General features: G+C 35.3%; 2 protein-coding genes and 4 long non-coding RNA genes across 6 annotated transcripts; 1 reads left to right on the top strand and 5 right to left on the bottom strand.

The window, feature by feature from the left end:
* Positions 1-4,833: 4,833 nt before the first annotated feature.
* On the bottom strand, positions 4,834-6,076 carry LOC120184566. Its single transcript, XR_005522042.1, has 4 exons — positions 5,794-6,076; positions 5,425-5,563; positions 5,265-5,330; positions 4,834-4,887 (listed from the first exon to the last, which is right to left on the bottom strand). It is a non-coding gene; the product is annotated as an uncharacterized LOC120184566 (long non-coding RNA).
* A 998-nt stretch (positions 6,077-7,074) lies between these two features.
* Positions 7,075-7,498, bottom strand: LOC120184565. Its single transcript, XR_005522041.1, has 2 exons — positions 7,293-7,498; positions 7,075-7,211 (listed from the first exon to the last, which is right to left on the bottom strand). It is a non-coding gene; the product is annotated as an uncharacterized LOC120184565 (long non-coding RNA).
* A 466-nt stretch (positions 7,499-7,964) lies between these two features.
* Positions 7,965-8,511, bottom strand: LOC120184567. The gene is made up of 3 exons (XR_005522043.1): positions 8,325-8,511; positions 8,123-8,198; positions 7,965-8,022 (listed from the first exon to the last, which is right to left on the bottom strand). It is a non-coding gene; the product is annotated as an uncharacterized LOC120184567 (long non-coding RNA).
* Positions 8,512-9,258: 747 nt separating this feature from the next.
* On the bottom strand, positions 9,259-32,550 carry LOC120184564. The gene is made up of 3 exons (XR_005522040.1): positions 32,538-32,550; positions 21,184-21,189; positions 9,259-9,423 (listed from the first exon to the last, which is right to left on the bottom strand). It is a non-coding gene; the product is annotated as an uncharacterized LOC120184564 (long non-coding RNA).
* Positions 32,551-61,930: 29,380 nt separating this feature from the next.
* LOC120184600 lies at positions 61,931-63,016 on the bottom strand. Its single transcript, XM_039189020.1, has one exon. It carries the CDS (start codon positions 63,014-63,016, stop codon positions 61,931-61,933), a length of 1,086 nt encoding a protein of 361 aa, XP_039044951.1.
* A 1,699-nt stretch (positions 63,017-64,715) lies between these two features.
* LOC120184602 (protein NEN4-like) lies at positions 64,716-65,855 on the top strand. Its single transcript, XM_039189021.1, has 4 exons — positions 64,716-64,997; positions 65,129-65,239; positions 65,318-65,491; positions 65,586-65,855. Exons 1-4 carry the CDS (start codon positions 64,716-64,718, stop codon positions 65,676-65,678), a joined length of 660 nt encoding a protein of 219 aa, XP_039044952.1. The 3' UTR covers positions 65,679-65,855.
* The last annotated feature ends 6,234 nt before the right edge of the window (positions 65,856-72,089 follow it).

Consider the following 72,089-nt stretch of genomic DNA (forward strand, 5'->3'; position numbering starts at 1 on the left):
ATTTCAAATGTTTCCATTTTGTGTATATGAACCATACACAATACAAAGAGAGAAAAATGAGACAATGGAAAATCATAGCAAAAGAGACCATGGAAAATCATAGCAAATGAGATAATCTAAAGATTTCAAATCTTTCTATATCCAGGAAAATTTCCTGGGATATCGCAAACCATTTTATTTAGGTAGGTTTCATGCAAAGTTTTTAGGATTTCTTTTTCATCTTCGACTCTATTTCCATCTTTATTATTTTGTGCTCTCGTGTAAGCAAGCTGATTGAGTTTTCTGGGAGCCCAACAAAACTCACATGCATCCATGTTCGATTTTGTGGAAAAAGTCCCTGCATTTTTAATTAATTATTAATTGAAAAATATAAAATAATTTTTAATAAAAAATTGAATATTACTAATACTTACGAAATTTTGTAGCTAACTTAGTATTTATCTTATCTCCGCTTAATTCCTTGGTAGAAAGGATTTTGAAAATATCCTTTCGATCCATCTTAACCCGCAGTGCCTTTTTTTTAATATTTTTTCTTTGAAAATATTCGAGCACCCAATCGAAGGTGGCAAATGCAGTCTGAAGTTTGGCTAAGTATGTATCGTCGATATCCAATTCAAATTGCACGTGATCTAGAATTTCTTCTGCCCAATTTTGTAAGACAGCTCCACCGCCCGAGTAATTGTTTGTGCATGAAGCGTCAACGGAAACTAAATAACAGCTGAAAATACAATTATCTTAGTTCATACAAGATAAAATAAATAAAGAAATAGTATAAATAAATTTTTAATAAAATAAATTAATTCTTACCCTATTTCGAGATCATTCCAGTAATGGATCACATTAGGAGTAATAATTGCGGCACTGTAATCATTGTAATCAATTCTTATGTTGCGAGACTGCATGTTCTCTAGAATGTTTAAAACTGTTGGGAATCACAGTCTTTCCCGCTTCGTGAAGTTAAGATAGGCACTTAGAGATTAAGGATAGTAAAGAGAGAACAAGAGTATAATTCTTCAATTTGGAGATTTTTCCACTATACAAAGAATAGTAGGATTACAAGGATGTGTTCACAAAATGACTCACACTTGGTGGCCCACTCAAGCTTGAGGGTAAAGACTTCCCAAGCTATCTCTCTTCTCTCTCAAAGAGGCTCTCTAACTCTCTAGTTTCTCACTCTAAGAAGTGGACTCTCTTAATGTTTTTGGAACTCTTGTATGGTTAGGAATGAAGTCTCTCACCCCTATTTATACTACTCCACCTCCACAATGAATGGTGGAGATTACTTACATCCAAGGGTGGAGATTATTTATATAGAATGCTCCACACACTCTAAGGAATTCTACACTCTTCCATTCCCTTCCATATTCTTCCACACTCTTCCATAAGGATCCACACTACTCCACAAGGTTCCACACATCTCCAGAATATTCCAGAGGATTCCACACTCTTCCACAAGCTTCTAGAGAGTTCTACACTTCTCTAGAGTTCTCCGAATGTTCTATAAAATTCTACACTTCTCTAGAAAGCTATAGAATTTCTAGAACCTCTCCAATTAAGGAGAGATCCAACATGAACATATCACCTGCATTTTTTATCCAGTTGACTAAGCTTCCAATGTTTGATTTCTCTTCTAAAGTCACCTTTGTTTATTTTTAACACTCTTTTTTCGTATTCATGTATTTCATCTTTAAATTTGTGTAAGATTTCTTCTACTTGTTCCGAAGATAAAATGGTGAAGTCAGTATTTTTCTGCATAGGAAAAATTATTTCAAATAAATCTCAAAAATAATTTGATTATTCACTACTAACATCAGCTAATTTAATCATCAAATTTTCTAAGCGGCTCGCATGCAAGATTGATTCAGCCACCAAAGCTTACATTACAATAAAATTTCATCATTGTCGAGGGACTAAACTCGTGCCCTTTGACATTGGTTCAGCTACATCCACTTCGTCTAAGTCTTGGTTGAGTTATGAACTAATACAAAAAATTATGTAACTCTTTCAAATTGAACATGTCTTATTTAATTTTTTGTCTATTTGTTAGGTCAACATTTCTAGATATATAAGTGGACATAATGCTAATGGAGATTGTCTGTCCCTCGTTGGTGCCCCGCTCCGTCCTTTGCACCATAAAGCGTCACGTAATATATATTAGTTTTATATTTGAGTTTTGAACTTTTTTCTATACAATTTATTTATTTAATGACAAATATCAATTCAAATTAAATTATACTAAATAATATTTTAGTTTATATTATTTATATTTATATTATGTATTTTCAGAAAAATATTTATATTATATACATTATTATAATAATTTGACTTTAAAAAAATTAATCATTTTATAAATAATTAAATATATCAATTGTTTAAAATCATTTAATAGTTTAAAATTACCATTTTTTAAATAATTTAGGGTGATTATAATATAATATTTGTTCATAATATTTTTTTAACCTTTGACAACATAACACCCTGTAGACGTGGATGCTCGAATCCAGAATCTCAAAAGAAAACAAAATTTATTTTAAGCGTCGAGGAAATTCAATGAGTTTTTAGAATAATTGTTTATAATAATTAACATAATCTAATAAATTATTGTTTTAAAATTAGTTCTTTTTATATTAAATGTATCAATTGATATGTCGATAACAATAATTTTAATCTTAAATTATTAAAATAATCTAATAAAAATTTACAAAATATAATTTATCTCTAAATTGAATAATTTCAATACATATTAAAATATTTTTATATTTAATATTTACATAGATGATATTTTGTTAAAATATTATTATTATAATAATATATATTCTGAAGATATATAATATAAATATAATTAAAATATTATTTAGTATAATTTAGTTTGAATTGATACTTGTCATTAAATAAATAAATTGTATAGAAAAAAGTTCAAACTTAAATGTGAAACTAATAAATATTATTACGTGGCGCGTTATGGTGCAAAGGACACGGAGCAGGGCACCAATGAGGGGGCAGATGATCTCCATTTAGAAAGCTCGGAATAGAAAACTTTAGAGACAAATCTTCAAACAAAATGCATGCACCTTTCCATTCTCTTATAATAAGAACATAATATGTCTAATAAATGCATATTATTCCATTCAATCAACCCTGATTTATATCTAATTTCAATTATGAAATGCATATATTCAACAACTCAGTTATGAAATATTAAGACTTAAAATCTTCAAATAACCGCAATAACAAAAAGAAAAAGGAGAGTAGAGCAAGTAAAGAAAGGAAAGAAAGCTCAACAATTAAAAGAAAAAACAAGTGAATCGCATTTAAGTGGAGTGGAGAGAGCATGGTGGGGAAAGGAACTAACCGAGCAAAGAGTAATCGGAGTCAATGGAACCAACGGAGTTAGAGAGAAAGGAGTCAATGGAGTCCAAGAGCGAAGGTTTATGGACCCCTAAAAATAGCTTCAAATCACCATAGCTTCAAACCGGTCGAGAGAGGAAATGTCAGGGTCAAAGACGGTTTCTCTATCAAGATTTTCAATGCAAAGCTCCTACTTATAATCAAGAAAATTTTCGTATACAGGTGGTTTTAAACATGAGATCTTGCGTCACTAAAGACAAAAGATTTTATAAAGAAGTTGTTATTGGAAATGGTGTTTCTACAAACCTTGCAAAGCTTTTTTTTTATAATAAACCTTGCAAAGTTACATGAATGTAATCCGGATCCTACTTACAACACAGTAGTCTCGGATGTTTTCGAGATCACGAGCAAAATTCAAAAATAAATCCTTAACAAAAGTATATTTTATTACTTTAGATAAATAATTCAATATTATATTAATAAGTCGTAGAAAAATGAACAAATTTTTTCAAACTTATTTTATTATTTTGTTAAGAAAAAACTCCTTACATACAAAAAAAAAATAAATAAATTAAATTTGGGTATAATATGAGTCTTGATTTTGAACGATAAATGAAAAAAACATAAATAATAGTGTATTTTTGGACTAAATTGGATCATGGAAAAGGTATCGGCCTCATCAAAATTAAATTTTCAATATGTTTTGATCCATTAGAATTACTTAACGGTATTAGTTAAAGTGATTTTTGTTTGATGAATAATTAATCTATCAATTGACTTTAATTTGAGAGAATTATTAATGAGGTGTGCTAACATCGGTGCAAGTCGACATTGATAGTTTAGTAAATGAAATAACTCACATAGTGTAAGTCAGTGTTGTCAATTAAATCAGTTAAAACCGATTAATGCTCACTACTACTAACGTGATGTGATATGAATCAATGTAGTTGTGGTCTATATGTGTTAATTATTTTGAGTTATAATAGCAACATGTTAAATTAAGTTCCAGAGATAAATGAAACTTGATATAATCTAATTTTCAATTTTTAATTGTGAGAAGAGACTGTAAAAGATCTAATTGTTATGCTTATGTATACAGTAAGTGACAAAATATTAGTCATAATCACAATCTTCACCCAAATTTCATGTGCATGTGTATTTGGCTCGACAATGAATGAATATGCTTTCTTTATTCTATTGACTATTGCCTCTAAGAAAACAAAAAGTTGTTGAAGGTAGTTGTAGCAATGAATTATTTTACTATTAGATTAAGATTGAAGAAGCCTAAGAATTAAAGAATATTGGATAAATTGAAGAACACAATTTGAAAAAAAAAATATGACTAAATTTAATTCGAAATTAAATAAATTAATGAGAAGGATGGAAAAGGGGATAGGAAATTAAGAGCTATGAAATAATTAAGAGCTTTTACAGTAGCTCAGCCTCGTAATTATTTCACTTTATTTATTATGAGGTGGTGGTGGTGGTTGTTCTAATGGAGATTCATGCAACATATCCAGCTTTTACCTTCATTGCTTTCTGTTTGACCAAAAAAAAAACTAAACGATTAGTTGATATTGAACAATCATTATGCACAGAATCCATTTGAAAAACACAATAATTTCAAGGAAGACCCTAAATACTGTGATTGATGCTAAAAATACTGAAACAAAAGTACAGCAAATTGATTATACAATTGGAACATTGTAATTTAAGGCAGTAGAAAGCATGTTAAACTTGCCAAGTCATGATCAATATCCTCGTTGATAATTGAAGGTAAGACTACCTGAATTGAAGAGAATACTATGTGTAATTTTCAACATACAAAGTAATTATGTGCTATAAAAGAAGCGTTGGGAGCTATGCAACCAAACAAATGATAACATCAATCGACACTGAACAATTTAGAAGCTTACTTTATCCTTCTCTGATTTCAGTAACTCCAAGCTCCTCCTGAAGAGACTCATTCAGCTTGTGCTCCTCTGGAATTTTACAAATGAAGATGATGTTTCATTTCTTTGACAACTGATGATATTCCAAGTATCATAATTGGAACTTCAAGGTGTACAAATATACCTTGCAAGCTCATCTGCAGATTCCCAAGTTTATCACATTCCTTTTCAGGTTCCATATTCAATTGCTTTATCTGTAATTCATGATTAGCTTGAATTGCCCCCAGGGGCCTATTTTTCTCTTCCAGCATATCTGCAAGCTCCTAGAAGACATTCATATATATATATATATATATATATATATTATATGAACAAATACGTCAAGTTCATTCATCATCTAAAGAAACAAATAGAAAAACAGGTGAAATGAGATGGGAAAACCAATAGAAAGTGTTTAGTATCACTAAGGCCAAAAATCAAAACAGCAGAAGGGTGCATGAATCATGACCAAGTGAATACCAATTATATCCAATCATTGCAAGAGTGCCATTACCTTTTCTCTTCCATCATGTTTAGAGGATACGCCATAGGCATGTTGATTTTTTACTAGACTTGCTGACTGGTCACCATTTCCCTGGAGAAGAACACATTAAGAATGCAGGTTATTGACCTGGTGGCAGTGGAATATTAATTCAAGACAAACTTGCAACAGATCCACTGGAAATAAATACATGTTCCAGGACAGGAACAGCACAAAACCAATTAATATCATGTGAGCCATATTTGAACAACTAAACCATCCAAGCATCCCAACCAACTCATTCATGAAGGATAAGCATCAAGGCCACAAGACAAGAAGTAGGAGGCCAATTTTTCATTCTAAGACAACGATTCATTTCTGGATTCTCTATGGCATCTACCAACGGAGATTCAAGGTTGCCAAAGGTGTGAAACATGATATAATGAAAATCCATTTTACATTTGCTTCTTGCAAGATAATTCAGCATAAATAACAAGAGAAACAGCAAACGCAGTATGTTAGGTTTTTTACATGGAACTACATGGGCCTTCTGAATTGCAGAACCTATTCAATATTTCTCAATAAACAATTAACCTCAGACAACTCAAATTGAGTCTAAAAACTACATTGGATGCATTAATTCCATTACTTGATAATTTGGATCAACCAGAGTTGCATATGTCAAGCATGGATGATAACTTCTTAAAGTTTAAGACTACCTTTTAAAGTTTATGTATTTATTGAACTAGCTTCCCATAAAGTAGCTTCACTAACAAGTTATTTCACATCAAGAGAACCAACCGGACAAGCAGGCAAAATATACTATAATGGTACTTATCAAACAGAACCATAAAAGTTCACACAAAATTTTAATGATTTGAGATAAAATCAACAAATCCAGTTTTTTGGTTTCTTCGCCAATAGTATCAAGGTGTTGGTTGCACAACATCTTCCTCGTCATCACTACAAAATCCAGACATAGCCAACGTTTTGCGCTACGCTGTTAGCAGAATAGCAAAAAGAAGAAAACAACAGGAGTATATACCAACTAATTACCTCAAAACTCGGTATACAAATGTTTGAGGAACTGTTGCAATGGGATTCAGAAGCTAGAGTGATCAAATGATGGGGGTCACATAACATAGGCAAAAAAGAGATATAAATACATGTGAATTATTATTAATAAATATGGGCTGCATCGACAGAATGCCGAGTGACATTAAAAACATTCATGCTCAGAACCAAAATTTTAATTCACTTACCAATATAACACAATTTCAGGTTTTTGAAAGGGAGTACTGATTGCTTTCAAAGATAATGAACATATTAACAACAAACTGATCAGCACAGTGAGCTTTATTTTTCTTACCACGGCGTCCGCCACATCTTTGCTTTCCAACTGACTGCCTTCATTTTCTCCATGTAATTTACTTCCTACATTAAAACAAAATCTATGCTGTTAGAAAGATCTTGCATATTGTTTTCTTTACAATCTAATCAGTAACAGAACAAGCAACAAATAAAGCAATTACCTAATGATTTCAGAAAGTGCTGATGGGATGTCGGCAATGTCTCTTCTGAAACTGATATGAAACTAAAATGAAAATTGTATATTATTTAAGGCAGGAGGCCAAATTAAAGTTTTTCTTTTAATTTCTAAATATGTGACAAATGCAAGCAGAAGGTGGTAGGCAGCATAGACAAAGCAGAATTTCAAACCGTTTCAAGTGCTCATATTCAACAATCCTTTGCTGATAAGCAGGTATGCCACTTTTGTAGCCAATTCTTCCATGCTCAACTGTAAATGATTATCGGCAACAATTAAACCAAAAGACACTGTTTACCCAACAGAAGAAACTCAACGATAAGTAGAAAGTGATCAAGAACATCAAGGAAAACACACCTTAGTAGGTCTTGACGATATTGGTCAATTTCAGGACCAACACTTTGAAGAACTTAATCAAGTGTAACATAGAATTCATTGTTTCCAACTTATTCTTCAGCTCATGTATCTCCTTACTAGTAGAATCTAGTTTCATTTGTGATGCTTTTAGTGATTCTATCTCTAACAAAACCAATTGGAGAAGGGACGTGCTCCCACTCGAAGTAAAATCCTTGAAAAGAATGGTGATGTAATTTCTTCTCGAGCTATCATCAATAAGGCAGTTGTCTCAACAAATTTTCCGCCCTTCATGTAGTGTATACTTCTTTTTCAACCTCTTTTGTGTTCTCAAAAAGAAACCTAAGAGACTCCAACTTTTCCTGACATTGATACAACACAAACAACTAATACAATAATAGAAATCTAGGATATATATTCAAAGAAAATGCAATATATAAGAGTTCATAGATAATTACCGACCATATCTAAGCACAAAAAAACAACCAACATGCAGATAGATTGTCTTGAAGACCAATCAACATTTTCATATCCCCTTCTGCAATAGAAAACAACATGCAAACATAAATGAAAATAGATAATTAATACACTACTTCCCAACCCTGCTCTATATGTAATAGATCAATAGAGCAATTAACCAAGTAGAAAAATTCCAAACCAATACCTTATGTAGTCAAGAAATTTGTTTAAAGGTAACATGCCCTTATGTCTGATGTCAGTCCGAGCTCCATTGCGAATATATAAGTTGATCTACTCAGGAGGACCTGATGTAAAATGCAGTGGAGTTGAACCAAACACAGGATGAAGGGCATTAATGTCTACATCGAGACCTGTTTCTCCGGCTAATAGAGCAGTTGCACACTTACTGCATTTCTTGCAGAGATATAAAGAAAATTGAAGATAACATTTTTTGATTGATACCAAGCATCATGAATTTCTGATCGTTTCCTCTGCTTCTTAATACGTTGAACAAATGCATCCTTATTATCAACGACTACCAAATCAGAAGTTTGAGTCCGAGTCTTCCGAAGAAGGATATGCTCCAGATTAGGACATGATGATACGAGATAGCAGTAAACCAAAATACAAAAAAAATGCCCTTCGGAAATAAAGCAAATGCAGTTGATATTAGAAATTGGGAATCAAAAGTTAGATATAAGCAGAAGCATCGATTCTAATTGTTCCAAGGAATACACAATCCTTTGTTGTAAAAAAAATTTGAGAGTTCAGTAAGAAATTTAGATGAAACTAAAAAAAAGAGTTACCTTGAAACAAGACTCTTGATGACGGCAAGAGATAAACCATAAAAGCAATATATATATATATATATTAGATTGAGCTTACCTTAAACCTATCAAAACTACGTAGTTTGGTGTACATATACTTTTATATATTCAAAAAATAATCATACTTTTTAATAAAATAATGCAGTAGTTATACTTTTTTAATAAAATAGCATTATTTCAAGATTTAATGCTATTTTTTTCTTCTAATTTATTAAATAAATGTTTCTTAGTCTCAACCTTCACCTCGTCAACATATTTCTAGACAGCAGCTTTCGCCAATTTCTGTGCTTCCATCGCCACCACCACCTCTGTCTCCACCTCCCAAGAAAATAGATCCTCCTATTGTCACTCTAGATGATTTGTTTCGGAAAACCAAAGCAACTCCCCGGATCTACTATTTGCCTTTGTCATATGAACAAGTTGCAGCAAAGCCAGCAGCAGAGGGCAAAAACATCAAGCAGTAGAGATCAGGTTGTTCTATCGGTCGGTGGTCTGTATGTTAGATAATGGTAAAGAAGTGTCACATAATTGCATCTTTGCAGGTCTGCAGGTTTTGATTATTGGAAGGAATTGTTCCAGCCATGCGAAGGGAACTTATCCGGTGATTGATATCGGTTTTCTGACAGCTACTTTGGGCTTGAGTTTTTATTTCCGTGTAGCATTAATATCCTTAAAACTTAGAGCTCTCTTTTGTAATGGACTGGTTCTCCTGAATAATATCAGTTACTTTTATGAAACATGATTTTTTAGAATCTAACTCTGCATGTTTTGCATAGATTACTTAGCTCAAGTGGATGAGATTCGCCGGTAATTATCATCTTCTCCCACTCGTTTTATGCATGCATGTGTAGTTTTAGTCAGGGTTTTATTTGTGCAACGTGGAGCTGAGCTTGGTGGAGGGATGACTCGGGATTAATAAGAATCTCCTCTCTGCCACGTAAATTTCATGTTTACATTATATAAGCTGCCCTAAAGTGATCAACTTCGTTGGGGTCGATATGCATTTTTTGAACTGAACTGAGCTTATTCTTTTATTTTGGTTATTGGATTTTATTTTTCAGTTCAAATTGGATCATATTGGAAGATCAGTTTTTTTTGGGGATAAATTGGAGAGTTTCGCACAGATGAATTTTGATGAGTTTTAAGGGTGTGTCTGGAAAGTTATATAAATTATATTGGATTTTGGTTTACTTATAATTACCTAACTTATAAATATTTTTACTTCAAATATAATAATTAATGGAATAAATTATAATATTTGATTAAACATGTAATAATTGTATAATTATATGCAATTATGTTTAAATCTAATTAGGTAATATTTTAAACGTATTAATATTTTGTAATGAATTATAATTTAATAGTATTTTTTATATGTAAATATTTAAGGTTAAAGATTATATAAGATTTTTAAATAATTTAAAAATCCTGGAGGCTATTTTTAAATAGTAATTTAAATAAGAGAAAATCGCCTCAGTGACCAAAATTCCCATATAATATACGATTTTAACCAACTTTTTTTGGATTTGCCAAAATGACCAACAAAATCGTAATGCGATCGCTAATTCGCAACGCGATCTCCATTATCGCAAATTCGCGTTGCATTTCGCTTTGCGATAGTTGAAAATCGTGTTGCGATGGTCTACAGTGTCGTTGCGATGGTCCCAATTCGCAATGCGAATAAGTAAATCGCAACGCGAATTGGGAAAATCACAATGCGATACTGACTATCGCAATGCGATACTTACTATCGCAATGCGATAATACAAAATCGCAACGAGATACTGACTTTCGCAACGTGATTCTGACTTTCGCAACGTGATAATACATAATCGCAATGCGATTTTCAAAGCGCCATTAGTATCCTGGCCAAGTATTTTATTTTTAAATTCCAAACACGAATATTAATATATTGGAACACTGAACCGTCCACAGTATATCCCGTAATCGCAACTCATAACCTAAAACCTAAAATCACAACTCAGTCCCATCTCCATCTCTCACTCTCTCACCCAACGAGGGTTAGTTTTTTTAATTATTGGAACACTGAACCGTCCACAGTATATCCCGTAATCCGTCTATCTCCATCTCTCAGAGCCACCCTCACAATCAGAAATGGAAAATCAACCAAATCAACCAACGAGGGTTAGTTTTTTTAATTATTTTCTTTTTGAAATTTTTGCATTATTATTAGGTTTTTCATATTGAAATTGATGATAAGTTTACTGGTAATTTCAATAATAGATTAACCATTTCACTTAGATTTCTTATTAAATCAACCGAGAATCGCAACGTGAAATGCAAATCGCAACGCGATTTTAGTTTCGCGTTGCGATTCTCTCGTTGCGATAGTCAAATTCGCGTTGCGATAGTCATTTTCGTGTTGAGATTTTCATTTTCAGAAACTATTCTTCTTCTGCAAATTGAAACTTGAATGAATTGCATTACTTCAACCAAAAAACAAAGACAAATACGAAATTCACAGTGTTGCAAATTTAAGTTTGAAGAATAAACTACTACTCTTTATGTTTATTATTTTTTTGGTATCTTCACAGTGTAGTTTTTGGTATATCTAACTTAGTATGTTTATTGTTTTTAGAACTTTTATTCGGCTCAATTGACCTTAAGAAATAAGTCAGCCTGGCCAAAACAATTGCGTCGAAGCTTTCACCTGCACAAAGAAAATGTTTGAGGATACATGCTTCGGGCCATGGCTGAAAGTACAACATCCCGGTGGAGATGATGTTGACACACCTGTTTCTTCAAACCATGACTAGCGATCTACCAGAGACTATACAACGTCGTGATGAAGAGATATGGTTTGATTTTCCACCGGCGTATACGTGTTTTGGGCGGGAGGAGTTTGCTTAATCACCGGTCTACGCTTCGGACACGATGATGTAGGTCAGTACACTAGACACATTACCCGCCCATCATGGCTATCCCGGGTTTTTCTTGAGTTGGAGAGGCCGAATCTACACGTAGAAGACCTGACAAGATTGTTGAATAAGAAAGATGGTTTTACTCGGATGGATGATGTCGACGTTGTCCGAGTATGCCTTCTAATTCTTTTGCATGCCGGCTTTTTAGGCAGAGAGGCCAGACAACCTATTCCAAATGATCTAATCAAATTGGTAGAAGACCTAAATGCGTGGAACCTGTTTCCGTGGGGCTCGTATTTATGGAAAGCTACATGGAATAAGTTATCGTCTGCCTTGGATGATCGAAAAAGTTTGCATGGAGATGGTTCCAAATACACTTTGACAGGCTTTATTTGGGCCTTTAAGGTAAGAATTTTTATATAATGTTTCCAAAATTATAAGTAATTATTTAACAATTACTAATGTTTTTTATTATATTGTTTGTAGATTTGGATATTTGAGGCCTTTCCCGCCATGAAGACATATGCAATAAAAACTTCAAATGATATTCCCAGGGTTATTTCCTGGAGAGGAAACGAACCTTGCAATGGGAAGATTTACTACGGTATAAGACAATAAATAATGTAAGTTAACATAAATACTACCATATGTTTATAAACAAGTTATTACTAGTACACGTTTAACTTTGTTTGAGCTTTTATATTGTTAGGAGGCCAACACTCCTCTACAGAGGCTGACACCCACGGAAGCTGAGCTTGCCACTGATTGGTGGCAAGCTAGTAAGCGTTTTTTTGATGGAACAGTTAATGAGCAGCCTCCACTTTGGGAGCCATCACCTCGCCCAGAGCTATCACCTCACCCAGAGCCATCATCTGATCGACCCGACTATACACCTCCACAACGACAGCCATCACCTATTCTGTCACATCATCGAGCCTCTTCTCCACCATCACCGCAAGATAGGCGACCGGCAAAGATGCCACGACGTTTATCTCCCTGTTCTCCACCTCCACCTCAACGGGATGAGTTAGGGGAGTTACGTGATGAGGTCAATGCCTTGCGTGAGGAGGTCAGTACTTTACGCAAAGACGATGGTGCATGGCGTGTTGAGGTGTCTACATTACGCGGTGAGGTAGCCGCTCTACGTGAGATGGTAGCATCGTTGTAGAATGAGGTTTATACTCTACGCAACGAGGTAAGTTTAAGATTTTTCATACTCGTAATTCATTCGGTTGCTGCCAATACTGCTAAACTGTTTTTGTTAGTATTTGTTTTTGGTTTTGTTTTTGTCTTTTGGTTGAAGTAATGCAATCCATTCAAGTTTCAATTTGCAGAAGAAGAATAGTTTACTTGAGCAACACGAAAATGACTATCGCAACGCGGAAATGGCTATCGCAATGCGAAATGAAAATCACAACGACAAAATCGCAATGCGAAATGAAATCGCAACGACAAAATCGCAACGCGAAATGAAAATCGCAATGCGATTTGTGTTTCACATTGCGATTTTGTCGTTGCGATTTCATTTCGCATTGCGATTTTGTCGATGCGATTTTCATTTCGCATTGTGATTTTATCGTTGCGATTTTCATTTCGCATTGCGATAGCCATTTCCGCGTTGCGATAGTCATTTTCGCGTTGCGATTTTAAGTTTCGTGCTGCGAAAGTAAACTATTCTTCTTCTGAAATGTTTATATATGTTGTCTTTTTAAATGTTTATATAAGTGCTTACTTCTGGAATGTTATCTGAGCATTTTGTGAACTATGATAGAATAATGACTTGGGTGAATACAATGCTAGTTTGAAACATATTTGTCTTTGTTTAATATAATGTCTGTTTATTTACTGATTTATGTATTAATTTTTTTTAGCGGCCCGATAAGGTGGATGCTTTACGTCAGGTTTTCCTTGCACGACGGAGTTCACACATCAGACGGTGTGGACGTGCTATTACGTCTCCGTTCACCCCAATGGTGCGAAGACTCCGCAAGAAGAAGCCCGACTCACCTGTCATCCCTCAAGAGTCCCCTCCAATCGTTCAAGAGGCCCCTATCCTCCCTCAAGAGTCCCCCCCACCGTTCAAGAGGCCACTGTCATCGTTGAAGAGGTCCCTCTCACCATTCCAGAGCCCGATTCACATGGGGTAATATATCGAAGTATTGAGAAACCCCCACCGGTTCCGGACATGATGGATGAGAGTTGGCTCTCGTATGAGTTACCGGCTAGTACCCTTCCGGTATCTGAAGTGGAGAGGAGACAACTACCGGAAACAATTGTGGATAATACCCTTTGGGCTAAGACCGCAGTTGATTTTTATCTACATGAGCGGAGCCAAGGGTGTTACACTGGCATAAGCAAACTCAACGATGAAATGTTTTTGTTGCTTGATCGGTCTTGGTGGGGTGTGCTATTAGGGGTTGAAGAAAGTGGATATTTCGATGGTGAGGTAAGTATTATATTTGTCTTATATATGATTTTGATTAATTTTTTTAAAAATTAATGTAATTCACTAATATATGTATTTTTTTGTAAAACAGCATATCGATGCGTGGGTGTCACGTCTACTGATAATAAGGAAGCTTAGGAAAAATAAAAAAAATTCGCGATATACAATAATGCCGGTGGCTTTTCACGCAGTTCACTTGAAGAATCAACGAGATGAATCAATTTCGTTGGGCAACGGACAAGCTAAACTTTATCCTGCATGGTGGGAGGTCGATACGGTTAGTGTTTATTTTTTAAATTTTTTAAAGGTGTTCATAAATAAGTGCGCAAATAAATGAATTATTACTTATGATTGCAGGTGTTTATCCCTGTTTTGGAACGTCGTCATTGGCTTCTCGTCCAACTTCAGCTCCCATCCCTGAAGATAATAGTGTATGACAGCATGATAAATTACATATCACTGTCTGATTTGAGAGATATGATCAAGGGATGGAGCTCTCATTTGGCTAAATTCTTGGATGGGATTAATTATTGGACTCATTCTGGACACAAGAAGCCAAAGAAGTTCAATGTCACGGTTGTCAGAGACGAGAGACCGCGCCACAACAATCGCCGGGAGCCAGAGGGGATTGTGGTCCTCTCGTATACTTGTGCTTGGCGCGTTTGACGACGGGAAGCACAGAGTTTCTACCTCCCACCGATAGAGATAGAGCTGCAGTAGGCTTGTGGTTTCGGCATTATATGGCTAGAGCAATATTCGAGACGCTGCCTACCTGCATCCGCCTTATGAAAGTGTCCATTGTTAATTGGTAAGTCAAATGCAAGTTTTGTTAACATATATACTCCTTTTGGTTTGAAAATGTTTGGTTAAGTACCTAGAATTCAATAATTTGCTGTTTGTAGGTTTTAGATGTGTAGGAAGTCTTGTTTGAGCAAATGTTTGGTTTCTGTAGGTTAATCCTTAAGTGAGCTGCGTGAAATGGATGTACGGGGTCACAAAGTTGTTGATTCATCGATTCAATTATTTATGAAGAAATAAGAATTATTATTATTTTTTGATTGTTTAATTGATTTGTAAAAGATGATTTGTAAATGTTGATTTGTTTAATTGATGTTTACATAATTCTTATTTGTGCTTGTTTAATTGATTGAAATGTAATAGTTGATTTGTTGATTTTCAATCTGCATTATGTTGAAGGCAAAACAGACTATCGCAACACGAAACTGACTATCGCAACGAGAAAATCGCAATGCGAAATGAAAATCGCAATGCGAAATGAAAATCGCAACGAGAAAATCGCAATGCGATTTTCATTTCGCATTGCGGTTTTCTAGTTGCGATAGCCATTTTCGCATTGCGATTTTCATTTCGCATTGCGATTTTCTCGTTGCGATAGCCATTTTCGCGTTGCGATTTCCCCGTTGCGATAGTCAAATGAATGTCTAATAAGTGATAACAACTGAACAGATCATAGCAATGTTCAAACTCAAGTTACTAATACATGCCTAACTGAAAATGTTAAAAGTGCACACATAAAATACACATAATTCAACGTTTGCATTTAAAAATCACCTAAGTTAACAGTCCCAAAAGGTGAAGCCGGTTGTGATTGGGATTTTGAAGATGATTGCGATTTTCAGAATCTCGTTGCGAAAGTCAGAATCTCGTTGCGATTTTGTATTATCTCGTTGAGATAGTCAGTATCGCATTGCGATTTTCCAAATTCGCATTGCGATTTTCCAAATTCGCATTACGATTTACTTATTCGCATTGCGAATTAGGAAAATCGCAACGCGATACTTACTTTCGCGACGAGATAATACAGAATCGCAATGCAATTTTCAAAGTTCGCAATAGGTTTTAGTTTCGCAACACAAATTTTTTGTGTATATATCTATGCAGAAGCAACAACTCATAACCTAAATCCCTAAATCGTAACTCATTCCATCTCCATCTATCACTCTCTCCGGCGACATCCGTTCCTATATCCGTTCCTACATCCTTCCCCATCCGGCAACAGGTCTTAGTTTCGCAGCTCGTTTGTTTAGTAAATTAATTTACAACCATGAAATCATCTAATGTTGATCATGTTTGGATAGATTTGTGTTTTGGAGGGTCATGGGAGAATGTTCATGGTGTTTTACAATATATGCCTTTACCCATGAATCTTCAACTAAAACTGTCATTAAAAAAGTTAACTTATGAAACTCTAATGTTACGTGTTTCAAAGAAATTGAATTTAGAGCCCCTAAGTGGATTTAGGCTATCTTATCAGAGGAATGGTAAAGTTTATTTGTTAACCGACAATGAATATGTTGAATGATTCATTGCTTTCATTAGTGTTTCAAGTGATGATGTTACATTGTATGTTTGAACCTAGAAGTAGTATTGGGTCAGTAGCGGGTAGTAATCAACTAAGTTTTTCTCAAAACCTACACCTTTCTCTAATCCAAATCCCAATCAACTTTCAACACCAAATTCCGGTTTTCGTATTGACCAATTAGACGATGATGAGCCAAGAGAAAAAATTGTGAGTACTAGTCAGTATTCGAAATTTGATCTTGGTCAATACCCGGACTTTGATATTGGTCAATACTCGGATTTTGATGATGTTTCAGAAGAAGAAACAGACCCTGCGTGTAATGATTTTGATATTGGTCAATACCCGAATTTTGATGATGAAACAACCGTTGCCGAGGAAGATGTTGTTGATGATAATGAGGAAGAAGTGGAGGCTGTGAATGAACATGTTGAATATCCATTCTGTAATTCATATAATCCTGAAGAAGAAAAAGAAGAAGAAAAAGTCCCCGAAGAAAAGAAAATGCCACGGGAGTATAACTGGAATATGCCAGAATTACTTCAGATACCGGAAGAAGAGTTGGTAAAGAAAGCAGTTGATTGTTACACAAAAGTTATTCGTATCAAGAAAGATGATTGTTTGATACAAAGGAAGACTTGAAGATAGCTTTGTATACGAAATGTGTGGAAGATGGCTATCAACTAAAAGTTAACAAATCAAGCAAAGATCGTTTCGAAACAAGGTGTATGATTGACAAAAACTGTACGTGGCGTATGATTGCAAAGAGGATAAAGATTGCGAAATGTTTCAAGTTAGGACTTTTATTGATAAACATACATGTTCAAGAACCCAAGTTTTTCCTAACCATAGACAGTCAACAAAAAGGTGTTGGGTGGTTTTCTGGCTGAGTTAATGTTTTTGAATGACATGGTATATCGGGGACATGAAATTATGACTGACATGAATGCTCGGTTCAAGATTAGTATATCATATTCTCAAGCTTGGAGAGCCAAATGTTATGCCTTGGAATTGTTGAGGGGGTTGCCAGAAGCATCGTTTGCCCAACTGCCGGCTTATTGTCACAATTTAAAGCTGAAAAATCCTGGGTCGGTAACTCATATCAAAACAGATAGAGATGGATGCTTTGAGTTGCTGTTTATCGCCATTGGTGCTGCGGTTAGTAAATCAATATATTCTGTTGACTCATTTCTGTTAGTTACATGCATTTCATATTTAAATGATTATATTTCTTGTGTATATTATTTTGTAGATTCGTTCGTTTATTACTTGCATGCACCCAGTTATTATAGTTGACGGAGCATATTTGAAAGGTCGATACCTTGGAGTAAACTTATTAGCAGTAGCCATGGATGCTAACAATGGGATATTGCCAATAGCTTACGGGGTTGGCAATCTGAACCTCTGATTCATGGACATGGTTTGGGGCATCTTAGGGATTGCATAGGTCCTATTAGCAATGACAATCATATCCGATAGGGCAAACTCAATTGACAACGCTGTTAGAAGGTGTTTCCCAGATGCTTTTCATGGACTTTGGTGTTCATTTGGATAGAAATCTAAAATCAAGGTCTGCTGGTATAAAAAAGCACAATGGACATACTGGAAGGCTGTAAAAGCTTATCGGGAAGTGGATTTCATAAGCATATAAACTGTTTAAGACGTGTTTTGCCTCAGTGTGCTCAAACACTAGAAGATGTCGGGTTTGAAAGATGGTCAAGAGTACATCAACTTGGAGCAGATATGGTTTCATGACGTCTAATAGTGCAGAATCAATCAACTCTCTAAGTCGTCATTCCCGGAAATTACCCATTACTATGTTAATGGAGTTTTTTCGAGCCTCATTCACGTGTACTACAAGAAAAGAACCATGCAGGTATTATTTCTTTGAATTCGTAACTTATCATATATTTTACTAAGTATTATTTATTTAAATTTACAGGAACTTGGAACATCGTGTTACACCATGGACTGAAAAAAGATAACGAAACGTGTTGTGAAGTCAACGTCATGGAGAGTTGAACCATGTTCAAACACTTTGTTTGAAGTACTGGATAATAACTTAAATGGGCTTGTCGATCTAAATGCAAGGACGTGTAGTTGTATGAAATGGCAAACATCTGGTTATCCGTGTGGCCATATTATAAAAGTTGCTCTTCATCTAAACCAAGATGATTCAAGCACATACGCTATGGATTGCTACACTACAGAAATATATCGACAGACTTATGCCGAGATTGTCTACCCTATTCCACATCCTTCTGAGTGGGATATACCAAATGACTTACAAACATTTTTGCCACCAGCCATGGACAGAAGGCTACCTGGCCGACCAAAAAGTCACGATCGTATACCGTCTAAGGGTGAAGAGAAGAAGAGATTGGCATGTAGTCGGTGCAAGGAAGTGGTCATACAAGGTGACATGTGGATCACCAGTGCCATCACAATCATCTTTTCCTCTACCAAAATATGGATCATCATCAAAATCCAAAGCTCATATGGTGTCAAGAAAAAGGCAATCAAAATCGCAATCATCTTTAAAATCCCAATCACAACTGGCTTCACCTTTTGGGACTGTTAACTTAGGTGATTTTTAAATGCAAACGTTGTATTATGTAGATTTTATGTGTGAACTTTTAACATTTTCAGTTAGGCATGTATTAGTAACTTGAGTTTGAAAATTGCTATGATCTGTTCAGTTGTTATCACTTAATAGGCAATCATCTTAATGTCTATCGCAACGCGGAAATTACTATCGCAATACGAAATGAAAATCGCAACGAGAGAATCGCAATGCGAAATGAAAATCGCAACGCTAATTTCGCAATGCGAAATGAAATCGCAACGAGGGAATCGCAATGCGAAATGAAAATCGCGACGCGAATTTAATTTCGCGAAATGAAAATCGCGACGCGAATTTAATTTCGCGTTGCGATTCTCTCGTTGCGATTTCATTTCGCGTTGCGATTTCTCGTTGCGATTTCATTTCGCATTGCGATAGTACTTTTTGCCTTCAACATAATGCAGATTGAAATCAACAAAATCAACCATTACATTTCAATCAATTAAACAAGCACAAATAAGAATTATGTTAACATCAATAAACAAATCAACTTTTACAAATCACCTTTTACAATCAATTAAACAATCAAAAAATAAGCAATAATTATTAGAGAAAATAACACTTTACTATGAATCAACTTTTGCAGCCATACATCATTTTCACGCAGCTCACTTCTGAGATTAACCTGCATAAACCAAACATTTGCTCAAACAACACTTTCTACACATCTAAAACCTACAAACAATAAATTATTGAATTCTAGGTACTTAACCAAACATTTTCAACCACAAGCCTATAAACATACCAATTGTTTATGGACATTTTTATAACGCGGATGCAGGTAGGCAGCGTCTTGTATATATCGATATAGCCATATAATGTCGAAACCACAAGCCTACTGCAGCTCTATCTATATCGGTGGGAGGTAGATACTTTATACTTCCTGTGATCAAACGGTCCAACGCCAAGCATACGAGAGGACCACAATCCCTCTGGGTCCTTTCGTTTGTTGTGGTGCGGTCTAGTCTGTTAACTGTATATTGAGCTTCTTTGGCTTCTTGTTCCCAGAACGAGTCCATAATTTATCGCATCCAGAATTTAGCCAAATAAGAGCTCCATCCCTTAATATATCTTAAATCAGCCAATGATGTAATTTATCATGCTGTCATATATTGCCTTAAGGGATGGATCTGAAGCTCGACGAGAAGCCAATGGTTACATTCCAAAACAGGGATAACACCTGCAATCATAAGTATAATTAAGCATTCATTTGCGCACTTATTTATGAATACCTTTAAACTCATTCTAAAATAAAACACTAACTTATCGACCCCCACCATGCAGGAAAGTTTAGCTTGTCCATTGCCCAAAGCAAATGATTCATCTCGTTGATTCTTCAAGTGAACGACGTTAAAAGACGTCGGGCATAATTGTATATCATGTATTTTTTTTATTTTCCTTAAGTTTCCTAATTATTAGAAGACGTGACACCCACGCATCGATATGATGTTTTACAAAAAAGACTATATAGAACTTATATAAATTTACAAAAAAATAATCAAATTAAAATATAAGAAAAATATAAGACTTACCCTCCATCGAAATAGCCATTGTCTTCGACCCCTATAATACGCCCCACCAAGACTGATCAAGCAACAAATAGATATCATCATTGAGCTTGCATATGTCAGTGAAACACCCATGGCTTCGTCATGTAGATAAAGTCAACTGCGGTCTTAGCCCAAAGGGTGTTATCCAAAATTGTGTCCGGTAGTTGTTTCCTCTCCACTTCAGATACCGGTATGGTACTGGCCGGTAACTCATACGAGAGCCAACTTGAATCCTTCATGTCCGGCACGTCAGAGGGTTTCTCAAGAATCCTACATATGACGCCATGTGAATCGGGCTCTTGAATTGTGGGAGGGACCTCTTCAACGATGACAGTGGCCTCTTGAACGGTGGGAGGGGACTCTCGAGGAATGATAGGGGCCTCTTCAACGATAGGAGTGGACTCTTGAGGGATGACAGTGGCCTCTTGAACGGTGGGAGGGGACTCTCGAGGAATGATAGGGGCCTTCAACGATAAGGTGGACTCTTGAGGGATGACAGGCGAGTCGGGCTTCTTCTTGCGGTGTCTTCGCACTATTGGGGTATACGGAGACTTAATAGCATGTGCACGCCGTTGATGCGTGAACTCTGTCGTGCAAGAAAAACCGACGTAAAGCATCCACCTTATCGGTCCGCTAAATAATTAATACAAATATCAGTAAATAAACAGACATGATATTTAAACAGTGAAAACAAGACAAATATTTCAAACTTTCAACCAAAAGACAAAACAAAGACAAATACTAACTTCACAGTGTTAAAGAATACACAGTTTAATTGGCAGCAACCAAATAAATTTACTTCAACCAAAAGACAAAACAAAAAGACAATACTAACTTCACAGTGTTAATAAACAGTTTAGCAGTATTGACAGCAACCGAATAAATTTACTAAGCAATCTAAGTGAAATGGTTAATTTAAGTGAAATTACGAGTAAATTTATCATCAAGTTAAAATATGGAAAATCTTAAACTTACCTCGTTGCGTAGAGTATAAACCTCATTCTGCAACGATACTACCATCTCACGTAGAGTGCACCTCACCACGTAAAGTAGACACCTCCACACGCCATGCACCATCGTTATCGAGTAGAGTACCGATCTCCTCACGCAAGGCATTGACTCATCACGTAACTCCTTTGACTCATCCCGTGGAGGTGGAGAACATGGAGATAGAAGTCGTGGCATCTTTTCCGGTCGCCTATCATGAGGTGATGGTGGGAAGAGGCCGATGATGTGACGGGATAGGTGATGGCTCTCGTTGTAGAGGTGTATAGTCGGGTCGATCAGGTGATGGCTCTAGGTGAGGTGATGGCTCCGAAGTGGAGGAAGTGGAGGCTGCTCTCATTCGTGCCATCAGAAAACGCTGACTAGCTTGCCACCAATCAGGCAAGCTCAACCTCCGTGGGTGTCAGTCTAATTAATGGAATGTTGGCCTCCTAAATATAAAAACTCAAACAAAGTTAAAACGTCTACTATAATAACTTGTTTATATATGATAGTATTTGTGTTAACTTACATTATTTATTGTCGCATATGGTATTAAGTCTTCCCAATCCAACAGACGTTCCTCTTCCAGGAAATAGCCCTGGGAATATCATTTGAAGTTTTATTGCATATGTCTTCATGGCGGGAAAGGCCTCGATATCCACATCTACAAACAATAATAACAAACATTAGTAATTGTTAAATAATTATAATTTTGAAAACATTATATAGAAATTCTTACCTTAAAGGCCCAAACAAAGCCTGACAAAGTGTATTTCGACCCATCGCCCCGCAACTTTTGCGGTCATCAAGGCAGACGAAAACTTAGTCCAAGTAGCTTTCCATATATACAATCCCCACGGAAACAGATTCCATGCATTTAGGTCCTCTACCAATAATATTAGTTCCTGAGGAATAGGTGTCTGGCTCTCTGCCTAAAAAGCTGGCATACAAAAGTAGTAGAAGGCATACTCGGACAACATCGACGTCATTCATCGAGTAAAACCATTTCTTATTAAACAATTTCTTCATGTCGTCGACGTGTAAGTTCGGCTTCTCTATTGACTCATCAGGAAAAACCCTGGATAAACATGATGGGTGGGTGATATGACGAGTGTACAGGCCTACATCATCGTGTCCGAATCGTAGACCAGTGATTAGGCAGAACTCCTTCCGCCCAAAACAAGTATATGTCGGTGGAAAATGAAACCATATCTCTTCCTCACCACGTGTATACTGTCGGGTAGATCTCTAGTCGTGGTCTGAAGCACAAAGGGTCAAATTAGCATCTCCACCCGGATGCTGTACTCTCAGCCATGGCCCCGAAGCAGGTTTCCTCAAACAATTTTCTTAGTGAAAGCTTCGAAGCAATTGTAGTGGCTAGGCTAACTTTATTCCTTAATGTCAATGAAGCCACTATAAACATACCAAGTTAGATATACCAAAAACACACTGTCAAGATATACCAAAACAATAAACAAAATAGTAGTTTATTCTTGAAACTAAATTTGCAACACTGTTTGTCTTTTGGTTGAAATGAAAATCGCAACGAGATAATGAGAATCGCAACGCGGAAATGACTATCGCAACGAGAGAATCGCAACGCGAAATGACTATCGCAACGAGAGAATCGCAACGCAAAATGAAAATCGCAACGAGAGAATCGCAACGCGAAATGAAAATCGCAATGCGATTTTGGTTTCGCGTTGCGATTTTTATTTCGCGTTGCGATTCTCTCGTTGCGATAGTTATTTCCGCGTTGCGATTTTCATTCTCGAAACTATTCTTCTTCTGCATTACTTCAACCAAAAGACAAAACAAAGACAAATACTAACTTCACAGGCTAAACAGTTTAGCAGTATTTACAGCAATCGAATGAATTTAATAAGAAATCTAAGTGAAATGGTTAATTTATTATTGAAATTACCAGTAAACTTATCATCAATCTCAATATGAAAAACCTAAAATAATGCAAAAATTTCAAAATAAAAATAAAACAAAACTAACCCTCGGAGGTTGATTTTCCATTTCTGAATGATTGTGAGGGATTTTTGACTGTGAATGGTTGTGAGGGATTTCGCCGGCGATGGGGACGGAAATCTTTGGAGATGGGGACGGATTTCGCCGTAGAGAGTGAGAGATGGAGATGAGACTGAGTGTTGTGATTTTGGGTTTGAGGTTATGAGTTGCGATTACTGTGGACGGTTCAGTTTCCGATTTATTAAGAAAAAATTCGTGTTTGGAATTTGAAAAAAAAAATACGCGTTAATACGAATGGCGCTATGTAAATCACGTTGCGAAAGTCAGAATCGCGTTGTGAAAGTCAGTATCTCGTTGCGATTTTGTATTATCGCATTGCGATAGTAAGTATCGCATTGCGATAGTCAGTATCGCATTGCGATTTTCCCAATTCGCGTTGCGATTTACTTATTCGCATTGCGAATTGGGAAAATCGCAACGACACTGTAGACCATCGCAATGCGATTTCCAACTATCGCAACGCGAAATGCAACGCGAATTTGCGATAATGGAGATCGCGTTGCGAATTAGCGATCGCATTGCGATTTTGTTGGTCATTTTGGCAAATCCAGAAAAAGTTGGTTAAAATCGTATATTATAAGGCATTTTTGGTCACTGAGGCGATTTTCTCTTTAAATAAATCTTAAAATAATTCAAATAAATAAATTTTAGAATTTAAGGTTTGATAGTATTTCGCAATTCTTAAATATATGTTATATCAATCCAATAAAATTTTAACAAATTACCTATGTATCATATAATATATAGTAAAATTTGGATTATGTGATAGATAGTTCACTTCTTCTGATTTGGACTAAGAGTTTTAACCCGTTGTTTAATGAAGAATAGTAAATTGAAGATGAAGAATGATGCATGTCCAAGAGAGAATGAATCCCCAATTGCTTTTTTAATCTCGCAATGAGATTTATATATTGATTTTTAATGTTTATGTTAGGACAGTAATTTGATCATGATAAATCTTGTAGACTTGTATGAGGTATTGTTAAGGGCCTTTGGCTTGTCAGATGTGTTGAACTCTAAAGCCTTTGCTTAGCGGAGAAGTTCCTCTAGAGACTGTCTTTTCAGAGGTTTTGACAAGCAGCGAGCAATAAGGTAAGTGTAGTTTGCAGAGGAGATTGGAGGTACAACCTTTGAAGTGTTTGAGAAACAACTATTTCATTATGACATTGATGAACCATCAATTACCACTAGAATTGATAACAATCAATAATCGAACTACCTAATAAGATTATAATTATGATTATAATAATCTTTAAAATCTAAATTTATAAAATTTCAAAATCTTAAATTTCAAAATAAAAAATATAGAATCTTTAAAAAAATTTAGGAGCAATCCAATCCGAAAATAGTAAAAAAATTAATTAACTTTTAATTATTTAACATGACATGATATTGATATCACTTGTTAGATTAAAAATAAAATATAATATAAAATTCAAATTTAAGGTTTATGTTAAATTATCAATAACAACAAACTAAATATGGAAGCATACCTAAGTAAATAAAAACTTTGAATCTTGATGTTGAAATTATAATATTTGATTTTGACTTTCCAAATTAACACACAAGTATTTAGAAAAGAGAAAATAACCTCAGTGACCAAAAATCCCATATAATATACGATTTTAACCAACTTTTTCCGGATTTGCCAAAATGACCAACAAAATCGCAATGCGATCGCTAATTCGCAACGCGATCTCCATTATATCAAATTCGCGTTGCATTTTTGTAATGCGATAGTTGAAAATCGCGTTGCGATGGTCTACAGTATCGTTGCGATTTTCCCAATTCGCAATGCGAATAAGTAAATCGCAACGCGAATTGGGAAAATCGCAATGCGAATAAGTAAATCGCAACGCGAATTGGGAAAATCGCAATGCGATACTTACTATCGCAATGCGATAATACAAAATCGCAACGAGATACTGACTTTCGCAACGCGATTCTGACTTTCGCAACGCGATTTACATAGCGCCATTCGTATTAACGCGTATTTTTTTTTTCAAATTCCAAACACGAATATTTTCTTAATAAATCGGAAAATGAACCGTCCACAGTAATCACAACTCATAACCTCAAACCCAAAAACACAACACTCAGTCCCATCTCCATCTCTCACTCTCTACGGTGAAATCCGTCCCCATCTCCGAAGATTTCCGTCCCCATCGCCGGCGAAATCCCTCACAACCATTCACAGTCAAAAATCCCTCACAATCATTCAGAAATGGAAAATCAACCTCCGAGGGTTAGTTTTTTTTATTTTTATTTTGAAATTTTTACATTATTTTAGGTTTTTCATATTGAGATTGATGATAAGTTTACTGGTAATTTCAATAATAGATTAACCATTTCACTTAGATTTCTTATTAAATTCATTCGATTGCTGCCAATACTGCTAAACTGTTTAGCCTGTGAAGTTAGTATTTGTCTTTGCTTTGTCTTTTGGTTGAAGTAATGCAGAAGAAGAATAGTTTCGAGAATGAAAATCGCAACGCGGAAATAACTATCGCAACGCGAAATAAAATCGCAACGCGAAACCAAAATCGCATTGCGATTTTCATTTCGCGTTGCGATTTTCATTTCGCGGTTGCGATTTTAATTTCGCGTTGCGATTGTCTGGTCGCGATAGTCATTTCGCGTTGCGATTCTCTCGTTGTGATAGTCATTTCCGCGTTGCGATTCTCATTATCTCGTTGCGATTTTCATTTCAACCAAAAGACAAAAACAGTGTTGCAAATTTTAGTTTCAAGAATAAACTACTATTTATGTTTATTGTTTTGTTTTTGGTATATCTTGACAGTGTAATTTTTGGTATATCTAACTTGGTATGTTTATTGTTTTTTGTAGAATTTTTTTCGGCTTCATTGACATTAAGGAATAAAGTTAGCCTAGCCACTACAATTGCTTCGAAGCTTTCAACTGCACAAAGAAAATTGTTTGAAGAAACCTGCTTCGGGCCATGGCTGAGAGTACAGCATCCGGGTGAAGATGCTAGTTTGACCCATTTGTGGCTTCAGACCATGACTAGCGATCTACCCGACAGTATACAACGTGGTGAGGAAGAGATATGGTTTCATTTTCCACCGGCGTATACTTGTTTTGGGCGGAAGGAGTTCTGCTTAATCACTGGTCTACGATTCGGACACGATGATGTAGGCCGGTACACTCGTCATATCACCCGCCCATCATGGTTATCCAGGGTTTTTCCTGATGAGTCAATAGAGAAGCCGAACTTACACGTCGACGACATGAAGAAATTGTTTATAAGAAAGATGGTTTTACTCGGATGAATGACGTCGATGTTGTCCGAGTATGCCTTCTACTACTTTTGTATGCCGGCTTTTAGGCAGAGAGGCCAGACAACCTATTCCTCAGGAGCTAATATTATTGGTAGAGGACCTAAATGCATGGAATCTGTTTCCGTGGGGTTCGTATATATGGAAAGCTACCTGGAGTAAGTTGTCGTCTGCCTTTGATGACCGCAAAAGTTTGCGGGGCGATGGGTCAAAATACACTTTTTCAGGCTTTGTTTGGGCCTTTAAGGTAAGAATTTCTATATAATGTTTTCAAAATTATAATTAATTATTTAACAATTACTAATGTTTGTTATTATATTGTTTGTAGATTTGGATATTCGAGGCTTTCCCCAGCATGCGGACTATGCATTAAAATCCTCAGATGATATTCCTAGGGCTATTTCCTGGAAGAGGAAACGTATGTTGGATTGGGAAGACTTAATACCATATGCGACAATAAATAATGTAAGTTAACACAAATATTATCATATATAAACAAGTTATTAATAGTAGACGTTTAACTTTGTTTTAGTTTTTATATTTTTAGGAGGCCAACACTCCATTAATGAGACTGACACCCACGGAGGCTGAGCTTGCCACTGATTGGTGGCAAGCTAGTCAGCGTTTTTTTGATGGCACGAATGATGAGCAGCCTCCACTTCCTCCACTTCGAGAGCCATCACCTCACCCAGAGCCATCACCTGATCGACCCGACTATAACCTCTACAACGAGAGCCATCACCTATCCCGTCACATCATCGAGTCTCTTCTCCACCATCACCTCATGATAGGCGACCGACAAAGATGCCACGACTTCTATCTCCCTATTATCCACCTCCACGGGATGAGTCAAGGGAGTTACGTGATGAGGTCAATGCCTTGCGTGAGGAGATCGGTACTCTACGCGATAACGATGGTGCATGGCGTGTGGAGGTGTCTACTTTACGTGGTGAGGTTGCCGCTCTACGTGAGATGGTAGTATCGTTGCAGAATGAGGTTCATACTCTATGCAACAAGGTAAGTTTAAGATTTTCCATATTTAACTTGATGATAAATTTACTCGTAATTTCACTTAAATTAACCATTTCACTTAGATTGCTTAGTAAATTTATTCGGTTGCTGCCAAAACTGCTAAACTTTTTACTTTAACACTGAGAAGTTAGTATTTGTCTTTGTTTTGTCTTTTGGTTGAAAGTTTGAAATATATTTATCTTTGTTTTCACTGTTTAAATATCATGTCTATTTATTTACTGATATTTGTATTTTTATTTAGCGGACCGATAAGGTGGATGCTTTACGTCGGGTTTTTCTTGCACGACAGAGTTCACACATCAGACGGCGTGCACGTGCTATTAAGTCTCCGTATACCCCAATAGTGCGAAGACACCGCAAGAAGAAGCCCGACTCGCCTATCATCCCTCAAGAGTCCACTCCTATCGTTGAAGAGACCCCTATCATTCCTCGAGAGTCCCCTCCCACCATTCAAGAGGCCACTGTTATCGTCGAAGAGGTCCCTCCCACCATTCAAGAGCCCGATTCACATGGCGTCATATGTAGGATTCTTGAGAAACCCTCTGACGTGCCGGACATGATGGATTCAAGTTGGCTCTCGTATGAGTTACCGGCCAGTACCATACCGGTATCTGAAGAGGAGAGGAAACAACTACCAGACACAATTCTGGATAACACCCTTTGGGCTAAGACCGCAGTTGATTTTTATCTACATGAGCGAAGCCAGGGGTGTTTCACTGACATATGCAAGCTCAATGATGATATCTATTTGTTGCTTGATCGGTCTTGGTGGGGCGTATTATTAGGGGTCGAAGACAATGGCTATTTCGATGGAGGGGTAAGTCTTATATTTTTCTTATTTTTCATTTGATTATTTTTTTTGTAAATTTATGTAAGTTACTAATATATGTCTTTTTTGTAAAACAGCATATCGATGCGTGGGTGTCACGTCTTCTAATAATTAGGAAACTTAAGGAAAATAAAAGAAATACACGGTATACAATTATGCCGACGTCTTTTAACGCCGTTCACTTGAAGAATCAACGAGATGAATCATTTGCGTTGGGCAATGGACAAGCTAAACTTTATCCTGCATGGTGGGAGGTCGATAAGGTTAGTGTTTATTTTAGATTGAGTTTAAAGGTATTCATAATAAGTGCGCAAATGAATGAATTATTACTTATGATTGCAGGTGTTTATCCCTGTTTTGGAACGTAACCATTGGCTTCTCGTCGAGCTTCAGATCCCATCCCTTAAGGCAATAGTATATGACAGCATGATAAATTACATATCATTTGCTTATTTAAGAGATATTATTAAGGGATGGAGCTCTTATTTGGCTAAATACTTGGATGCGATAAATTATTGGACTCGTTCTGGAAACAAGAAGCCAAAGAAGCTCAATATTACAGTTAGCAGAGATGAGACCGCACCACAACAAACGAAAGGACCCAGAGGGGATTGTGGTCCTCTCGTATGCTTGGCGTTGGACCGTTTGATCACAGGAAGTATAAAGTATCTACCTCCCACAGATATAGATAGAGATGCAGTAGGCTTGTGGTTTCGACATTATATGGCTAGATCGATATATACGAGACGCTGCCTACCTGCATCCGCGTTATAAAAATGTCCATAAACAATTGGTATGTTTATAGGCTTGTGGTTTGAAAATGTTTGGTTAAGTACCTAGAATTCAATAATTTGCTGTTTGTATGTTTTAGATGTGTAGAAAGTGTTGTTTGAGCAAATGTTTGGTTTATGCAGGTTAATCTCAGAAGTGAGCTGCGTGAAAATGATGTATGGCTGCAAAAGTTGATTCAATAGTAGAAGTGTTATTTTCTCTAATAATTATTGCTTATTTTTTGATTGTTTAATTGATTTGTAAAAGGTGATTTGTAAAAGTTGATTTGTTTAATTGATGTTAACATAATTCTTATTTGTGCTTGTTTAATTGATTGAAATGTAATGGTTGATTTTGTTGATTTCAATCTGCATTATGTTGAAGGCAAAAAGTACTATCGCAATGCGAAATGAAAATCGCAACGAGAGAATCGCAACGCGAAAATGAAAATCGCAACACGAAATTAAATTCGCGTTGCGATTTTCATTTCGCATTGCGATTCCCTCGTTGCGATTTTCATTTCGCATTGCGAAATTAGCGTTGCGATTTTCATTTCGCATTGCGATTCTCTCGTTGCGATTTTCAATTCGCATTGCGATAGTAATTTCCGCGTTGCGATGGACATTAAGATGATTGCCTATTAAGTGATAACAACTGGAACATATCATAGCAATTTTCAAACTAAAGTTACTAATACATGCCTAACTGAAAATGTTAAAAGTTCACACATAAAATCTACATAATACAACGTTTGCATTTAAAAATCACCTAAGTTAACAGTCCCAAAGGGTGAAGCCAGTTGTGATTGGGATTTTAAAGATGATTGCGATTTTGATTGCCTTTTTCTTGACACCATATGAGCTTTGGATTTTGATGATGATCCATATTTTGGTAGAGGAAAAGATGATTGTGATGGCACTGGTGATCCACATGTCAACCTTGTATGACCACTTTCCTTGCACCGACTACATGTCGATCTCTTCTTCTCTTCACCCTTAGACGGTATACGATCGTGACTTTTTGGTCGGCCAGGTAGCCTTCTGTCCATGGCTGGTGGCAAAACTGTTTGTAAGTCATCTGGTATGTCCCACTCAGAAGGATGTGAAATAGGGTAGACAATCTCGGCATAAGTCTGTCGATATACTTCTGTAGTGTAGCAATCCATAGCGTATGTGCTTGAATCATCTTGGTTTAGATGAAGAGCAACTTTTATAACATGGCCACATGGATAACCAGATGTTTGCCATTTCATACAACTACACGTCCTTGCATTTAGATCGACAAGCCCATTTAAGTTATTATCCAGTACTTCAAACAAAGTGTTTGAACATGGTTCAACTCTCCATGACGTTGACTTCACAACACGTTTCGTTATCTTTTTTTTCAGTCCATGGTGTAACACGATGTTCCAATGTTCCTGTAAATTTAAATAAATAATACTTAGTAAAATATATGATAAGTTACGAATTCAAAGAAATAATACCTGCATGGTTTCTTTTCTTGCAGTACCACTGTTGAATAGAGGCTCAAAAAAACTCCATTAACATAGTAATGGGTAATTTCCGGGAATGACGACTTAGAGCGTTAATTGATTCTGCACTATTAGACGTCATGAAACCATATCTTGCTCCAAGTTGATGTACTCTTGACCATCTTTCAAACCCGACATCTTCTAGTGTTTGAGCACACTGAGGCAAAACACGTCTTAAACAGTTTATATGCTTATTGAAATCCACTTCCCGATAAGCCTTTACAGCCTTCCAGTATGTCCATTTGTGCTTTTTTATACCAGCAGACCTTGATTTTAGATTTCTATACAAATGAACACCACAAAGTCCATGAAAAGCATCTGGGAAACACCTTCTAACAGCGTTGTCAATTGAGTTTGCCCTATCGGATATGATTGTCAGATTGCTAATAGGACCTATACAATCCCTAAGATGCCCCATAAACCATGTCCATGAATCAGAGGTTTCAGATTTGCCAACCCCGTAAGCTATTGGCAATATCCCATTGTTAGCATCCATGGCTACTGCTAATAAGTTTACTCCAAGGTATCGACCTTTCAAATGTGCTTCGTCAACTATAATAACTGGGCGCATGCAAGTAATAAACGAACGAATCTACAAAATAATATACACAAGAAATATAATCATTTAAAAGTGAAATGCATGTAACTAACAGAAATGAGTCAACAGAATTATATTGATTTACTAACCGCAGCACCAATGGCGATAAACAGTAACTCAAAGCGTCCATCTCTATCTGTTTTGATATGAGTTACCGACCTAGGATTTTTCAGCTTTAAATTGTGACAATAAGCCGGCAGTTGGGCAAACGATGCTTCTGGCGACCCCCTCAACAATTCCAAGGCATAACATTTGGCTCTCCAAGCTTGAGAATATGATATACTAATCTTGAACCGAGCATTCATGTCAGTCATAATTTCATGTCCCCGATATACCCTGCCATTCAAAAACATTAACTCAGCCAGAAAACCACCCAACACCTTTTTGTTTGCCTGTCTATGGTGAGGAAAAACTTGGGTTCTTGAACATGTATGTTTATCAATAAAAGTCCTAACTTGAAACATTGCGCAATCTTTATCCTCTTTGCAATCATACGCCACGTACAGTTTTTGTCAATCGTACACCTTGTTTCGAAACGATCTTTGCTTGATTTGTTAACTTTTAGTTGATAGCCATCTTCCACACATTTCGTATACAAAGCTATCTTCAAGTCTTCCTTTGTATCAAAACAATCATCTTTCTTGATACGAATAACTTTTGTGTAACAATCAACTGCTTTCTTTGCCAACTCTTCTTCCGGTAACTGAAGTAATTCTGGCATATTCCAGTTATACTCCCGTGGCATTTTCTTTTCTTCGGGGACTTTTTCTTCTTCTTTTTCTTCTTCAGGATTATATGAATTACAGAATGGATGTTCAACATGTTCATTCACAGTCGTAACTTCCTCCTCATTATCATCAACAACATCTTCCTCGGCAACGGGTGTTTCATCATCAAAATTCGGGTATTGACCAATATCAAAATCATTACACGCAGGGTCTGTTTCTTCTTCTGAAACATCATCAAAATCCGTGTATTGACCAATATCAAAGTCCGGGTATTGACCAAGATAAAATTTCGAATACTGACTAGTACTCACAATTTTTTCTCTTGGCTCATCATCGTCTAATTGGTCAATACGAAAACCGGAATTTGGTGCTGAAAGTTGATTTGGATTTGGATTAGAGAAAGGCTGTGGGTTTTTTGACCCACTTAGTTGATTACTACCCGCTACTGACCCAACAATACTACTTCTAGGTTCAACAACATACAATGTAACATCATCACTTGAAACATTAATGTAAGCAATGAATCGTTCAACATCTTCATTGTCGGTTAACAAATAAACTTTACCATTTCTCTGATAAGATAGCCTAAATCCACTTAGGGGCTCTAAATTCAATTTCTTTGAAACACGTAACATTAGGGTTTCATAAGTTAACTTCTTTAATGACAGTTTTAGTTGAAGATTCATGGGTAAAGGCATATATTGTAAAACACCATGAACATTCTCCCATGACCCTCCAAAACACAAATCTATCCAAACATGATCAACATTAGATGATTTCATGGTTGTAACTAAACAAATGAGATGCGAAACTAAGACCTGTTGCCGGATGGGGAAGGATGTCGTTGGATATTGGAACGAATGTCGCCGGAGAGAGTGATAGATGGAGATGGAATGAGTTGCGATTTAGGGATTTAGGTTATGAGTTGTTGCTGCTGCGTATATATATACACTAAAAATTTGGCTTGCGAAACTAAAACCTGTTGCGAACTTTGAAACTCGCATTGCGATTCTGTATTATCTCGTTGCGAAAGTCAGAATCGCGTTGCGAAAGGCAATCATTTGACCATCGCAATGCGAAATGCAAATCGCAACGATAGAATCGCAATGCAAAATGAAAAAGGCAACGAGGATCAACATACATAAACTTTTAACAATTATTATTGAATTCTAGGTACTTAACCAAACATTTTCAAACCAAAAGGAGTATATATGTTAACAAAACTTGCATTATGTGTATTTATGTGTGCACTTTTAACATTTTCAGTTAGGCATGTATTAGTAACTTGAGTTTGAACATTGCTATGATCTGTTCAGTTGTCATCACTTATTAGACATTCATTTGACTATCGCAACGCGAAAATGGCTATCGCAACGCGAAAATGGTTATCGCAACGAGAAAATCGCAATGCGAAATGAAAATCGCATTGCGATTTTCTCGTTGCGATTTTCATTTCGCATTGCGATTTTCATTTCGCATTGCGATTTTCTCGTTGCGATAGCCATTTCGCGTTGCGATAGTCTGTTTTGCCTTCAACATAAAGCAGATTGAAAATCAACAAATCAACAATTACATTTCAACACAAATTATGTACACATCAATTAAACAAATCAAGATTTACAAATCATCTTTTACAAATCAATTAAACAATCAAAAAATAATAATAATTCTTATTTCTTCATCAATTATTGAATCAATGAATCAACAACTTTGTGACCCCGTACATCCATTTCACGCAGCTCACTTAAGGATTAACCTGCAGAAACCAAACATTTGCTCAAACAAGACTTCCTACACATCTAAAACCTACAAACAGCAAATTATTGAATTCTAGGTACTTAACCAAACATTTTCAAACCAAAAGGAGTATATATGTTAACAAAACTTGCATTTGACTTACCAATTAACAATGGACACTTTCATAACGCGGATGCAGGTAGGCAGCATCTCAAATATATTGCTCTAGCCATATAATGCTGAAACCACAAGCCTACTGCAGCTCTATCTCTATCGGTGGGAGGTAAAAACTCTGTGCTTCCCGTCGTCAAATGCGCCAAGCAAAGGCATACGAGAGGACCACAATCCCCTCTGGCTCCCGGCGATTGCTGTGGCGCGGTCTCGTCTCTGACAACTGTGACATTGAACTTCTTTGTCTTCTTGTGTCCAGAATGACTCCAATACTTAATCCCATCCAAGAATTTAGCCAAATGAGAGCTCCATCCCTTGAAAATATCTCTCAAATCAGACAGTGATATGTAATTGATTATGCTGTCATACACTATTATCTTCAGGGATGGGAGCTGAAGTTGGACGAGAAGCCAGTGACGACGTTCCAAAACAGGGATAAACACCTGCGATCATAAGTAATAATTCATTTATTTGCGCACTTATTTATGAACACCTTTAAAAAATTTAAAAAATAAACACTAACCTTATCGACCTCCCACCATGCAGGATAAAGTTTAGCTTGTCCATTGCCCAACAAAAATGATTCATCTCGTTGATTCTTCAAGTGAACTGCGTGAAAAGCCGTCGGCATTATTGTATATAGCGAATTTTTTTTATTTTTCCTAAGCTTCCTTATTATTAGTAGACGTGACACCCACGCATCGATATGCTGTTTTACAAAAAAAATACATATATTAGTGAATTACATTAATTTTTAAACAAATTAATCAAAATCATATATAAGACAAATATAGTCTTACCTCCCCATCCAAATAGCCACTGTCTTCAACCCCTAATAGCACACCCCACCAAGACCGATCAAGCAACAAAAACATTTCATCGTTGAGTTTGCTGATGTCAGTGTAACACCCTTGGCTCCGCTCATGTAGATAAAAATCAACTGCGGTCTTAGCCCAAAGGGTATTATCCACAATTGTTTCCGGTAGTTGTCTCCTCTCCACTTCAGATACCGGAAGGGTACTAGCCGGTAACTCATACGAGAGCCAACTCTCATCCATCATGTCCGGAACCGGTGGGGGTTTCTCAATACTTCGATATATTACCCCATGTGAATCGGGCTCTGGAATGGTGGGAGGGACCTATTCAACGATGACAGTGGCCTCTTGAACGGTGGGGGGGAATCTTGAGGGAGAATAGGGGCCTCTTGAACGATTGGAGGGGACTCTTGAGGGATGATCGGTGAGTCGGGCTTCTTCTTGCGGAGTCTTCGCACCATTGGGATGAACGGAGACGTAATAGCACGTCCACGCCGTCTGATGCGTGAACTCCGTCGTGCAAGGAAAACCCGACGTAAAGCATCCACCTTATCGGGCCGCTAAAAAAAATTAATACATAAATCAGTAAATAAACATACATGATATTAAACAAAGACAAATATGTTTCAAACTAGCATCGTATTCACCCAAATCATTATTTTATCATAGTTCACAAAATGCTCAGATAACATTCCAGAAGTAAGCACTTATATAAACATTTAAAAGGACAACATATATAAACATTCCAGAAGAAGAATAATTTACTTTCGCAACACAAAACTTAAAATCGCAACGCGAAATGACTATCGCAACGCGGAAATGGCTATCGCAATGTGAAATGAAAATCGCAATGACAAAATCGCAACGCGAAATGAAATCGCAACGACAAAATCGCAACGCGAAACACAAATCGCATTGCGATTTTCATTTCGCGTTGCGATTTTTTGTTGTGATTTCATTTCGCATTGCGATTTTGTCGTTGCGATTTTCATTTCGCATTGCGATAGCCATTTCCGCGTTGCGATAGTCATTTTCGTGTTGCGAAAGTAAACTATTCTTCTTCTGCAAATTGAAACTTGAATGGATTGCATTACTTCAACCAAAAGACAAAAACAAAACCAAAAACAAATACTAACAAAAACATTTTAGCAGTATTGGCAGCAACCGAATGAATTACGAGTATGAAAAATCTTAAACTTACCTCGTTGCGTAGAGTATGAACCTCATTCTGCAACGATGCTACCATCTCACGTAGAGCGGCTACCTCACCGCGTAATGTAGACACCTCAACACGCCATGCACCATCGTCTTTGCGTAAAGTACCGACCTCCTCACGCAAGGCATTGACCTCATCACGTAACTCCCCTAACTCATCCCGTTGAGGTGGAGGTGGAGAACAGGGAGATAAACGTCGTGGCATCTTTGCCGGTCGCCTATCTTGCGGTGATGGTGGAGAAGAGGCTCGATGATGTGACAAAATATGTGATGGCTGTCGTTGTGGAGGTGTATAGCCGGGTCGATCAGATGATGGCTCTGGGTGAGGTGATAGCTCTGGGCGAGGTGATGGCTCCCGAAGTGGAGGCTGCTCATCAACCGTTCCATCAAAAAAACGCTTACTAGCTTGCCACCAATCAGTGGCAAGCTCAGCTTCCGTGGGTGTCAGCCTCTGTAGAGGAGTGTTGGCCTCCTAACAATATAAAAGCTCAAACAAAGTTAAACGTGTACTAGTAATAACTTGTTTCTAAACATATGGTAGTATTTATGTTAACTTACATTATTTATTGTCGTATACCGTAGTAAATCTTCCCATTGCAAGGTCCGTTTCCTCTTCCAGGAAATAGCCCTGGGAATATCATTTGAAGTTTTTATTGCATATGTCTTCATGGCGGGAAAGGCCTCAAATATCCAAATCTACAAACATTAGTAATTGTTAAATAATTACTTATAATTTTGGAAACATCATATCAAAATTCTTACCTTAAAGGCCCAAATAAAGCCTGTCAAAGTGTATTTGGAACCATCGCCATGCAAACTTTTTCGATCATCCAAGGCAGACGATAACTTATTCCATGTAGCTTTCCATAAATACGAGCCCCACGGAAACAGGTTCCACGCATTTAGGTCTTCTACCAATTTGATTAGATCATTTGGAATAGGTTGTCTGGCCTCTATGCCTAAAAAGCCGGCATGCAAAAGAATTAGAAGGCATACTCGGACAACGTCGACATCATCCATCCAAGTAAAACCATCTTTATTATTCAAAAATCTTGTCAGGTCTTCTACGTGTAGACTCGGCCTCTCCAGCTCAGGAAAAACCCGGGATAGCCATGATGGGCGGGTAATATGTCTAGTGTACCGACCTACATCATCGTGTCCGAAGCGTAGACCGGTGATTAAGCAAAACTCCTCCCGCCCAAAACACGTATACGCCGGTGGAAAATCAAACCATATCTCTTCATCACGACGTTGTATAGTCTCTGGTAGATCGCTAGTCATGGTTTGAAGAAACATGTGTGTCAACATCGCATCTCCAGCGGGATGTTGTACTTTCAGCCATGGCCCGAAGCATGTATCCTCAAACATTTTTCTTTGTGCAGGTGAAAGCTTCGACGCAATTGTTTTGGCCAGGCTGACTTTATTTCTCAAGGTCAATTGAGCCGAATAAAAGTTCTACAAAAACAATAAACATACTAAATTAGATATACTAAAAATTACACTGTGAAGATATACCAAAAACAATAATAAACATAAATAGTAGTAGTTTATTCTTCAAACTTAAATATGCAACACTGTGAATTTCGTATTTGTCTTTGTTTTTTGGTTGAAGTAATGCAATTCATTCAAGTTTCAATTTGCAGAAGAAGAATAGTTTCTGAAAATGAAAATCGCAACACGAAAATGACTATCGCAACGAGAGAATCGCAACGCGAAACTAAAATCGCGTTGCGATTTGCATTTCGCGTTGCGATTCTTGGTTGATTTAATAAGCAATCTAAGTGAAATGGTTAATCTATTATTGAAATTACCAGTAAACTTATCATCAATTTCAATATGAAAAACCTAATAATAATGCAAAATTTCAAAAAGAAAATAATTAAAAAACTAACCCTCGTTGGTTGATTTGGTTGATTTTCCATTTCTGATTGTGAGGGTGGCTCTGAGAGATTTAGATAGACGGATTTCGCCGGAGATGGGGACGGATTTCGTCGGAGATGGGTGAGAGAGTGAGAGATGGAGATGGGACTGAGTTGTGATTTTAGGTTTTAGGTTATGAGTTGCGATTACGGGATATACTGTGGACAGTTCAATGTTCCAATATATTAATATTCATGTTTGGAATTTAAAAATAAAATACTTGGCCAGGATACTAATGGCGCTTTGAAAATCGCATTGCGATTATGTATTATCGCGTTGCGAAAGTCTGTATCGCGTTGCGAAAGTAAGTATCTCGTTGCGATTTTTTATTATCGCATTGCGATAGTCAGTATCGCATTGCGATTTTCCCAATTCGCGTTGCGATTTACTTATTCGCATTGCGATTTTCCCAATTCGCGTTGCGATTTACTTATTCGCATTGCGAATTGGGAAAATCGCAACGATACTGTAGACCATCGCAACGCGATTTTCAACTATCGCATCGCGAAAATGCAACGCGAATTTGCGATAATGGAGATCGCGTTGCGAATTAGCGATCGCATTGCGATTTTGTTGGTCATTTTGGCAAATCCGAAAAAAGTTGGTTAAAATCGTATATTATATGGGATTTTTGGTCACTGAGATTATTTTCTCTTTAGAAGATACCTCGAGATGTCAAAAAAGTCAATTCAACTGTAATTTAGGGATCATAACCCTAATAAATAACCTAACAAATTAATCATAATTTATAATCAGTCCATCGTTAATTAATCATTTTAGTATTTACACATATGTAGTTCATATTTTATTTAATTGCTAAAATCTAATTAACTTACATATAAGAAGATATCTAATTATCGAAAGTTATAAAAATATTTACGTATCACATGTAGGGGATGGGTACGAGACCCGAATTCGATGGGTTTTGACCCAACCCGAAATATAATGTAATTATACCTTATATATTTAGAAATAAATTACAATAATACATCTCTCTCTATATATTTTTCAATTAAATCCTTATTTTATTGAATAAAATTAATATTTTTATAAATATATTTGTTTCGAGCTGGATCAGGTTCGAGTATTATCTCAAAAGACAAATTGGATTTCAGGAAGTCATCCTAAACTTGGGTCATGTTGAATTTCAGGTGGGGGATGGATATTTTTCGGGTCGAGTAGGATTGACCAAAAATCTAATCTAACTCAACCCATGCCCATCCCTAATCACATAGTGACGGATCCAAAAATATTTTTGAAGATGAACCCACATATCTTAATAACACAAAAATTCTATATGGGATGAACACAAATAAAATTCTATAGTGGACAATAAACAAAATAAGTAATTAATCAAAGAAAATTTAGATTTCAAGATGGACACGTACTCACTCTAAACTTACTGTAGATCCACCATTAGTATCATATATTAATGTTGCACTTATTGTAGTTCGAATATCATAAAAATCAATATAAATTTTTTCGTATTTTCAAAATTTACCTCTCAATCGTTAAATTATTATATGCAACATTAATCAATATATAAAGTAACACAATTCAAACAAACTAAAATAGTCCTACTTTGTATGACACAATTCAAATACAGTTGCAACCATATTCTCACACTTATGATTCAATCATTTAGCTTTACACAATATCACCAATTTTTAAATTCAAAAAATACCCATTAAATTTTTAGACATTTAATATTCTAATTCAATGGTGACACTTGATAACATATTCAAGTACTTCACACCATTTAAATATAATCTTTTTCTTCTTCTTTAGAGTTAAAAACTTCCACTAGTTTTTATAGTTTCTTGATAGAATTTCATATTCAAGATAAGAATCATGATCTCGATTATGGGCTATAGAGATTAGAACATCATGTAGTTTTATGATCACATTGATTATACAATTTATCTAACTTTCTAGAATAAGGTCAATTTGTCTATTTATGAAATACACATATTGGTTAACTTATTCATGTAAATCCTTTTAAGGTTGGGCTACATGTACACCAGTGACGAATTCATGGTGATTGATTTTCATTTTCTTCTGAGGACTGCAATAGGGACTTGATGTTTGGTCCTGATTTATTTATAGATTGGACATTTATATCCTAAATGTTATTCTTTTTCATCCTAGGTTTCTCATAAAATTCGATACATTTTCACTTTCCAAGAATACATAGCAACTGAACTATCTTCTAACTTCAATCCAAGCTTAACAATTCAAAAAATAACAAAATTAAAATGATCTAGAAGTCATTTATGTGTTGAAAGTAGTTAATTTATGAAACATGGAATAGAGATAAGCCCCACTTATCAAGGTCAAGTTCATGTTTTCTTTTTCATTTCATACAATATCTTATTTCATAGTTTCATTATATAATTCTAAGACCTAGATTTTCCTCAAGAAAGAAAGTTCAAAGGAAACAACTAAAATAAAATAAGTACAACCTGAGAACGAAATGTATGATTGCTTAAAATAGCATATCAAAGTCCCCCAAGGTCATGTTTTCTGGTAATACAAAGTCATCTAATTCCATAGAGTTGCTTCCCTCCTTGTTTGCTGCACTTTTTTATTTGTATTCTTCTATTGCAGGCTGAAGAAAAATTCTATTTAGATTCCATAAAAAACTATAGATTTTGATGTTATCAAGTAAACTAAGTTCTCACCTCATTCAAAAGCCAATTAATAAAAATCGAGTATAGGGACTCTGGCTGTGGATTCTCTTCCCCATTTGTTTCATTGTTGCCTATATTATAGCTTTTGTTATTAATATTGGTGCTGCTATGGTCTACGGTGCCATCTTTTACAATATTATCATCTTCATGGTTGTGGTTGATAAAGAAAGATTCAAAGGAAATCCTGAAAACACAATTGTATAATGAATTCCATTGAATGAAACGATTCAATGAGTTGTTTTTAATATTAATATTGTATGTTTTCTTTGATAATATACATATCTCTTAGAGTTTGAAGTGGGCCTAACATCCAAATTCTGCAACGTCTTGCAATCAAGACTACATAACAAGTTAATTTCAGTGAGTTACCCTAGATGTTAATATTAAATGCTTTCTTTGACGACATACATACATCTCAGAGTCCAAAAGAGATATAATATCCAAATTCAAAATTATGTCGAAATTAGGACTGCAAAACAAGTTAATTTCAGTGAATTGCCTTTGTTAATATTGTATGTTTTCTTTGATGACGAACGTACCTCTCAGAGTTTAAAAAAGTTGTAACATCCAAATTCAACATTGTGTCATAGTTAGGATTGCATGACAAGTTAATTTTAATGAATTACCTTTGATATGAATATTGGATGCTTACTTTGATGATGTACATACCTCATAAAGTTTGAAGTGGGTGTAACATCCAAATTCTGTAGTGTGTTGCGATCAGGACTGCATAACAAGTTAATTTCAGTGAGTTACTTTTGATGTGAATATCAGATGCTTTCTTTGATAACATACGTAACTCTCAGGGTTAAAAAAGTAACATCCAAATTCAGTAATATGTCATAATTAGAACTAGAAAACAAGTTAATATCAATGAATTGCCTTTGATGTTATTATTGGATGCTTGCTTTGATGACATACATACCTCTCAGATGTTGAAGTGGGTCTAACATCTAAATTTTGCAATGTGTTACAATTAGAACTACACAACAAAATAATTTAGTGAGTTGATTTAATGTTAATATTGAATGCTTGCTTTGATGACATGCATACCTCTTATAGTTTAATGTGGGTGCAACATATAAATTCTGTAATGTACTGCAATTAGGATTACATAAAAAATTTTATTAGGATTTTCTTTGATTCTAATAATGGGTGCTTGCATGTGTTGATGATATGCATACATTTCGGTGTTAAAAATGGGTGTAACATTCAAATTTTGCAGTGTGTTGTAATCATGACTGTATAATTTATTTATATTAGTAAATTGCATTTAAATCTAATATTAGGTGCATGTTTTGATGACATACATACCTCTCAGAGTTGAAAGGGGGTGTAACATCCAAGCTTGACCCGATATTGTATGTATAGCTGCAAAACAAGTCATTTTATAAATTACCATTGATGCTTATATTAGATGCCTTTCGATGACATACATACCTCTCGGAATTGAAAGGGGAAGTAACATCAAAATTTTGCACTGCCTTGTCATTAGGACTGCGTGATAAGTTCATTGGATTTGGATTAACTTGAAGTTGAGACATCACTTGTATTTTCGAGGCACCATTTTGAGGTCTCTAATTCCAGAAAAGTACATTACAATCTATATAAGTATATTGAAAACTTTAGAAAATTTAGAGTTAAAATAGGGGAACTGACATAATTATCATAAGAAGTTACTGTTTGATTTTATTGATCTCCGAAAGGTACATTATTTGCCTCATGTACCTAAAGTAAGAATTCAAAAGCATGAAAATTAGCCCAAATTATTTTTTTGAAGGGGAAAATTGTATGAATTAAAATTAGAAAATTCATAAAAAAACGAAGATAGCACAAATTGAATTTAAAGCTTAAAATATGGAATGCTATCACATATACCAATGATGTGATGCATATAACTACTTGTTGGTGTTGGATGTGAACATTATATGTCATGTTGTCGTTTCTCATCAAGAATTGATTCTAAAATTCATTGGAGGATCGATGGTAAGTGAATGGCTACAAATGGGAGCAGAAATTGATAAATTACGTGCCATCGCATACAAAAAATAAGTCGCCTAAAGTTCATGGTTATTGGTGTGATTTGATTTGATTACATTATAGTATAAAGTAATCTCTAAATTTTTACTTAATGCCATAACATACCACATATGTGCTTCCAAACCCTCCAAGTCCTAGTTCCTGGTCCATAATATCAGGCATTGTTGGTTGGTACTGTGATTTTCCAGAAGAAGAAAAAACTTTTATGATTAGTAATTACAAGTAAGAGTAGTTTACTATAAAACAATTTCTTTAAATATTTCTTCTTTAATAGTCTCGTAACAATATAGTGTGCCAAAACATACCAGATTTGAGGTTCATAATGCTCCTAGTGGCTGCTGATATGGAACACAAGGTATAGTAGGATTCCCTGTGATTGATTGTTGCTATAAATTTGACAACATTTGAGGGGATTATTGGTAAGATTGAGAATTTGGATGAAACTGTTGGATAAAGATGGCTTACCGTTGATGAATTTTCAGGCATCTAGTACTGCAGATTCTGAATACCAGGACGAGTCTGATCCCAATAAAAAGCTTGTTGTTAGAAAAACTTCCAAGCAGTTTAGCACTTAAAACAAATTATGATGGGTTAACTTTGATGTTTATAACTTGGAATTGATACCTAGATTGGATGGTAAATAGGCGAGATTGCATTTTTCCGAGTTAAATAACAGCTTCCAGGTCGGTAAATGGGAGAATAACCAGAATAGTTGCGGGATGCACCAGGAGAACATGGTGATATTCCTCTACGTTTATAAAGCAGATCTCGTAGACCATTACGAGCCCTGGAAATCACAGTAATAATCACTATATCACATGCATTGGATTCAACCTTGAATAATGAAAACCCAATTCTAATGATTTGATGTTGGGTTAACTTGTAAGGGTAGGTCCTGAGATCATGTTGCCTTCGAAGGATGGAACTCAGGTTTTGGCTTTCCCAGTTCAACACTTGTGTTTCAGGTCTAGGATTGACTACAAATGGTGTTTGTCGATCTTGTGATATTTGCATCACCATTTTTAGTTACAAATCGTAAGTTAAAAACACATATGTAATATGCTTTCCCCCTTCAAACTATATTAAAATTGTTTATCTTTTTTAGAACCTAATACCTGCTGATGCCTTGTTTGTCCCATTGATGGGCACGTTTCCCTAAGAGAACTTTGCTGCAAAAATCAACATAAAAAAACATGTCCAGTTACTAATATACCTTACTGGTTTTTGAACACAAACAATAACATATATCATTTAGTACTTAGAACTCGCTTTCTTATCCTTGAATTCTTGGAGGGAATGATGTAGGTTTTGCTCACACGACGAGATTTGAGAAAGTGAAATACTTTCTTCATTCTCAACTTCATACTCCCTTCATGAAAATGAATGCCAAATTATGTATATAATAAAAGAGGATTAATGGTATTGAGGTTATGTAACATCCTCAATATCGAGCTAGTGACTAAATTGAAAAATTTCAGAATTTGTTGGTCAAAGTAGATTACTTGAAAAGTTCAAGGACTCATATTAAAAATTTTGTAAAGGATTAAATATCAAAAAAGGAGAAATAGAAGGGCAAAATGGTCATTTGACCTAGAAATGAATTAAAAATGAATAAAGGGGTTATATAAGTTACATGTGGGAGATGAAGGGGAAAATGAAGCTTTCTAGAGTTCTCTTTTTCTTTTTCTTTCTCTTCACCGTGGAACCCAAAGGTAAAAGGTGAGTTTCCATGTTTGTTGGTTATTTGTTGAGTTCAAACTTGGTTTATGATACTTAGGTGATAAGTAAGCTTAAGGAAAGCTTAAATTGTCTTAAAACCATACGATGAAGGAATTTGGAGAGTTTAAAGATAATGAGTTTTTAAATGAAATTTGGAAGAAGAGTTGACAAGTTAAATTGAAGGCTAAATTTGACTTGTCAAGGGTTAAATTAAGAGATATGAAGTGTTAAAATGGGATTTATAACATGTTAAAAATTTAGCTTAATTCTTGAATTCCATGTGGTGGATAGGATTTTGAGGTTTAAGATGTGATTAATGAGTAGAAATGGGTTTAAGCATGTGTATATGAGTTATGGATATGTAAAGGGTTGAAACATGAGGTATTTGTGAGAAATTGAGTGAATTTTCGTGCTTAAAATGTGAATTCTGGGCAAGGGGTATCAGTACCCATTCAACAGGTATCGATACCTCCGAGCAAAATTCAGAAAAATATTCAAAGGGTAACGATACCTTTATGAGTGTATCGATACCCCTTGAACAAAAAATTTTAGAATGCAATATGGGTATCGATACATAGGCATGGTACTGATACCCCACTTAAGGGATGTACCGATACCCTGTAGAGTGTACTGATACCCTGTAGAGTGTACCGATACCTATGTTAAACATGGAATGAAATTAGCTTTTCCTTTAGTATAAGAAATGAAAGATTAGAGTATATAAAGTGAAATACTGATATGTATCAATGTATAATTATGTAGATATTAAACGTGATTTGAAGAATTAGAATCGATTCAATTCAAACAAGGCTAAGGTGAGTGTGTATTAGTAATATATGATGAATGGAAATAAGACTTGCGATGAGTCTATTTCCTATAGTAGTATACATGAATCATAAATATGAGCATGTGATTGATATTAGGATATGTGATTATATATATATTACATGGTTATGTGAACATAGGTGAATGTATGGAATATATGTGACATGATAAAGGACAATAGAGATATAAGGAATTGTATAAATGAAATTATGATATAAAATATTTAAGGTTTTTATGTAATATAAAGTATAGCACAAAGAATATAGGAAATCATATGAGAAGTTTATAGGAATTGAACCATATAAATAAGTTATATAATAGATGACTACACATGCTAAATGATATATGTGATCAATTATAGGAATCAATATAATTAAATTATATGACTAAATGAGAATAGTATATTAATGAGGAGACTTGAACATAATAGATGATACGAAATTGTAAGATAATTAATTTAGGAAAGAATTATATACTCAAAGTAAACTATAATATAGGAGTTATGTAAAATTGAATTAATAGAAATGATTTATATGAGTAAATGGAAGAGTGAGACCAAATAGATAATATTTACTTATAGGATACATGAGATTACTTGTTTATGTTAAATAACCTAAATATGAATAAGTTAGGAAACTACATGTGAATTGAGATTGAGTTAGTTGAGTTATATGATATATATTAAGTATGTTAAAGTTATGTGATTATGAATGATATGACGTGAGATATATGAAAGAGAAAGTGTAAGTGATATAAAGTATGTTAAAGGAAATATGTGATTACATGAAAATATGATATGAGTTATATGATGTGAATAGATGGATATTTGATTATGTGAAAGGATAAAATATAATGCCTATGTTATGTATCCTGAGAGCTAGAGGTATAGTTGGCATGCCAAGAGTCGAGGGTTACCTATGTCTTTCGAGACATATGGATAGTTTACCTATGTCCTTCGGGACATATGGACACGATTACCTATGTCCTTTAGGACATATGGACATCTACCTATGTTCTTCGAAACATATGGATAGGTCCTTCGGGACACAGATTTCATATGTCACTTAGTGGATGTTATACGAGCTGTGGTGACAGCATATATGTGCACAACCTCATAGTACTCGTATACCTTGAGTTCTCAATAGTGTGCATGGGCTTATAAAAGATGTAAAGAGTGTGTACATGTTGCATGTTGCATGTTAAAATGTTATTATTGTTTATATTGATTCCTATATGAAAGTGTGAATTTATAATGTAATATGTATAATTGTTATTAGATACTTGATTAGATGGTTATAATTATAGAAATTCTTTATTATATGTGGATGCCTCACTAAGTTTATGACTTAGCATGTAAGTGCTTTACACGTAGGTACTAAGAAGCACGAGGACCAAACTTGAGACCGGCAGAACAACATATCTTCACAAGAGATCAGATCAGAAGTAAATCACATAGTAGGTATTTCGTTGTATTATAGGCGTTGGCATGTAAATAAATATAGATTTGCGTATGCTCTGATCAACTCTATAATGTTTTGAACTCAATGATGTAAATATGACTTTTGTTTTACTAAAAGTTTAAAATTTCATATAGTTTTTATGAATGTACATGTTTTGAAAAGTCAATATGACACCCCAGACTCGTATCCGGGTCGGGTACGGGTTGAGGTGTTACAGGTTAGCCATGGTCGAGAGTTACTTGAGATTGGCATTCACTATTTCCAACTCTACTTCAATGTTCTTGATTTGCTCCTCCAGGTTGCGCTGAATAGTAAATTCATAGCACCCAAGGTATGATTATCAACTAGAAAATGTATAAAATGAAGATCGATTCAATACTAGAAGTTGTATATATATTTACTTCGATTCTGCAAGTAGTCGATCAGCCAGGGATTGAGCACCACGTGAAGAAGTTGTCGATGCAGGAATCAAAAGCAAAGTGAAACTTATAGTTAGAAAAATATCAAGTGAATTATATTAATAAAGCTATAAAATAATAACAATATACAACACAGTTGCATGCAATATTTTTAGTGATTTTATAATCAATTTGAAGTTGCATTTTAAATAAAAAAAACTAAGCATGAGACCTTTTATTCTATTTCTCTATATAAAAAGATTATTTTTAAAATAAAATGTATATGTTTTTAAGGAATGAACAACTCGTTATTTATGAGTAGTATTGTCGTAAGTTCTAATAAAAAGAAAAAAAATGAAAATATATAATAAATTTGATGTATTTATTATTCTGAGATTATCTTCTTTTGGCCAAAACAAATGTTATTAATTACATGGTTTCCATACATAAATTAAATATGAATCAATTTATTATTTTTTAATAAATATACACACTCATATAACATATGTATTGAGGAAAAAATCAAGAAAAATCAATCAAATTTATTACTTATGACATTAAAAATTAATTTTGAAAATAAATACCTTTTCAAAAAATTAAAGTAGGAATCTGAACTCATCTTTTTTGTAAGCATGTAGTCAATACTAATGCTTATTATAGAAAAAAAATACATGAAATGTAACTCCAAATACAACCGACAAAGATGAATGCTTGCATGCAACAATAATTTTTTTTTCTCAAAATAGTAATAATTTAAAAGAAAAGAAAATTAAAAGTTTAAAACTAAAACTGTTAAAAAAAAGTGACTATCAATTTGGTATATTTTATTTGAATCAGATCAAGTTTGAACTAATGAATTCGATTGATCGATATAGTTGAATATCATATTTTAATATTGAGAAAATAACTTCAGTGACCGAAAATGCCTTATAATATACGATTTTAATCAACTTTTTTTGAATTTGCGAAAATGACCAACAAATTCGCAACGCGAACTCCAATTTCGCAACACAGGTTCCAAATTTGCAACGCGAATATGTAAATTGTAGCACATAAGTCAAATTCGCAACATAGAAGTCAAATTCGCAACACAGAAGTCAAAATCGCAAAACAGAAGTCAAATTCGCAACACGAAATTTCAAATTCGCAACACGAAATTTCAAATTCGCAACCCGAATTTATTTTTCATACACAAATTTCCTTTTCGCAACAATATTTTCTAAATCGCAACACGAATTTTGTTTTCGCAACTCGATTTTCGAATTCGTAACACAAATTTTAATTTCGCAACAGCTTTTATTTTCGTAACACAAATGTTTTGGGTATATAAACTACGCAGCAACAACAACTCATAACCTAAATCCCTAAATCACAACTCATTCCATCTCTATCTATCACCCTCTTCGACGACATCCTTTCCAATATCCAACGACATCCTTCACCATCTCTAATTTTTTTTACATAATTTTATTTCTATATAATTTTTCAATGATTTGTCTCCAAAATTATCAACTATCAACTTAATAAAGGTATGTTTTTCTCTAAGTTAGTGATGATATCTAGTTTATAGCTCGTTTGTTTAGTAAATTAATTTACAATTTGTAGAATGAAATCATCTAATGTTGATCATGTTTGGATAGATTTGTGTTTTGGAGGGTCATGAGAGAATGTTCATGGTGTTTTACAATATATGCCTTTACTCATGAATCTTCAACTAAAATTGTCATTAAAAAAGTTAACTTATGAAACTCTAATGTTACGTGTTGCAAAGAAATTGAATTTAGAGCCTCTAAGTGGATTTAGGTTGTCTTATCAGAGAAAAGGTAAAGTTTATTTGTTAACCGACAATGAAGATGTTGAACGATTCATTGCTTACATTATTGTTTCGCAAGATGATGTTACATTGTATGTTGTTGAACCTAGAAGTAGTGAAGTTGGGTCAGTAGCGGGTAGTAATCAACTAAGTGCTTCAACCCCAGTTTATGGTGCTCACAATGTACAACGTTGTTATCAACCTCAAAATTTAATGGTTCCACCACAATTTCATCACCAAGAAAATTTTGTTTCACCACATTTCCAATACCAAACACAATATCAAACACAATCTCAAAACCCACAACTTTTCCCTAATCCAAATCCCAATCAACTTTCAGCACCAAATTTCGATTTTCGTATTGACCAGTTAGACGATGATGAGCCAACAGAAAATATTATGAGTACTAGTCAGTATTCGAAATTTGATCTTGGTCAATACTCGGATTTTGATGATGTTTCAGAAGAAGAAACAAACCCTGCGTGTAATGATTTTGATATTGGTCAATACCCGAATTTTGATGATGAAACAACTACTGCCGAGGAAGATGTTGTTGATGGTAATGAGGAGGAAGTTACGACTGTGAATGAACATGTTGAACATCCATTCTGTAATTCATATAACCCTGAAGAAGAAGAAGAAGAAGAAGAAGTCCCCGGAGAAAAGAAAAAGAAGAAAATGCCACTGGAGTATAACTGGAATATGCCAGAATTACTCAGATACCAGAAGAAGAGTTGGTAAAGATATCAGTTGATTGTTACACAAAAGTTATTCTTATCAAGAAAGATGATTGTTTTGATACAAAGGTAGACTTGAAGATAGCTTTGTATACGAAATGTGTGGAAGATGGCTATCAACTAAAAGTTAACAAATCAAGCAAAGATCGTTTCGAAACAAAGTGTATGATTGACAAAAACTGTATGTGGCATATGATTGTAAAGAGGATAAAAGATTGCGAAATGTTTAAAGTTAGGACTTTTATTGATAAACATACATGTTCAAGAACCCAAGTTTTTCCTCACCATAGACAGGCAAACAAAAAGGTGTTGGGTGGTTTTCTGGATGAGTTAATGTTTTTGAATGACAGGGTATATCGTAGACATGAAATTATGACTGACATGAATGCTCGGTTCAATATTAGTATCTCATATTCTCAAGCTTGGAGAGCCAAATGTTATTCCTTGGAATTATTGAGGGGGTCGCCAGAAGCATCGTTTGCCCAATTGCCGGCTTATTGTCACAATTTAAAGCTGAAAAATCATAGGTCGGTAACTCATATCAAAACAGATAGAGATGGACGCTTTGAGTTGCTGTTTTTCGCCATTGGTGCTGCGATTAGTAAATCAATATAATTTTGTTGACTCATTTTTGTTAGTTACATGAATTTCACATTTAAATGATTATATTTCTTGTGTATATTATTTTGTAGATTCGTTCATTTATTACTTGCATGCGCCCAGTTATTATAGTTGACGGAGCACATTTGAAAGGTCGATACCTTGGAGTAAACTTATTAGCATTAGCCATGGATGCTAACAATGGGATACTGCCAATAGCTTACGGGGTTGGCAAATTTGAAACCTCTAATTCATTGACATAGTTTATGGGGCATCTTAGGGATTGCATAGGTTCTATTAGCAATCTGACAATCATATCCGATAGGGCAAACTCAATTGACAACGCTGTTAGAAGGTGTTTCCCAGATGCTTTTCATGGATTTTGTGGTGTTCATTTGTACAGAAATCTAAAATTAAGGTCTGCTGGTATAAAAAATCACAAATAGACATATTGGAATGCTGTAAAAGCTTATCGGGAAGTGGATTTTAATAAGCATATAAATTGTTTAAGACGTGTTTTGCCTCAATGTGCTCAAACACTAGAAGATGTCGGGTTTGAAAGATGGTCAAGAGTAAATCAACTTGGAGCAAGATATGGTTTAATGACGTCTAATAGTGCAGAATCAATCAACGCTCTAAGTCGTCATTCCCGAAAATTACTCATTACTATGTTAATGGAGTTTTTTTGAGCCTCTATTCAATAGTGGTACTACAAGAAAAGAAACCATGCATGTATTATTTCTTTAAATTCGTAACTTATCATATTTAATTTAAATATTTTACTAAGTATTATTTATTTAATTTTACAGGAACATTGGAACGTCGTGTTACACCATGGACTGAAAAAAAGATAATGAAACGTGTTGTGAAGTCAACATCATGGAGAGTTAAACCATGTTCAAACACTTTATTTGAAGTATTGGATAATAACTTAAATGGGCTTGTCGACCTAAATGCAAAGACGTGTAGTTGTATGAAATGGAAAACATTTGGTTATCCGTGTGGCCATGTTATAAAAGTTTCTCTTTATCTAAACCAAGATGATTCAAGCGCATACGCTATGGATTGCTACACTATAGAAGTATATCGACAAACTTATGTCGAGATTGTCTACCCTATTCCACATCCTTCTGAGTGAGACATATCAGATGACTTACAAACAGTTTTGCCACCAGTCATGGACAGCAGGCTACCTGGCCGACCAAAAAATCACGATCGTATACCGTCTAAGGGTGAAGAGAAGAGGATATCAACATGTAGTCGGTGCAAGGAAAGTGGTCATACAAGGTTGACATGTGGATCACCAGTGCCATCACAATCATCTTTTCCTCTACCAAAATATGGATCCTCATCAAAATCCAAAGCTCATATGGTGCCAAGCAAAAGGAAATCAAAATCGCAATCAAAATCAAAATCCCAATCACAACCGGTTTCACCTTTTGGGACTTATTAACTTAGGTGATTTTTAAATGCAAACGTTGTATCATATGTATTTTATGTGTGAATGCATACATTTTCAGTTAGACATGCATTAGTAACTTGAGTTTGAACATTGCTATGATCTGTTCAGTTGTTATCACTTATCAGATTGTTGTTTGTTAGATTTTTGAAGGTGTTTTCCTTGAATTCACAACGTGAAAATCAAATTCACAAGGCAAAAATCGCAACGGGAATTTGACTTTCGCGTTGCGATTTTTGCTTGCGAATTTGATTTTCGCGTTGTAAATTTGACTTTCAAGTTGCGAATTTGACTATCGCAACGCGAATTTGACTTTCCCATTACGAAAGTGTACCTTCAATAGGTTATTTTTGCCTTTAACATAATGCAGATTGAAATTAAACAAAAAAATCAATTAAACAAAAAAAACAATTCTTATTTACACTTGACAGCACATTGATACAATTAGCCCTAGACAATATATCCAAATGCTCCTAACAATAGGAGCTTACATCCAAATACATCAATTATTGAATTCTAGGTACTTAACCAACAGTTCACGCAGCTCACTTCAGGATTAACCTGCAGAAACGTTATGGCCATGAGATTTTCTACACATCTAAAACCAACAAACAACAAATTATAGAATTCTAGGTACTTAACCAAACATTTTCAAACCAACAAAGAGTATATATGTTAACAACACTTGCTCAAACTTACCAATAACAAATGGTTGTTTACGCACACTTTCAGCACACAGATGCAGGTAGGCAACGTCTCACATATATCGCTCTAGCCATAAAATGCCGAAACCACAAACCTACTGCACCTCTATCTCTATCTGTGGGAGGTAGAAACTGTTTACCTCCTGTCGTCAAACGTTCCAAGCACATACATACAAGAGGACCACAATCCCTTCTGGCTCCCGTCATTTGTTGTGGCGCTGTCTCGTCTCTCATCATTGTAACTTTGAACTTTTTTGGCTTCTTGTTTCCAGAACTAGTCCAATGATCAATCGCATCCAAGTATTTAGCCAAATGAGTGCTCTATCCCTTACAAATAATATCTTTCAAATCAGACAATGGTATGTAATTCAACATGCTGTCATATATTATCGTCTTCAGGGATGAGAACTGAAGCTCGAAGAGAAGCCAATGACGACGTTCCATAACAAGGATAAACACTTGCAATTTTATAATAATTCAATTGCGCACATAAAATAAAATTTATGAACACCTTTAAAATATTCAAAAATAAATACTAACCTTATCGACCTCGCACCACGCAGGATAAAGGATAGCTTTTCAATTACCCAATGCATATGAAGCGTCTCTTTGATCCTTCAAGTGAGCTACGTGAAAAGACGAAGGCATAATAGTCCATCGCTTCTTTTTTATTTTTTTCAATTTCCTTATAATCAGAAGACGTGACACCCATGCATCAATATGTTGTTTATAAAAAAATACATATATTAGTGAATTTAATAAATTTTAAAAAAAATTAATCAAAATGCAATATAAGAAGAATATAAGACTTACCCGCCATTCGAAATAGCCATTCTCTTCAACCCCTAATAAAACACCCCACCAAGACCAAATTTGCATATGTCAACGTAACACCCCTGGCTCTGCTCATGTAGATAAAAATTAATTGTGGTCTTAGCCCAAAGGGTATTATCCATAATTGTGTCTGGTAGTGTTCTCCTCTCCTGCTGAGGAATGGTACTAGCCGATAACTGATACGAAAGCCAATTCTCATCCATCATACCGGGCACGTGAGGGGGTTTATCAATATGTTGACATAATATGCTATGCGAATCGGGCTCTTGAATGGTGAGAGGGGCCTCTTGAATGATGAGAGAGGCCTCTTGAACGATGAGAGGGGCCTCTTGAACGACATGAGGGGCATCTTGAATAATGACAGGTGAATCGGGATTCTTCTTACGGAGTCTTGGAACTATTGGGGTGAAAGGAGACGTAATGGCACATTCACGATGTCTGATGCGTGAACCCCATCGTGGAAGAAAAACCCGAAATAAAGTATCTACCTTATCGGGCCGCTAAAAATAAATTAATAAATAAATAAATAATGTCGAAAAAAGGTTATTTTCATTTTTAGTATAGTATTAAACAAACTTACCTCATTGCGTAGAGTATGAACCTCATTCTATAACGATGAAACAATCTCACGTAGAGCGGCTACCTCATCACGTAAAGTAGATATCTCACCACGTAAAGCACCATTGTCATCGCGTAAAACATTTACCTCACCACGTAAAGACCGTACCTCATCACGCCATGCACCATTGTCGTCACGTAAAGTATTGACCTCATCACACAAAGCACTGACCACATCACGTAACTCCACTAACTCATCCCGTGGAGGTGGAGAACAGGGAGATAAATGTCGTGGCATCTTTTTCAGTCACCTATCATGAGGTGATGGTGGAGAAGAGGCTCGATGATGTGATGGTATAGGTGATGGCTCTCGTTGTGGAGGTGTATAATCGGCTCGATTAGGTGATGGCTCTAGGTGTCGAGCTGTAGAATCAGCTCGATCAAGTGATGGCTATCGAAGTGGGGGGTGCTCATCATCTATCCCATCAAAAAAATGCTTACTAGCTTGCCACCAATCAGTGGCAAGCTCAGCCTCTGTAATGGATAGTTGGCCTCCTAACAATATAAAAGTTCAAACAAAGTTAAACGTCTACTAGTAATAACTTGTTTATATATGGTAGTATTTGTGTTAACTTACATCATTCATCGTCGTATATGGTAGTAAATCTTCCCAATCCAACATCCGGATCCTCCTCCAAGTAGTAGCCCTAGGAATATCATTTGAATTTGCATATGTCCGCATGCGGGGAAAAGCCTCAAATATCCAAATCTACAAACACTATAATACACAAACATTAGTAATTGTTAAATAATTAATTATAATTTTGGAAACATTATATAGAAATTCTTACCTTAAAGGCCCAAATAAAGCCTACCAAAGTGTATTTGGAACCAGGGCCACGCAAACTACGATGGTCCTCAAAGGCATATGACAACTTTTTCCAGGTAGCTTTCCATAGATATGAACCCCACGGAAACACGTTCCATGCATTTAGGTCCTCTACCAATAATATTAAATCCTCATAAATAGGTTGTCTGCCCTCTTTGCCTAAAAAGCCACCATTCAAAAGTAATAAAAGGCATACTCGGACAACATCAAGGTCATCCATCCGAGTAAAATCATCTTTAAGAAGTAATCTTTTCAAATCGTAGACGTGTAAACTGGGCTTCGCCTTTGTCAGATCAGGAAAAACCCGAAATAACCATGATGGACGGGGGATATGACTAGTGTACCGACCTACTTCATCGTGTCGTCCGAAACGTAGACCAGTGATTAAGCAAAACTTCTCCCGCCCAAAAAAAGTATACGCCCGTGGAAAATGAAACCATATCTCTTCATCACCACGTTGTATCCTCTCGGGTAGATCGTTAGTCATGGTCTGAAGAAACAAATGGGTCAACATAACATCTCCACATGGATGTTGTACTTTCAGCCATGGCTCGAAACATGTATTCTCAAACAACTTTCTTTGTACAGGTGTAAGTGTTGACGCAATTGTAGTGGGTAGGCTTAATTTATTCCTTAAAGTCAATGAAGCCGGAAAAAAATTCTTAACAAAAACAATAAACATACCAAGTTAGATATACCAAAAACTACAAATTATACACTATAAACATACATGATATTAAACTGGAATATAGTCAAATATGTTTCAAACTAGCACGGTATTCACTCAAGTCATTATTCCATCATAGTTCACAAAATGCATAAGATAACATTCCAGAAGTAAGCACTTATATAAACATTTAAAAGGACAAGAGTAGTATTTTATTCTTGAAACTTAAATTCGCAACACTGTGAAGTTAGTATTTGTCTTTGGTTTTTGGTTGAAGTAATGCAATTCATTCAAGTTTCAATTTGCAGAAGAAGAGTAGTTTTTGAAACTTAAATTCGCAACACGAAAATGAAAATCGCAACGCGAAAATGAAAATCGCAACGCGAAACCAAAATCACGTTGCGATTTTCGTGTTGCGAATTTCATTTTCGTGTTGCGAATTTAAGTTTCAAAAACTATTCTTCTGCAAATTGAAACCTGAATGAATTGCATTACTTCAACCAAAACTAACTTCACAAGGTTAAAAACTAAACAGTTTAGCAGTATTGGCAGTAACTAAATGAATTTACAAAGCAATCTAAGTGAAATGGTTAATCTATATATTGAAATTACCAGTAAATTTATCATCAATTTAAATATGAAAAATCTAATAATAATAAAAAAATTTCAAAATAAAAATAATTAAAAAAACTAACCCTCGGTGGCTGATTTTCCATTTGTGGTCGTGAATGGTTGTGAGGGTGGCTCTGAGAGATAGAGATAGAGGGGGGTCGCCGGATATGGGGACGGATGTCGCTGGAGATGGGGATGGATGTCGCCGGAGAGAGTGAGAGATGGAGATGAGACTGAGTTGTGATTTTGGGTTTTAGGTTATGAGTTGCCATTGTATTGTTTGCATTTGTGTTGCGAAATTAATTTGTGTTTCAAATTCGAAAATAAAATTCGCGTTGCGATTTTGACTTCTGTGTTGCGATTTTGACTTCTGTGTTACGAATTTGACTTCTATGTTGGGATTTACATATTCGCGTTGCGAATTTGGAACCTGTGTTGCGAAATGGGAGTTCGCGTTGCGAATTTGTTGGTCATTTTCGCAAATCCAAAAAAAATTGATTAAAATCGTATATTATAAGACATTTTCGGACACTGAAATTATTTTCTCTTTAATATTTATAAGAAATAACGAAAAATATGTCCGATATTAACGATTAACGGTAAAATTTAAGTACGAATCTTTAACGGTACGGAAAAAGTTTATTTTTATACGGTTTATAGTTATATATATATATATATATATGTAAAATAAATGCAAAGTTGTAAGAACTGAAGAGAAAAAAATAGATAGAAGATAAACAAACTGAATCTCGAGGTGAAATAGCTTGATTTCATCTCCCTGGATGTAGTCCAATTGCTTCATCCTATGTAACCTCCACTGCATACATTTGGAAATATTACATTAATTTCCTACTCTCAACAATATAAATCATAAATTTAAGAAGAAAAAATTCACAAATCTAATATATATATATATATATACCTCTAAACATGCTATACTTCTGTTTTGGCCAATAATTTTTTTGAAAAAGACCCATCAAACCGATTAGCTCCATGATAGTAAATAATAATAATAATAATAATAATAGAAATTAAAATTCATACTGGTATCTTTTCTCTGTGGGTAGGTTGATGTAACGCTCAAGCACATGTTCCATCCTATTAAAAAAAAATACTAAAAACGACAGAAATAAACACTTAAAATCAGTGTCGAAGAAAACAAAAATGAAAAGAAAAAGTTAAAAGTGATGACTTTTCCCGGCAGAAGAATCTGCAAAAGCGGGCGCAGGGAGAGAAGGCGATGAGTGCAATATCGACGCCGCAGTTGACGAAGATTTCGTTAGCTTTTCGAATGAGACAGGCTCTGCGTTTAGATAATGCCCCTCGAGTTGTCGATACTTCATCATCATCGTCTTTCTTTCTCTTCCCTGAACCAGCCATGAAGAAGAAAGAAAGGGGAAGAAGAGTTGAAAATATGAGAAGCAAAGGAATTATGAACTGTGAGTGATTTCACTTGTATTCAATGGAAACAAATACCAGGCTGGCAATCTGTCTGTGCTTGCCATGCATGTGTAAAGCCATTTTATAAGCGGCCAACAGATTTTTTTCCTTCATTTTTTTATGTATTACAAATTTTGACTAATTACCATAAAATAAAAAGGCTAACAAATTCACAATTTCGAGTTTTTTTTCATTATTCAAATGATGACACCTCAAGCTCTAAGCCCGAGGGTCGTTAAAAAGGTTGGGGTAAATAACGTCAAACATCCCAAAATTATTAGGTGAACTCTAAATTGATCCTTAAACTTCAACACATTGTAATTGAGTCTCAAATCATCAATATAGTTCTAGTCAAGTCCTTTCATTAGCCATTAAATTACATTGTTAATAAAGCTTTATTAAAATTTTGCTGTTAAATTAATTTAATTTTAAAATGTTCCGTACAATCAACTTAAAAAAATTAAATACTATAGTATTACATAATAGTATATGTTCAAAATTTTTATTAGCAATTGTCAATGCACACACCTACAGGCGTAATTGCTTGAACTCATGACCTCGAGGAAAAATAATATTATTTTAACTACTAAGATCAATTGATGAGTTTAAATAAAAATGAGAAAAAGAATTTGTTCGGAAACGGAAGGGAATCCAAATAGTTGGTAAGTAATAAATTTATGATGATGTAAAAAGAAAGTCCACATGCAGGGAGTTTTGGTGACAATGCAGATTCCCCGCTGTTACGAAGTAATTGTTATTGATTCTGGATAAGTTTTGAGGCGTAATGGTCAAACCTTTTCTTTATTTGTTTGGCTGCTTCTCCATGAGGCTGATATCCCCCCCCCCTTTCTATATATTCTCAATTGCATACAATTTTTTTTTCTCAAACTAGAGCAATTCTTTAAAATTAATTAAGTGGAGTTTTTTTTTTTAAAATAGGTACGTATATTGCATTAGCCATAAAAAATCATTTACAATGATATCGGAGATACATCCAAGATAATCATAAACAGAATAATGAATAGTGACAGTCGGATGAACAAAAGCGGAAATTATTGAGACAACGACATATAGAGACGGATCATTCTAACATCTCCGAACAACAAACATAGAGGAGAAGAACCTAGAGAGAATCCAACACGAATGAATGAAAAACCAATCTTCCGTTAATCGCTATCTTATCCTACCATCACAAAAAGAACAGAGGGAGGACAAAGAACAAGCCGTCGAAAAGAAGCCATGCTCCATACAAAGGAAAACATGACCAAAAGATGGTATTGCAAGAAAATTGAGATCAGAAACCGAATAGAAATCAAAGAAAGAAACATGTACCGAAAACCTAAAGGCATCGGTAGTCATGATACCCTCTGTCAGAGAAAGGGCCGAGAGAAAATATTATCGTAAATATATTAAAAATATCTAAATAATAACAAAAACGAAACAATTGACTGAAAAATAAAAAAGAACAAGGTAGTGGCCGGGCAAAGCCACCACCCGCTGCCCTCAACGCCAAAAACTGGTGGTAACTTTCAAAATGCAAAATAACTGCTACAGAGAAACTTTAAAATGAGAAAGTTCAAATATAAAATGTTAATCTATTAAGAACTAGTATATGTTGTATGCAAATAATTTTAGGTCCTATTACTTTAGATATCGATCAAATAAAGCTAAAGCAACATCGATTCCTTATTCACTCGATGTTCTTGAACAAAAAATCTTTAGTACTTTTATTCTTCATGAGTCTGTAATGTAAAATGAAAATAACATTTTCTGCTTAAATTATATCTTCACTGCTTGCCTTTTCACAATCATCATCTTCTCTTAAAAATTTATTACATACCAAATTAATTTACTGATAATGTGATAAGTTTCCTTTGTAAGTGCACATTAAAGTATTAGACCACCATTATACACCATACAGGTTACTAACATTAGCATATAATGAAAATGAAACATATTGATTCATCTTTCTTGAGGTGTATGTTATGATGCAACCGAAAGCTAAAAGCTTCTATTCAACTTTAGAACCAATGGGTAGATTGTAATATAATAATTCAAACAAAAAATGCTTTTCCTATTTTTTTTCTATAGATTGGCGAAGTATAAAAGCATCAAAGCAATCATCCAAGCAAAAAAAAAAAATCAAAGATATTTTGTGCAAGAAGAACACTAAGATAATTGAAAATGGATCTTGCATCAGCCTGTAAGAAACTAGAAAAAAAAACTAAAAAATATTTACTCACAACCAAAAGTTGAGTGACCAAAATGTAAATTTATTAATAATTAAATGATCAAAATTTTAGCATATTCATAGTTAAGTGACTAAAATATAAATAAAAAGTTAATGTCCGTTTGATATTGAACGACGCAATGACTTGATTGTGACAATTGATTAATTGAGTGACTCAATTGTGATTTTTTTAAAAAAAAGTGACCTAATTGTAAACATACAAATAATACAGTGAAGTGTGATATAATTTACCCTTTATGTTACAATTATTAGAAAATAAAGGTTTTACTTTAGCCTAATTCAGGAAATACAAAACTTGGAAAGTCTCGACAACCTTAATATACGGCTAAGGAAATGAGCTATCGGTTTTGTTATTATTTTTTTAATAAAATCAGTAAAAAATTATCAAAAACATTATTATTTCTACCGGTTTTGTTATTATTGGGCGTTTTACCAATTTTGTTAACATATCCGATAAAACGTTACCTAAAATATTATTTTTTCTACCGGTTTTGTTATTATTTGACACTTTACCGGAAATGTTAAAAAATATTAATGTTTTAGGTAGAAATAATAATATTTTAGGTAATATTTTACTGTTTATTAAATAATAATAATAAAATTAGTAACATCTTTCTTTAACCGTATATTAAGGGGAAGCATGGTAAAACTTCCCCTCAAATGTGTTTTTGTAACGGCTGTTGTAACTTGGTCGGTGGTGGAGAATGCTCCGGTATGGTTGAAAAGTTGGAGAAAAAAGTCAAATTTGTAATTTTAATTAGATTAGTTTATATAATGCACAAATGTATCAACATGAGTTGATTCAAGTGGTAAGTAGCTTGATATCGCTTAAGCAAGATCTCGAGTTCGAGTCCTTGTATATCGTTTAAACTAGGTATGCGACGCAAGTCAGTCCAAAATAGTCAAGATGAAGTCTTAATACTAGAAGGACAACAAAAAATAAATATAATGCACAAATAAATTATATTTTATATATCGGTATACGTATAATTAAAATTAATTATTACAATATATGAATAAATAGATAGATAATTAATATATATTTAAGTTTAGCCTAAAAATAGGACATGAATAGTTGAGTGACTATTTTGTAACTTTTAATAATCGGATGACTCAACAAAACAATGTCTTATAATTGAGGGATCATTTTTATAACTTTCAATAATGATAAACTCAACAAAATATCACTTTATAATTGGAAAACCATTAGTGTACTTTATCCTATTTTCAATTAATAGTAGTTCCTAATAGTAGATCATAAAATTAGACATGAATATTGATTTTATGTATATTATTATAATACATGAACTTTTAATTTTATTATTTTATTTAAGTAATATTTTAATTCTATTCAATTATTCAGATGAAGATTTATTAATATTTCATTAATTGAACTCTTGAGTGAGCTTAGTGGTGAAAAGGAATATAGTTTTTTTCTAAAATTCTTGTCGAACATTTACGTGTACAGAATGTGTATGCATTATCGTAGGATAAGAAAGTATACTAATATTTTAAACTTAAAAAAATTGCACACAAGCTTTAAAAGGTAAAATTACGCCTTCAAATTCAATTGGGAGACACCTTTAATAATAGGTGTATATTTGCTTTCTAATACACCTTTCAAGAGCAATTCTTCTATCTTCCTTTCAAGAACATCTTAATTTGTAAGCAAATTGGAGCAATGCAATTTGCAAAGTGTTATTTTCTTGAGGCAATGCCTCAACGGAAAATAAAGAGGGAAAAAACAAAGGAAAAACTCATACACAGTGATTAAAAGGACAGAATTTTGAGTAAGTAATCTCATGCAGTCTGTGTCGGTGCTTCTAAGAAAGCATTAAAATCGTCCCTAGCCTTACGCAAACGAGGCGTTATGCGAGAAGCAGGTGAGGCAGGGTACGATGTTGGGGATGATGCAGTGAACCTGACATGCCGAGATGATGATGATTCGTGTGATTTCCTGCCTGTTGATCTTGTTTGACTTGAACCATTCTTCAAAACTCCTTTTACATCTTTATTATCGAACACGAAAGCAGAAGAAACCGGTAAATCCGAATCGTTCCCAAGACTTTTAATCAACTCCAATGGAAGATCGAAGTAGGTATTCATGGAGTCACCGTCATCAACATCACGGTCTGGTATTATCGTTGATGAAGCCCAGGAACCGCATTCGAACTTTTCCAGGGAAACTGTTCTGGATATCGCATTATAATTCTCCATCGCCATTGCTTCTTTTCTAGGCTTTACTTGCTTGGCCTTGGTAAACCCTGGTAGGAACAAGCAAAGGGCATTGCATTTGAAGTCAACTTCATTACCATCCATCTCATCACCATTGTTAATCACATTCGGATTGGAGATTAAACTTCCATGTCTATAATGCTTGTTGTAATGAAAAGCGTTTTTCTCGTACATCCAAAGATCATCGACTTCATCTGGCGGTGCACATGTTCTTCCATCTCCACAAGACTTGCTTTTCAGTGACGGATGCTTCTTCACCAACTTGTCAACCTGCGGAGGCGATGTTTGGATTTCGGCTTTCAAGATCTTCCTTGACAAAATCAAGCCGAATCGAGGGGACGACGTCGCGGAGTTGGGAGGGCTATAACTTAAGAACTTGTGCTTTGCGGGTAGCAAAGGGGGTGGAAGAGGGATTTCAGTATCAGCTTGGGGAGCTAACATCATGTTGAAGCTTATTTCTCCCATGGATGATTCTCGCAATGAAATTGGATCAACCGGTATATGTTTCTCCTTTTGCAGGCTATACTTTTTGACCAGGATTTTAGGCACATCAATTGCTAAGTCAAGCTCGTGTAGATCCTTATAAATCTCATCGAGTTCTCGAGCAATTTTGTTTGTGGTGGGAACTATTTTCCAAGTAGGAAGTGCCATTAAAAGAGAGAAACTGCCATAGATTTGGAGGCGGATGGCATATATATATATGGAAGGAGCAGCTTATAGTAAGTGATTTGCATGTCGCATAACTTGGCTCCATATTAAGGAAAGTAGAGGCTGATTATCAATACAAAATTCATTCATCTTTACTATAATCAACAATTGATGCGTTCCACGAACACTAAAGATTGACTTTGTTAAATCAGAAAATGCTTGCACGTCCATTACTTCTAAAATAGTCAATCTTAAATAATGTTCTTTAAATCCAAATCACATATGAAACCTAAGGGTTTTTGTTTCCAGTTCAGTTGCTTGTTTTGACTTGTTTTAAATGGACTCAACAATGTTTATTAATAAAAAATCATTTAATTTAATTATTGAATCAAATATATAAAGATCAATATTATCATCAACGTTCATACGAGTTTTATTATTATTATTATACATAACTGAGTACAAATTAACACCCTAGCTTGAGTTTCCAACTGCACTAACTCAACTACAGAGCTCAGTGATGAAGCAAACATCTGTCCGACTTACATGATTTTTTATATGATTTTATTTCAATAATATGAAGGTTTGATTTATCATAATTGTACACATAAATTATTGAATTGATCTAATATCTCTATCGTATTAAATTAAAATAATGCCTTCATTAATATATTTAAAAATTTAAAAATTATATATAATAAATAATTATATATTTTAATTAATTCGAAACTTGACATACATTATCTACATTAATATATTAATGGTAAATATTATAATATCAGTATAAGAAAAAGTTATAAAAGACTATAAAACTCAATTTATTTTCCACTAATATAAATTTATCCCTTCCCTATAATAAGACTAATGAAAATTACAATATATAGGTATTTCTTATAATTAATAATGATTAATAGAATATGAATTATTTAATAACTTAACTACTTCATTTATAAATTTAATAAATATCATATAAAAATATATCATATTATAAAAATATATATTATACATAAAATAATAAAATTAAATAATAGGTCTATATTCTTGTCAAAAAATAATGATAGGTCTATATTTATATATGTGGTATTATATAATAAATATTACAAAACATCGTTTTGCATGTCAACAGCGTAAGAAGATGGTAACATAGCATCTCAATGTGAATGTTCCCAAGGAATATTTTTGCTTGTGGGGTAACGGTAGCCAGATCTATAATTCCAAGGAACCGATTCCCTTTCAAGCTTGCTTCATATGTTCCAACCATGGTTTTCAAAACCGGACCGGTCAACGACCCGGTCGTGTTATTGGTTCACTAGTTCAACCGGTTAAACCGATTAGATCGGTCGGAAGAATCGGACGACGTCATAATTAATTAATTATTTAAAATTTTTAAATAAAAATATAAAAAACATTTAATAAAAAATAGTTTTTTATATCACAAGTCATATTCAAAGCAAGTTATAACATATATAAGTTAAAAACTATAAAATCAAGTGAAACAAAATGATTCAAATCAACTACAACATAATATTTAAGGTAAAACATATTAAATAATAAATATAATTATATAACTATAATCAAAAAATAAATTTGGGGCTAAAAAAATCATAACAAACGATATAGTTTGGTTTAATTTATTTTTAAAAAAAATCTCACATGGCTAAGAAACATAGAAGATCATCACAAAAATCTAAAGAGTAAAAATATGAAAACAAAACAATCCCATGTGGCATTGAGGTCTGGCCGATGTGATGGGATAACCAGAGATGCTGTTGCAAATGCGCCTGCATTCGAGGACGTTGCCGATAAAATATTCAGCCTTTTGAATGGTAGGATTTGGGTGGGGCATAACATTCAGAGATTCGATTGTGTTCGTATCAAGGAGGCATTTGCCGACATTGGTAGGTCTCCTCCTGTATCTTTTGGGATCATTGATTCTTTAGGAGTCCTCACAGAGAAGTTTCGCAAAAGAGCTGGTAATATGAAGGTACAAAATTCATAGCAAACTTGTTATATGTAAGAATAATATCATTTTAAGACATGAATAATATCATTTTAAGACATGACAAACCTATTATGTCCTAAATAGTTGCCCTGATCTGATTTCCCGTCGAGCAGATGGCGAGCTTAGCTACTTACTTTGGGCTTGGGAAGCAAAAACACAGGAGCCTGGATGATGTTCGCATGAATTTAGAGGTTTTAAAGCATTGTGCAACTGTTCTCTTTTTGGTATGTTAGCATGAATTTAACTTCATCTTAGAATCAAAAGATCAAATGTTTTAAGTATTTGAGTTTGTATGATGCTAGGAATCCAGCCTCCCTGCCATATTGAATGGAAGTTGGAAGAGTACCCCAACGATAACGACACGAAGTAGAAGTGGAAAATCGACATGCAGGGAAGAAACCAGCAGGAAATCACCGTCCCTACCTTCTGTTGGATATCAAAGATCAGTGCCCTACACAAGGGGAAGTTTGGGACAGGTTTTATTCCATACCAATTTGTGAATAATTATGTAACATGGTTTCTTGATTTGGTTAGTGAGGACTAAAAAGGAAAATGAACTGAATGTAGCAGGTGACAGAAAGAATGAAGAATCTATTGCGTAAAGCCCAAGGAAGCCAACCAATTAACAATTTGCTCAAGCATTCTCATTCAGTGCTCAGATGAATGAAAAGAGAAGGAAAAACTCGTCTTCAATGAGAATATGGGATGAAGCATAAGAGGTCCTTCCCCTGGCTTATTGAGTTAATGAATTATCTCAAAATTTATGAGAATTTGGGACACCCTTTTTGTGGTTCTTATTCATTCATTATTTGTAAAATTCGATTAATCAATTGAAGTTGTGAATATGATAAATTGTGTACCATATATTGTAGTACTGTTTCATGCTTCCTCAAGTGCTCGGCCATTTTCTCTGTTTTGAATCTTCTATATTATCTTAGAATGTCAAAAGTCCTAAAGATAGAACCTGCTGATAAGATAGCAGTTGAGCTATCTAAGGAAACAAGAAATGAACTGAAAACTTTGTAATTCTTTATTAACAAGAAGCTGACCTCTCTTGAATTAGAGAGAGGCTATTTATACAGATAAGAATGGAAGCATCTGCTGTTACAACAAATTGTTAATAGCTCAACAACTTAACTGCTACAAGATAACAAACTATTCTAGAACTAGCTAACAAACTATTCTAGAACTCACAACACATCCATAAGCATGTGTTCATAACACTAACATTCACCCTACTTCATTAACTTCTTCAGCACTTGCTTCAGCATTAGCTGCTTCATTAACATTCACCCTGCTTCAATGACCTCTTAGTTGTGTTACCAAGAGTTTCTGTCTGTGCTTGAGAAACGAAGAGGAAGAAAGTGGCTTTGTCAAAACATATGCCACCTTCTCATAAGCAGGAACCTCATTAAACTGTAAACGACCTTTAGCAACCATTTCTCGTACAAAAAATAAGTCAAGCTCTACATGCTTGAACTTAGAATGCTGAACATGATTGGAACAGACCGCAACAGTGCTGGAATTATCACACCACAATGTAGCTTTACCATGTGGAACCACACACAACTCCTGAAGCAATGACTCAATCCAAACAATACCAACAGCTGTAGAAGCAATACTCCTATACTCAGCTTCAGCTGTGGAACGAGAAACAACTTACTGCTTGCGTGAGCTCCAAGAAATAAGTTTTCCACCAAAGAAAATACAGTAACCAGTCGTGGAACGCCTATCATCAGGATCAGATCCCTAATCAGCCGTTCCTTAAAGATAACGTAAAATCCTCTTAACAACCTGAAAATGGCTATTGCGAGGTGACTGCATGAACTGGAAAACTTTGTTTACTGCAAAAGCAATATCTGGCCGAGTGACTAATATGTACTGGAGAGCCCCTACAATGTTTCTATATTGGGCTGCATCTTCAATGGGGTCACCAGCATCAATCGATAACTTGCAGTTGGAGACCATGGGAGTAGGAAGGCTCTTGACATCTCCAAAACCATGTTTATGAAATAGCTCACGAATATATTTTTGTTGAGTCAAAACAAGGCCATTTCCATCAGAACACACCTCTATACCAAGAAAGAAATTAAGAGAACCAAGATCCTTTAACGAAAAATGAGAATTCAGTTTTTCAATCACATACTGAACCTCACTAGCATCACTCCCTGTCAAGATGATATCATCTACATATACAAGCATGTAAGCTGATTTTCGAACAAACAAGGATGAATCAGATTAGACAGAACGAACGTTTCAGAGACCATGTATTCTCAAAGGCTCTCAAACCAGGCCCGAGGAGCTTGCTTCAAGCCATAAATTGTTTTATGCAGGTTGCAAACTAAACCATCACCAGCTTGCACAAAACCAGGAGGTTGAGTCATGTAAACCTCTTCCATCAATGCCCCATTTAAAAAGGCATTATTAATATCTACTTGATGCAGCAACCAACCTCTTGTCAATGTAAGAGTAAGAATCACTCGTACCATTACAGGTTTCACAATTGGACTAAAAACCTCATGAAAATCAATCATTGGTCGTTGAAGAAACCCCTTTGCAACAAGACGAGCCTTGTACCGAGACACTGAGCCATCAGCATTACGTTTCACCTTAAAAATCCATTTGCAGTTGATAGGTACACGATCTTTAGAAAGGGGAACCAGAGACCACGTGTTATTTGTAATCAAAGCATCAAACTCTTCCTGTGCAACTTTCTTCTAATGAGGAATTTTCATAGCTTCTTTAATGGACCGAGGCTCTTCATCAAAGAATTCACATGCAGAACAGGAGGTTTTCGAATGCCTTCTTTGGCCCTGGTAACCATTGGATGTATATTTTGGACTGAAACAGCCCCATGCGCATTGTCATCCGTTGAAGTAACCCCATGTGTACCATCACGATCGAACATTGCTCCAAAAGGGGTGGCCCCATCCGCAACATCATGGTCGAGTGACTCATTGTCAAGCAACGGCGCAACATGTGGGCTATTTGGAATTAAAAAATCACGTGTTGAATATCGTGAAGCACCATGCATGGAATCAACTGCACATGGACTGTTGGCAATTAGTAATCCATGCGTTGGATGTGTTGAAGTAGCCGCATGTGTGGGACCAAGAGCACTATCAACATGCATTGAAGGAGCACATGTTGATGGAGCTTCATATGGATTGTTCCATTTAACATAGCACCGGTTGAATTTGGTGGAGATGGCGTGGAATCAACTGCACGTGGACTGTTTGCACGCATTGGTGGAACACTTGTTGTTGGAGCATTTGCAATTAAAAAATCACGCATTGAACGCGTTGAAAGAGCACCATGCGTGTTTTCATTTTGCAGCGTGGTCCCATGCGTGTTTTCAAAAGCTGTGGTCCCATGCGCACCTGACCCAACAACGTTGAAAGTGCCTTCATTCGCATTACCAAAATCATGTTCATCCAACACTTGGTCCTCGACCATGGCAAAAGGTGTGGTAACAATGTTTTGACACCCATGCGCATTATGCCTTCGACTATTTGATGAGTCATGCGTTGATGGAGAAGCACATGGATTGTTCTCACTTAATAGGGCAGGCGTTGCACGCATTATCGGAGCACTTGCACACATTATTGGAGCATGCATCGTTGGAGCACGTGTTGATGGAGCAAGTACTGGTGGAACGCACATTGATGGAGAAGGCACTAGTGAAGCACACGTTAATGGGACTTGCAATGTCTGTACAGGGGAGACAAGAGGAATAATACCTGTGGAAACACCATTATCTGGAGCAATATTTGAAACACTACACACTGCATAAGGGAAAACCCTTTCATCAAATACAACGTGCCTAGAAATTATTACTCTGCCAGAGTCATCGAGACATTTATACCCCTTATGGGTAGTGCTGTATCCTAGAAACACGCACATCTTTGACCTGAAATCTAGCTTATGACAATTAAATAAACGCAAACAAAGATAGTAAGCACATACAAATACCCTGAGAAAAGAATAATCTGGCAATACACGATGCAGAGCTTCAAAGGGAGACTTGTCATGCAAAACAGATGTGGGTAATCGATTAATAAGATAAACAACATAAACAAAGGCATAACTCCAAAATTTCTGAGGTAAAGAAGCATGAGCTAATATTGTCAATCATGTTTCCACAATGTGCCTATGCTTCCTCTCAGCCTTACCATTTTGTTCCGAGGTGCCAGGGCACGAGAGACGATGTTGAACTCTATTTACAAAGAACCACTTTCGAAGTGGTTGATATTCCCCACCACCATCAGTCTGGAGGGCTTTCATTTTGTATCCAAACTGTACTTCAACTAATTTCGTAAAGTCAAGAAAGCACTGAGCCACCTCAGATTTATGTTTCAAGAGATACATCCAGGTATAACGGCTACAAACATCAACAAAGGAAACATAATAAAGAAAACCATCAGTGGAGCATACAGGAGTTGGTCCCCAGACGTCAAAGATAACAAGTTGAAAAGGCTCATTATATTCTGTCAATGATTTACAAAATGGTAACTTATGTGATTTCCCTTGCATACAAGGAGAACATATACTCAGCTCATCATTTTTATTTGAAACAAGATTACAAGACTTCATAACAAGTCAAACTGTATCAAGCGAAGGGTGGCCAAGACGCTGATGCCACAAGTTCAAAGAAGTGGTGGATTTTGAAACATTATTCACCAGGGCAGATGAACCTTGGTTCTTACAAGGAAGCACCTGATAGAGTCCATCATCCGTGAGCCTCCCGCGAAGCAGAACCACTTGAGTCTGGGAATCCTTCACAAGACATTCAGAAGGGTGAAATTCCATGAAGACACCATTGTCACGTGTGAACTGAGAAACAAACAACAGTTTTTTCTTTATGTTAGGTACGTGCAACATATTTTGTAAAATTAACGGCTTTCTATTTGAGCTCAAAAATCCTTGACCAACATGTGTAATTGGAATACCATCACCATTACCCATAAGCAAGGAATTACTACCCGTATAAAGAGTACCTGATTGGAACACAGACATATTATTTGTTATATGATGTGTAGCACCAGTGTTAGGATACCACAAGGAGTCGGTCGATGTTGAAGAACTGGACCCGGAGTTTGTTGGAATAGTGGACATATATGCTGCCGAGCTAGGTGTCGAAAAGGAGAGAGATATACCATGAGGATCATAAGAAGCATTCGAAGCAAATCCGGATGAGAAGCCAAGAAATGAGTAATATCCAGGAGCATATGGGGAGGGAAAGTAAACTGGAGTGGGAACAAAGTTTGAACGAGAAGGCATAGAGGTTATGTTGTGACATAGGGTTGTCCACCAGATTGCACATATTTAGAAGAGTTCCTAGCACCAGTGGACTTCAAACCATTCTCAGTCAATGATTCAGATCCAGACACGCCAGTGTAGTCTCTATCAAAACGATGATAACACTTTTGGACCACATGTCTAAAACGACCACACAACTGGCTTGAGGATGATTATTATTGCGCCCTCGACCTCTACCACGATAGGAGTTTGACTGACCGTGAGATAAATGACCCTGTGATGACCCAGTATTAGTATCTTGAGTTCCATAAGAATCAATTTCAGCAGCACCACCTTCCTGAGAGTGAAGAACAAGATTTGCAGAAATACCTTCACTCAAGAACACCTTCTGTCGAGCCTCGTAATCTAACAACATTTCAGTTAGAACATCAAGAGAAAAGTTTTCTCGTGACGCAATTTCAATGATGGATTCAAACTCCATTGTAAGTCCAGTTAACACAACATTAACATGTTCTTGCTCAGTAACTACACTGCCTGAAGCGTTCAGCAAATCACAACGGATTTCACCTTAGCAAGATACTCCCTAATCATCAGCCAATCTTTCGCTCGGAATGAAGACTATGCCGGAGAGAAGATCTTGGCACTGGACCGAGCCCTAAACAGACGAGATATAGTGTTCCAAATTGGCACTGCTGTGAGGTAGAACTTCTGTACTCACAGTAGTTAAAAGCCAGGAAGCAAGCAGTTTATCTTGTTGGCGATGAGCTACAAACACTGGATTCTCTTCAAGTTGTCCAGAAGCATTAGTAATGAACTCATCTGGTGCAACAGAACCGGCCGAGATGAACCTCAGCAACCCATAACCATCAATTATCAAAGCCACTTGATGCTTCCTAAGAAGGTATGTGGATTCAGTGAGTTTAACAATATCATGCTTTGGTATGTGTTGAATGCCAAACATACCTCGAGAAGCTCCCAGACTCAGGGAAGAAGTGTTTAGAGACACATCCTCAGGATCAACCGTCAAATCAACCATGATACCAAGAATACGCGATGTGAGAACTTAATCTCGTGCAGCTACTGGAAAGAAGAAGAAACAACGGAAGAAAACACCTAGGTATTGGCGAAAGATACTATGATAAGATAGAAGTTGAGCTATTTAAGGAAACAAGAAATGAACTGAAAACTTTGTAATTCTTTATTAACAAGAAGTTGACCTCTCTTGAATTAGAGAGAGGCTATTTATACAGATAAGAATGGAAACATCTGCTGTTACAACAAACTGTTAACAGCTCAACAACTTAACTGCTACAAGATAACAAACTATTCTAGAACTCATAACACATCCATTAGCACGTGTTCATAACACTAACACCTACATAGTATTGTTCTATTAAGCTATTCAGAGATTGCCGATGATTTTTTATTTATTAATCACCTGATTTTTTATTCACAGATTAATTTAAATTAAATTTCAAAATTTATAATATAGAATAATCTTCTCAACTTAACTTTTATTTTGTTCTATTTATAATATTTAAATTAAAATTTTAATTTTATTAAAATTTAATATTATCTCATTAAATTACAAGTAGTGAAATTTATTTTATTGAAATAGAATTTATGTAGTAACAAATCTTAATGCGGATGATATGTGTTAAGTAAGCTGATGTGTGCAGGTCGTTATGGTCGGCTGTTAGTTTGTTATAACTATTACTAGAATTGTTAGTAGCAGTTAAGATCTTGGAGATCTTAGTTTCTTCCTTGGCATTGAGGTTAAAAGATATGGTGAATTATTAATTCTTAGTCAACATA

The sequence above is a fragment of the Hibiscus syriacus genome, unplaced genomic scaffold, assembly GCF_006381635.1.
Source record: "Hibiscus syriacus cultivar Baekdansim isolate YM2019G1 unplaced genomic scaffold, ASM638163v2 tig00112925_pilon, whole genome shotgun sequence".
Lineage (NCBI taxonomy): Eukaryota > Viridiplantae > Streptophyta > Magnoliopsida > Malvales > Malvaceae > Hibiscus > Hibiscus syriacus.

What these genes read in the sequence shown, in the direction of transcription:
- LOC120184600 (XM_039189020.1), bottom strand. Translation starts at nt 63,016, where the DNA reads ATGGCACTTCCTACTTGGAAAATAGTTCCCACCACAAACAAAATTGCT.
- LOC120184602 (XM_039189021.1), top strand. Translation starts at nt 64,716, where the DNA reads ATGAAAACAAAACAATCCCATGTGGCATTGAGGTCTGGCCGATGTGAT. An exon ending in AAAGAGCTGGTAATATGAAG is followed by an intron (nt 64,998 to 65,128) that starts GTACAAAATTCA and finishes CCCGTCGAGCAG; the next exon opens with ATGGCGAGCTTAGCTACTTA. An exon ending in GTGCAACTGTTCTCTTTTTG is followed by an intron (nt 65,240 to 65,317) that starts GTATGTTAGCAT and finishes GTATGATGCTAG; the next exon opens with GAATCCAGCCTCCCTGCCAT.